The sequence below is a fragment of the Vicia villosa genome, linkage group LG6 (genome assembly GCF_029867415.1).
Source record: "Vicia villosa cultivar HV-30 ecotype Madison, WI linkage group LG6, Vvil1.0, whole genome shotgun sequence".
Taxonomy (NCBI): Eukaryota; Viridiplantae; Streptophyta; class Magnoliopsida; order Fabales; family Fabaceae; genus Vicia; species Vicia villosa.
Window position 1 is genome coordinate 50,052,568 of NC_081185.1, and position 72,089 is coordinate 50,124,656.

General features: G+C 37.4%; 1 protein-coding gene across 1 annotated transcript; it reads right to left on the reverse strand.

The window, feature by feature from the left end:
- Positions 1 to 43,698: 43,698 nt before the first annotated feature.
- LOC131613644 (uncharacterized) lies at positions 43,699 to 44,154 on the reverse strand. Its single transcript, XM_058885294.1, has one exon. It carries the CDS (start codon positions 44,152 to 44,154, stop codon positions 43,699 to 43,701), a length of 456 nt encoding a protein of 151 aa, XP_058741277.1.
- Positions 44,155 to 72,089: the final 27,935 nt, after the last annotated feature.

A 72,089-nucleotide genomic window follows, 5' to 3' on the forward strand; every position in this document is an offset into this window, starting at 1 on the left:
GTTGAAGTCAACGGATACAAGTGTATGTGGAAGAGAAGCTTCCACATGATGGGGAGCATTGTGTAAGACTCACACTTGAGGGGGAGTGTTGAGAATCAAGTGTGAGTGTGGATAATAGTCCCACATTGAAAATGTGTGTGGTGACTTGAGCATATATAAGTGGGAGAACCCACTCACCTATCACCTTAAGGTTTTAGGTGGAGAAGTGGTGTCTCTCCCACAAAGGTGTGTTGCTCAAAGGAATGTCCCAGAATAAACAATGCTCCCGACTCGACCCTCCCCCGATGTTGCGCCAACCCCTTTGTATAACTTACCCCCCGAACTCAAAATCTCTTTAAAAGGTATTTTTCTGTTCTTTTAGCCTTTCTATAAATTGGATAAAATAAAAGTCGGTGGCGACTCTTGCTTACCGCAACATTGCTTGCTTAAATATAAAAAGTCAGTTCACCGTATTACAGAAAGTATGAATAAGTCGTTCATTAGATTGTATCTGAGCTTGAGAGGTGTAATGATGAGCCATACACTAGGCCATGTGCATGTTGAAGAATCTTAGAACGAGCCGTCCATTAGGCTATATTAGAGAGTACCATTCACCAGACTGTATTAGAATGAGCCATCCATTAGGTTGTATCAAAGGAGCCATCCATTAGGCTATAACAAAGTGATCCATCCATCAGACTATGTTAGAGAGTGAGCCATCCATTAGGCTATAACAAAGTGAGTCATCCATTAGGCTATCTCGTAAGGGGAAATACATTAGGCGAGCCATACATTAGGCTATATTAAGATAGGTCGTACACTAGGCGATCCGTACATTAGGTTATATTGGAAGATATCGTACATTAGGTGAGCCATACATTAGGCTATATTGGAAGATACCGTACATTAGGCGAGCTATACATTAGGCTACATTGGAAGATACCGTACATTAGGCGAGCCATAAATTAAGCTATATTAGAAGATACCGTACATTAGGCGAGCCATACATTAGGCTAATAGAAGACACCATATATTAGGCGAGCCATACATTAGGCTAATAGAAGACACCATACATTAGGCGAGCCATTCATTAGGCTAATAGAAGACACCATATATTAGGCGAACCATACATTAGGTTAATAGAAGACACCATACATTAGGCGAACCATACATTAGGTTAACAGAAGAAACCATACATTAGGCAAACCATACATTAGGCTATATCTTTCTTTGATCGTGTCCACACCGTCCGAGGTGGCAGAATCAGATCTTGAAGGACTTGGAATATTGATCGTGTTAGCACCGTTCGTAGTAACTAAATTAGATCTTTGAAGGACAATTGTGTCTACTCTGTTCGTGATGATAGAATTAGATCTTTGAATTGTTGATTGTGTCAGCACCGTTCGTAGTAACTGAATTAGATCTTGGAAAGATGGAGATATTGTTTATCTACTTGTGCTGTATCCTGAAAAAGGTAAAGTTAGTCTTTATGCAATGTCATGATGCATGTATTATGTGATGAGCTTCTCAAAATAAATGAGAAAATAGTATGTTGCGCACTATATGAAGTGTATGGATATGTATATGAAATATGATGCATGAACATGATTTACGCCATATGGAGTATATTAATGATATCTGCTTGATCGAGAAAATAAATCTCCAGATCATTGTGACTCTGATGCTTGATCTTATTTTGAAGATGCTTAGTTGGGGATTTCTGATCTCTGCTTGGGGATGAGAGCCATTTGAATGATTGATTTTGATGTACCATGACTGGAGATAAGAGAGATGAATAACCCTGTTTGGAGAAGAGAAAAGTGTCGGGGAACCGGCAGTGTCGAAGATATAAACTCCGTTGAGGAACTAAGTCTCTGTCGGGACAAAAACGTTTGAATATATCTTCTTGAGGATTACTCTGTGAGGATATGATCTTGTGAAGTCAAATCTGTGGGAAGGCATGGATGCCTTGAACATTGCCCCTAGTATTTATAGTAACTGCCATTCCCGGACTTGTATTGATTGGGACACATCAATGAGTATTTGATCGAAGTGTCAAACGGGCCTTGCATAGCTTTGCCACAGCTAGTAGGGACTTTGAAGAGATTTGCCTCTTGAGGACCTTGTGAGGTGTGTACTATGGGTGACATGCCCCTAATAGCCATAAACTTAGTATGATGCCCCTGACTGATCGGGAAGTAGCTTCAGACCCACTTGGGTGCATACCCCTGATTGTGTGGCATTCTTGAGAGATTCTTGGAATCTTGACTTGATTGCCCCAGATTGATTGGACAAATCATGTCATGCCTCTTGTATACATTGCTTCTGGAGTGATCTTGTCTGTCGGGATAACTGTTAGTCATTAGTCGTACCCTGTGCAGATTCTTCCTGATGCTAACATTTGAAATTATGTAGCAAAATATGTTCAATAATGATTTCATAAGATGCAATGCATAAGTCTGTCTTGAGTTTTTGAAAAACATTAAACAGGAGATGTAAAAGCGTGATGTTTATAAAAAACGTGATATCAACTCAGCATTTATAGCAAACCTTAAGGAGTCAGGATACCTTTTTGGTGACAGTATGCATTCGAACTAACCATGCTTCAGTTAGGACTTTCAAGGGTTGTAACGTGGCTTGGTTCACGGTTTAAGAAACAAAAGATAGTGTCTCAAAGTTTATTTGTACCCATCCCAATCTTCGTGATGTTCTTCGGTCCTATGCTCAGTTAACTTTACGTTTAAGCCTTAGCAGAGCTTGAAATCATAATATTGACATTTGATGATGGTTAAAGCAACTAAAGTTTATTTGGATAGACAGTCATTCTTTTTTGTAATTATTTTTCTTTTGTCGAGGATTTTTAGCAACCTCCTTTTTTGACTTTATTATCCCTAACTTTTGCCTGAACTGTGTATTTTGAGATTATAGTCAGCGGGATGTTTTAATTTTTGATAAGCCTCCTTCATAAGTTTTGACTTAACAGTTTTTCCTTTTGATAGATGTTGACTGCCTGACTTAATGGTCACGGGAACCCACCACTATTTGTGTAAACAACGGTTGGTATAATTGAGTTAACTAAGTAACTACCCTGCCTCGGGTTATGATCAAGGTTTTAATCTGTACGGGAAAGAAAACTTCCACTTCTTAGGCTCAAAGGGGTTGACGAGGGATTAACATTCTTATATCTCCACTGTTTAGGAATTGAAACAATGTCTGTACATCGTCAGCATAGTCTGTTCAAAAGCATACTGTATGAGGTTGCGGTATCACTTTCATCATCCTCCCTCAAAAGGCTTACAGCTTAGCAGGAGTTGAATATCACAAAACATAAACAATGTAAAAACACATTTTAAATGAGTGATAGCGAAATGATTTATTCAAGACAAACATATGCAATGCACTAATGATGATTATTAAAACAGATAATGTCTATCATAAGTCAAATGTTTAAACAAACAGAAAAGAAATTGCAAATGAAAGGAAATCTAATGATCCAAAAGTTCCTCCTTATAGCCATCCACAACACTAGCAATCTTGTTGTGATTAGGCATTGGACAGTGATTACATTGGGGGTCTCGGGAGGGTCAAACTTAATTTCCCGAGCGTCAACCATATCTTGGATCTTGTTCTTCAATGGCCGACAATCATTTGTATCATGTCCAGGGCTATTGGAGTGGTATGGACACCTTGCATTAGGATTATAGCGAAAAGAGGAAGTGTTGGGCTTCACAGGAGGATCCCTTACAGTAATCAAATTTGCCTTCAGCAGATGATGTAATGCCTGAGCCAGTGACATATTGATCTTTGTGAACTGACGCCTAGGTGTGTCTTGCTTATTTTGACGACCTTGTTGAGGCGCCGGTGTGGAGATCAGAACTGCCCCAATAGATTGGTCATGGTTACTCCTTTTCTGACCATACACATTGAAGTATAGAAAAACACTTAGAAAGGGGGGGGCTCTGAATAAGTGTGACTTCAAAAACTTGTAAGATAAAAACAATGAACACAATTATTTTTATCCTGGTTCGTTGTTAACGAAACTACTCCAGTCCACCCCCTTAGAGTGATTTACCTCAACTGAGGATTTAATCCACTAATCCAACTGATTACAATGGTTATCCATTTAGAAACCTTCTAAGTCTTCTAGAGTATACAGATCACAACTTGATCACTCTAGGAATTCTTCACTTAGAAACTTTCTAAGTCTTCTAGAGTCTACAGATCACAACTTGATCACTCTAAGAACCTTTTACAAACAATGTAAAAAATAATGTTTACAAGAGTAAGATTGCTTCTAATAAAGTTGTAATCACAACAGTGATATTTCTCTTAAGTTCTAAGCTTAACACTCACTAAATATTACAAGAGTTTGTGAGGTTGAAGATGAAGTTCGTGAGTTTTGATTTTGACAGCGTTTAAGTATATTGCATAAGTGTTCTTACTTTGCTTCTGATCAGAACTTCTATTTATAGGCGCTAAGAGGAAATAACCGTTGGGAGCATTTAATGCTTTGCATGAATAGTACAGCGCTGCATTTAATGTTTCACACTTTTGTCAACTACCTCAAGCTTTGCTTTTGCTGCATTTACTGACTTTGCCTTTTGTAGCTTCTAACGTTCCTTTTGTCAGTCAGAGATTAGACGTTTCAGCCTTTCATCTTGTACTTACTTCTAGACTCAGATTTTGTATGTAACAACGTTTGAATATCAGAGTCAACAACTTTGGTGCAGAGCATCTTCTTGTCTTCTGACTTTGAAGAGCTTTGAGCGTGATACTATTCAGAACTTTAGTGCTTCTGCTTCTGACTTCATTCTTCTGATGCTTTCAGTTCATGTTCTGATTCTGCTTGACCATCTTCTGATGTCTTGCCAGAGCATGTTCTGATTCTGCTTGACCATCTTCTGATGTCTTGCCAGAGCATGTTCTGATGAAGCCATCCAGAACCTTCTGAGTCAGTTGCTTCTGAGCGCTGATTTGTGCATACTCTTTATATATTTACTGAAATGGAAAATGCAAAGGATTAGAGTACCACATTATCTTATACAAAATTCATATATAATGTTATCATCAAAACACAAAATATTGATCAGAACAAATCTTGTTCTCGAAATCTCCCCCTTTTTGATGATGACAAAAACATATATAATTGATATGAATTTGTATCCAGAATATCAGATGAATAAAGACAATTACACAGATATAGCATAAGCATATAATCAGAGTGTGTGAATATGTCTCCCCCTGAGATTAACAATCTCCCCCTGAAATTAATACTAGAAGAATTTATAAATAAAAGACTTCCTTGAGTATTTTTCCATTTCAGTTGAGACTTTCACGTAGAATAGACCTTCACAACATTCAGAGCTTCTCATCAGAGCTTCCTTTTGGACAGTTGCAGAGCTTTGAATTTCCCTTTGTAATTAATTGTATCATAGGATACTTGATTGTATCATATTATTCTTCTTGCTTCTGATCTGGAAGCTTCAGAGCACAAAGCTCGCTTCAATTCTCTAAGAGCATGCTTATTCTCAGAATTGCTTTTCCCCATGTATTTGCTTCTCAGTGAGCTTTGTCCAGAATATCTCATTCCTGCAAAACTATCAAAAACAGAAGAACTTGCAAATAATGTTAGGAATGTTGAGACTTAATCCCAACAACTAATATTATAAATCAATTTCAATTATCTTATTTCTCCCCCTTTTTGTCATAACATCAAAAAGCATAAAGATTCAGATGAACAAAACACACAAAGTGAAGAAAGACAAAGATAATTTTTCATTGATTAATCATCAGAAGATACAAAACAGATGCAATTCCAGTAGATGCAAAAACAAATAAACACACTAAGACACAAGACAGACTACGACTGGCTAAACTTAGAAGCTAAGACGGCCAGAAGGTTCTTAATCTCAGCAATGTGTTCAACTTGCTTCCTTGTAGCTTCCTTCTGATCCTGCACGAAGGATCTGAATTCAACATTTGTATCCTCTTGCTTGTCTAGACGAAGAGCCAAGTTTTCTTGATTCTGTTGGAGCTTCTTCATAGTGTTTATTAGCACATAAGCAGAAGGACCAGCAGAAGCAGCATCAAAGCTGTTGTCCATAACAGGAGGATTTGCAGCAGCTTCAACCATAAGAACATCTCCATGATTTTCCTCAACAGGAATTTCTTCAGCAGGATGTTCTAGGCCTTCAAGAATTGCAGCTAGATTTTTTGGAGGTGTTGGAGTCACAGGTTCTGGAAGGTATTCAACTTCTGGATATACCATATTTGGTGCTTTTTCAGAGGGATGCTCCCTTAACCAGTTGAATAAGAACTGAAAGTCTCCAATTAGAACCTTGTAGGGATGTGGCGTCCATACAACCATTGCCAAAGGATTCTCTTCTTCTACAAGCTCATCTAAAAACTCCTTCTCTTCAAGAGGCTTCCAGCTTGTGATGGTGTCATACCCCAAAATTTGCCCATACTATTTCTCTTGATCAAACTCAAGTCAAGGCACATGGTTCAAAGACACCCCTCCTAAACAAAGGTTCAAGAAACTAGGGAAAATCAATGTATCAAAAGCTCCAAGGCATCTCATGTGGTTTATGATATTCCAAACTACCTCCATGACAAAATTCAGGGCTCAATTCAAAGAGTTGATCGCTCAATTGCTCAGAAAGTCAACAATCGTCTGATTTGACCTAAAAGTCAACTGTGGTCAAAGTACAGTCAAAACTCCTGATTTTTTGTCAACATCCTTATATTGAAGTATCATTCACCATTTGCACGTAGCCAATACATTCTTGGGACGATACCGAAGGCATCCCAAGCATCATCGGGCCTTGAGGAACCCAGAATCGCACCGGTTGCACTCACGGTTTGCATTTTTTTTCAAAGTCGATTTCGTTCATTCGACCATTATAAACATATTTTGATCACATATTTGTATTAGTAATGATGTTTGCAATGTATTTGAATGATTTAATTTGAGTTTAAGCGCCGGAGCCAAGATCCACCATTGTTAGGTTTGGAAGCTTCAAATTTGGGGTCTGTTGATATAGGTAAAATTGGCCCAAACCAGTGGCACCAATGCGTTCAGACGAAGATTTTGAGTCTAACCATTATCCTGTATAGAATTTATTTGGTGTTGTTGCAAGTTTTATGTTTACAGGTATATTGGCTACGTGCGATTTCGTAGCAAAATAGGGGCTGATTCGTAGCTAGAATAGACTGGTTCCAGAAGATGAAAAAGATGACTGCGTGGCAGTCAGTTGTTGGCTCGTTTTGAATTTGAGGGGGTCGCGCGCGTTTCCGGATATGGAACCCGTTATTTTGTTACATATCTTGTGTTCCGTTCCACTAACAGCAAATGAAGCTTGTCCTAGCGGAGAAGTAGGGTCTCCATGAGTTTCTCAAGGTCAAGGGCATGGGTTCGAACCCTGCTCCTTGCAAATTTTTTTGCTAACTATTTTGTTATGTTATCTACATAGATCTAGCGCGTGTGGCTCAATCACGCCTATGGTAAACCTTCGAATATGAGCCATTGATCTTCCCAGCAACCATATCCAACGCGCCCAGGAAGTGTGCTTCACCATACACCCTCAAGGGTGTACCACACTAGATTACAGCTAAGTGTTTTTAGTTTTTACTTTTAATTGTGCAACTTATTTTCTTTATTTTGTTTATTTATCTATTACAAAAATCTCTTTTAATTTTTCCTTTTAATAAAATTGGTTTTAAAAATTCCATTTTTTATATAGAACCTTAAAATAGAAATAGTTATTTATTTTAATTATTAATAACTTTATTTGATTTAAATGTTTTAATTTGTTTTAATTATTTAATTAATTAAATTTATTTTTATTAAAATAAATATTAGGGTTAGGTAATTTAGCCGAAATTCTTTTTTTTTCGATTTAATTAATTAGGTTGAAAACCGATAATTAATTAAATTGATTTTATTTATTCTATTAAACTTAGTCAATTTGTGCCCTAATCAGGGTTTACGAAGATCATGCCTACACTGAAGTTTTCTTTTTTTTCTTTGTGCAGTTTTTCAGGGTTATCATCAGGGTTTGTCCGACTGCGTGCCCTATCAAATCAAAAGCTAAGTCTTGATTTTACACTTGTTTAAATATTTGTTGTTTTCCTTTTTTTATTTAAAATTAGGGTTTACCTTCAAATATAATGGACTCTTTTACACTCACGCATTTTGCCTATTTTTGTCCATTCTTCAGGGTTAACCTCAAGGCTACCTCCGACTACGAACCACGTCAGATCAAAGCTAAGTCTCGATTCAACTTCTTTTATGTTGCCTTTAATTTAATTTAGTTATTCTTACTTTTCATTTATTTTTTACCCTTTTGGGCAAATGAACTGTCCATACACTCACCCCCTTCGTGTTTATTTTTCCTTTTCCAATTTTAAGGGTTAGCCAACCGTCAAAGCTCAATAGTCGGTAACCCTAAAACCTTGGTTTACTTTTAATTATTACTCGTTTAGACCTATTGCACTATTGATCCGCTGGTTTCTTTTTCTCCTCCCCCATATTATTGTGTGCTTAGTAATCCTAGGGAGTGCAAGCCTGTTAATCAAATTAGAATCACCTAATTACAAGATAATATAATCGAATCTGATCACGTGATTGTTGCACCCACACACCTTTTATGGTACCCCTCCTGTTGCCTGTTGCCTTGTGTTTTTTGCAGAATAGCCTTGTCCCTCGAATACGAGGATACCTCAGCAATGTTGCCCTCAGTTCATTCTCAAGGTCATAAGTCCCTAATGATGCTGCCTTCAGTTCGCCAAATATGACCTCGTCCCTCAAAGTTGCCTATGATGTGCTGAGGTATCCTCTGGTTGCCTAACGAAGAAGGCTATTCTGATCCTTCCCTTAGACTACCTGCCCCTCTATGGCATGTGACAGTCTTATGGCGAACGATAACTCGATGACCCGTTAACATCCAAACGAAAGACTTCCTGCCCTCTTATGGCATGGATAGACCCTTTCACCCTAAAAGGCTAAAGAACATTTTTCATCTAACCAGGTAATTTGCCCTTAATTGCATGCTCTAGTTTAAAAATCTTTTTCTTACACTTTTTCATAAACTTCAATAAGGCTACGCTCATTTACGAGCTAAAGTCCGTATTCTCTTCTTCTACATTTCTAAACCTTTGGTTTTCAAAAAGAGCAAAGCAATTAAGAGCCCATGGAAAATCATGGATGCAAAGGGTGCCTTACACCTTCCCTTTGCATAAATTACCCCCCGAACTCAGTTTTTATTTAAAAGGTTTTCCCTGTTCTTTTAGCCTTTCTAATAATTTGGATAAAATAAAAGTCGGTGGAGACTCTTGCTATCCGCACATTTCTTTAAAGTCAGTTCACCGTATAACAGAACTGGCGACTCTGCTGGGGATTTTCGAATAAAAGAGGGGTTACCTTAAAAGTTTAGGATTCACTTAAATGTTTTCTATTGTTTGCTTTGCTTGATTTATTTTTCAGGGCTGTTTCGGGAATTAAATGAAGGACGAATCATATACCCGGATTCAAGTACACTTAAGATAGGAGTGGCATAGTCATGGCGACCTCTTTCACATATGTGGGAGATGAGTCAATATGAAGTTCACGCTTGAGTTAGGACTCCATAGCTATATGCACACCTTTCTCAAATGAGGGAGGTCTATGTATGTGTCTGTGGGTGCGCCGGAGCTCAAGGACCTTTAGTCACCTTTAACCCATCTTGGCCTTTAGGAACGTAGTAGGGGGACTACTCTTGACAAATGTTGAGAACTAGTCGCTACCCGATACTATAATTCAGATAGGTTCTTTCTCAAAGTATCATTGCATGATGTGAATGTATCATGTCCGAGGGTGCTTTAGAAGGGCTGACAATTCTGGATAACTCATAGAACCCGTTGCTGATATCATCCTTATCCTTAGAAATACCTTTGGGAAGGGTACCTCACATGATCTAAACTCCATGCAAGCCGAGCCTAAGGAAATTGTGTGACTTGTGTGACTTGCGTGACGTGTTTGTGTTTGCTACTAACTTTCGTTTCCTTGCAGGTTTTGTTAAAAGGACGTGTTTCCCCTTACTATATCACGCTATGCCTAATGAATGGCATTCGCATAACATCATGACATCATAAGCATAACATGAATTAACTAACCCTTTCAAGGATCCTAGGGATTTAGGGCGCACAATTTCAGGGACTACTGTCAAGGACAAATTTCCTAATCAAGGGGCAAGAGGATTTATTTTCCTCTAGCCACATACCTTCCTATTCAAAGGTTTAGCACCTAAAAAGGGGCAAGAGGATTTACTTTCCTCTGGCCATGTATCTTCAAATTCAGAAGTATCCCGAATCAGAGACGATGACCCACTCGATATGGTGAGCTTGATTTCTCAAGGAAGGACGTTCTTCAGACGAAGCTGTGACTGATTAAATTTCTAATGTTGCTAACTAGATTCCTAAAGATCCTTGAAAAACATTGCATTTGCATTCATAAACATCGCATAACAGGTTTCTTACAATAGGTCTCTCATCCTTCCTCGCTGTTTATTTCAGCATCATGAATCTCGAACAATCAGTTAAGGATCTCCAAGCTCAAAACACTGAGTTCCAAGCCTTGATTCTGAATTTGTCCAAAGGGCAAGAAGAGCTGAAAGCCATGCTGACTAAAAATAAGAAGAAGAAGGGTAAGAAGACTCAGGTGAAAAAGCTTAGACCGATCTTGCAACTCAGGGATGCCGAAGCCTCTGAAGACAGTGACGAGGATGAGCAAGATGATGATGCTAGTACCAAAACTGATGCAAAAAGTAACCATGATTCTACCAAACCCTCTGAGGAGGAAGAGGACTATCACCATGAGGATGAACATCCTGATGACAAATACAAGTTGCTGGAGGAACGTATGAAAGCCATGGAAATTCAGAAGGTACCTGGACTGGATTTTGAAGATCTAGGACTCATCTCTGGAGTTGTTATACCTCCGAAATTCAAAATTCCAATTTTTGCAAAATACGATGGAGTCTCTTGTCCTAAGTTACATTTGAGGTCTTATGTAAGGAAGATTCAGCCTCATATAAGAAGCTATGGATCCATTTCTTTCAAGAAAGCCTATCAGGAACACAACTCGAATGGTACTATCAACTGGACGGTGCCAATATTCATACATGGGAAGATTTGGCTGGTGCTTTCTACAAGCAATACCAATACAATGCTGATCTCGCGCCAACTCGCATGCAACTACACAGTATGTCTATGGGGCCGAAAGAAAGTTTCAAAGAATATGCTTAGAAGTGGAGAGACTTAGCTGGCAGAGTTCAACCTCCCTTAGCTGACAGAGAGTTAGTAGATATGTTTATGGGTACACTGACTGGTCCTTTCTATAGCCACTTGCTGGGAAGTTCATCATCTGGATTCACTGAACTTATACTGACTGGGGAACGTGTCGAGAATGGCATCCGAAGCGGTAAGATTCAAGCTGCTACATCCTCAGGTGCTACAAAGAAGCATTTCAATGGGAAGTCAGGGTCAAATGATGTGTGTGGTCAGAAAAGGAGTAACCATGACCAATCTGTTGGGGCAGTCCTGATCTCCACACCGGCGCCTCAAAAAGGTCGTCAAAACAAGCAAGACATGCCTAAGAGACAATTCACAAAGATCATCATGTCACTGGCTCAAGCATTACAGCACCTATTGAAGTCAGAGTTGATCACTTTAAAGGATCCCCCTAAGAATCCTAGTACTTCTGCTCGTAGCTATAATCCCAATGTGAGGTGTGCATATCACTCTGATAGCCCTGGTCACGATACGACTAGCTGCTGGACATTGAGGAACAAGATCCAAGATATGATCGATGCTGGGAAATTGAATTTGATCCTCCTGAGACTCCTAACGTAACTGTTAATGCTGTGGATGGATAGAAGGAGAGACTTTCAGATCATTAGTTTTACTTTCATTTGCAAATTTCTCTTCTGTTTGTTTAAACATTCGACTTATGATAGACATTATCTGTTTTAATAATCATCATCAGTGCATTGCATATGTTTGTCTTGAATAAATCATTTCGCTATCACTCATTTTAAATTGCGTATTTACTTTGCATATGTTTTGTGTTTATTCAACTCCTGATAAGCTGTAAGCCTTTTAAGGGAGGATGACGAAAATGATACGCAACCTCGTACGATATGCTCTTGAACGGACTATGCTGACGATGTACAGGCATTGTTTCAATTCCTAAATAGTGGAGATATAAGGATGTTAATCCCTCGTCAACCCATTTGAGCCTAAGGTGTAGGAGTTTTCTTTCACGTGCAAAAATGAAACCCTTTAATCATAACCTGGGGCAGGGTAGTTGCTCAGTTAACTCAATTATACTGGCTGTCATTTACACAAGTGATGATGGATTTCCTTAATTCTCAAGTCAGGCAGTCAATATCCCTAAAAAAGGAAAAGGAGATAAAAATGTTAAGTCAAAACCTATGAAGGAGACTTATCAAAAATCAAACATCCCACTGACTGTAATCTCAAAATAAACAGTTCAGGCAAAAGTTAGGGATAACAAAATCAAATTTAAAAGGGAGGTTGTTAAAAGAATTTTCCTCGACAAAAGAAAAACATTTCAAAAGAGGTCACTACAAATCCTCGACATAAAGAAAGTATTACTGCCTGTCCAAATAAACCTCTGGTACTTTAACCATCGTCAAATACCAATGTTACAACTTCAAGCCTTGCTAAGACTTAAACGCAAAGTTAACTGAGCATAGGATCGAAGAACATCACGAATATTGGGATGGGTACAAATAATTTTTGAGCCATTATCCTTTGTTTCTTAAACCATGAACCAAGCCACGTTACAACCCTTGAAAGTCCTAACTGAAGCGTGGTTAGTTCGAAAGCATACTGTCACCAAAAAGGTATCCTGACTCCTTAAGGTTTACCAAAAATGCTGAGTTGATACTTTGTTTTTACAAACATCACGTTTTTACAAATATCACGCTTTTACATCCCCTATTTTAATGTTTTTCAAAAAAAAAATCAAGACAAACATACGCACTGCATCTCATGAATTCATTATTAAACATATTTTGCTACATAATTTCGAATGGTAGCATCAGGAAGAATTTGCACATGGTACAACTAATGACTGAAAGTTATCCCTACAGACAAAACCACTTCAGAAGCAATGTCTCTTATGTATACAAGGGGCATGACAGGGTTTACCCAATCAACTTGGGGCAGTCAGGTCAAGATTCCAAGAATCTCTCAAGATTTCAAACAACCAGGGGCATACACCCAAGTGGATCTTGAAGGATAGAAAAACACTTAGAAAGGGGGGGTTTGAATAAGTGTAGTCTAAAAACTTGAACGATAAAAAAACAATATGCACAGTTATTTTTATCCTGGTTCGTTGTTAACTAAACTACTCCAGTCCACCCCCACGGAGTGATTTACCTCACCTGAGGATTTAATCCACTAATCGCAACAGATTACAATGGTTTTCCACTTAGTCCGCGACTAAGTCTTCCAGAGTATCCTGATCACAACCTGATCACTCCAGGAACAAATGCTTAGACACAAGCTAAGACTTTCTTAGAGTATCCTGACCACCACGTGATCACTCTAATTACAACTGCTTAGACACAAGCTAAGACTTCCTAGAGTATCCTGATCAACACTTGGTCACTCTAGTTACTTACAACTTAATGTAATCAAATAAGAGTTTTACAATGCTTCTTAAAAGCTATAATCACAACAGTGATATTTCTCTTAACGTTTAAGCTTAATCTCACTAATATATTACAACAGCAATGTAGTGAGCTTTGATGAAGATGAAGTTTCTGAGCTTTGGATTTGAGCAGCGTTTCAGCAAGCTAATTGTTTTTCTAAATCGTCTTTTTTGCTTCTCATCAGAACTTCATATTAAAAGGCGTTGGAGAAGATGACCGTTGAGCGCATTTAATGCTTTGCGTGTTCCGTACAGCTTTGCATTTAATGTTTCACGCTTTTGTCAACTACCTCGAGCCTTGTTCACGCTGTGTCTACTGACGTTGCCTTTAATAGCTTCCAACGTTCCTTTTGTCAGTCAGCGTAGCCTGCCACCTGTACTTTCTTCTGATCTGATGTTTGTGAATATAATATTTGAATATCATCAGAGTCAAACAGCTTGGTGCAAAGCATCTTCTTGTCTTCTGACCTTGAAGTGCTTCTGAGCGTGATACCATGAGAACTTCAGTGCTTCTGCTTCTGACCTCAAGTTCTTCTGATGCTTTCATAGATCCATGTTCTGATTCTGCCTTGACCATCTTCTGATGTCTTGCCAGACCTTGACCATCTTCTGATGTCTAGCCAGACCATGTTCTGATGTTGCATGCTGAACCTTCTGAGACAAAGCTTCTGAGCGCTGATTTGTGCATACTCTTTATATATTTCCTGAAATGGAAATTGCAATGTATTAGAGTACCACATTATCTCACACAAAATTCATATCCTTGTTATCATCAAAACTAAGAATATTGATCAGAAGAAATCTTGTTCTAACAATCTCCCCCTTTTTGATGATGACAAAAACATATATAAATGATATGAATTTGCGATCAGAAAGAGCAGACGGCTAAAGACAAATTACACAGCTATAGCATAAGCATGTGAATATGTCTCCCCCTGAGATTAACAATCTCCCCCTGAGATGAATAATCTCCCCCTGAAATAAATACTCGAAGAACTTTAATAATAAAAGACTTCCCTGATTATTTCGGTAGAGACGATCACATAAGCTTTTGTCTTCTGAAAATTCATAGCTTCTGACTTCTGCTTCCATTGGACAACTTCAGAACTTGAATTTCTTTAGATCCCTAGAACACTCACAGCTTCTGATTCCTGCTTCCATTTAGGACAGCTTCAGAACTTGAATTTCTTTGATCTTCAGAACATTCACAGCTTCTGATTCCTGCTTCCATTTAGGACAGCTTCAGAACTTGAATTTCTTTGATCTTCAGAACATTCACAGCTTCTGATTCCTGCTTCCATTTAGGACAGCTTCAGAACTTGAATTTCTGGATCTTTAGAACATTCACAGCTTCTGATTTCTGCTTCCCTCGGATAGCTTCAGAGCTTTGAATTTCTTCTTACATCACTTCATGCTAGATTGTATCAGAACATTGTTGAATGTACCAGAGCATCATCAGAGCATCTCTACATCCTGAAATGTTACAGAACAAAACTAAACGACAAAAGTCAGCATGAATGAGTTAGAACATAAAGTGTGTATCAGAACACAGAATATGTATCAGAGCCATATAAGCCATATAGAATATGTCAGATCCAATAGACAATGTATCAGAGCAAATAGACAATGATTTGGATCATATTCTACTATCAGAATTTCTGATCATTCTTGCTACTTGCTTCTGATTCTGAAGCTTCCTAGCACTCAGCTTGCTTCAAGAATCCAGGAGCTATTTCTGATCATTCTTCCTTCTTGCTTTTAATTCTGAAGCTTCATAGCACTCAGCTTGCTTCAAGAATCCAAGAGCTTGATTCTCTAAAGAGTTGCTTCATCATCTCGTTGCTCATCTCGTTGCTTCTCATGTTGATCTTGAATCTTCGATTCCTGCAACAACACAACTTAAAAACATATGAAGCTTGCAGCTTCTGTTAGTAAATGTGGGGTCTTTTTACTCGGTAACTGATAATATTAATCAGATCATTTATCATATATTTTCTCCCCCTTTTTGTCATAACATCAAAAAGCATAAAAGATTCAGATGAAAACAAAAAGAAACACACGGAGGAAAAAGATGATTTCATTGAAGTTCAAACAACAGGTACAGAAGTAAACGAAGAGAAGGAAGACAAGATGCAGAAAAACAGATGCAGCAAAAGCAAAAAAAAACAACATAGACTCAATCTAAGACGGCCCTAGCCTTGACAGGATCTTGGCCAGCATCTCTTGAACCCCATTGTTGTACTCATTCTGCTTCTCTATGAAAGCTCTAAACTCATCCTGGTTCTTCTGAAGAACTTCCAGAGTCCTTGCAAGACGGGAAGGTTCATCAGAAGAAGCTTCACAGCTTCTATCCACAGGGATAGCATTGTGATCTGTAGCTTCCATAGATAGATCATTTGCAGGGATTTCCTCAACAGGAACTGATTCAGCAACATGATCTTCTACATCTGCTTCTTGCATAGAAGCATCTCCATATTCTGCAGCAGGAATTTCCGAATCTCCATTCTCAAGTGCCTGAAGAATGGCAGCAAGATTCCTGAGAGCAGAAGGACCTTCAACTTCTGGTGGGTCAACAACTTCTGGAATGACCAAGCTTGGATATTTCTCAGAAGGGTTTTCCCTCAGAAAGTCAAAGAGGGTCTTGAAATCCCCGAGCAGAATTGGATAATCAGGAATCCAGATAACAATATGCCTGCAAGGATTAGCTTCCATTGCAGCAGCAAGCCTTGCTTGTTCCAATTCATCCAGAAAGGGCTTCTCTTCCAAAAGATGTCTTCCTCTGAGACGAACAAACCAGAAGTCTTCATAGCTTCTCAGAATTCCACGAGGCCGTGGGGCAGCTTCTATACAGGCTTCCTGAAGTTCTAAAAACAGAGCATCTAATTCTCTGCGTAAGATCCTCCAGAAGTTCCGCATAGCAACATCATTCAAGCCAGAACTTTCAGCAATTCTGAGAGTATCAAAGATACTTCTGAGATTCCTCTTTACTTTTTCAAAAATTTCACCAATAGGGTAGATGGGTTGGGATTTTAATTGGGTTTTTGAAAAGGCAGGGTTGGGAATGAAGTACGGTTGAGGTTCTCTATTCAATCTATAAGAAGATTCTGCTTCAGTATCAGAATCTAACACTACCACTTCAGCTTCAGGACGAGGCTTGGGAGTGTAGTTGCAATCACGGAGCAGCTGTTCATGTGATGCAGAGGTTGGAAAAATAGAGTCACTATGGGTATTTAGAGAGGTAGAAGGAATAGGTTCAAAGGTGGTATGGGGAGGAGGTTGAGAGATGGAGATATTTGTGTGTGTTGGAAATAGAGTTTGAAGGGGTGGTATATCCAGAACAGGATTGATGGTGGGTGGAGACGAAGGAATGGTTACAGGAGAAGATGGAGGTGTAAGAACATGGACAGTTATAGGTGATTCTGATGTGGCTTTTTCTGGTTCAGGGGTAGGGGCAACCGCTATTGGTGTAACTTCTGAAAAATCAGCAGGAGCAGAATCAGGTTCAGAAATACATATACCTTTGGATGCTTTCTGAAGAGCTTTGACCACAGCCTCTATCTTCTTCTGCTTCTTACTCTTCGGCTCTTCAACAATTTTTGTTTTGCCGCTAGAGATCTCTTTCCTTCTGACGCTCGCCAGAACTTCCTGTTGATTCACAGCCTCTTGAACAACATTTTCTTCATCAGATTCTTGAAGAATCATCTTTCTTTTTCTTGTTTTCTTCTTCTCAACAACTTCAACAATCTCAGCATTATTATCTGACTTCTTGTTCTTATTTTCAGCTTCCTTCTTTTTCTTCTCAAAATCAGCAGAAACAGCCTTAACAACTTTTGCAATGACTTCTTCTGGGACTACTTCATTCTTAGTGGTAGCAGCAGTTTTCTTAACAACCTTCACCTGATTGAAAGAGGGGTGATCAAACTTTCTTTTGGTCCTTTCTTCTTTCTTGCGATTTACTTTAATAGGAGCACCTTTGTCTTGATCTTTGAGACTTTTATTTTCTTCTTGAGACTTCAGATACCTAGTTCTGACTTCAGGTACCTCACTGTTGAAGAAAGTTTCAAATTCAGCTAGAACTGGTGCTCTTCTGATTCTTGTTCCCGCAAGAGGTTGGGGAGTCTTACTGATAGCCTTAATCACTTTCATCTTCTTTAAGGTGAAGGCATTCAGACAGGCCCCAGTGGTGACAGCAAGGTCTTTAATAATACCTTCAGATTCCAGACTCTCAACAATCTTGGAATGCACCAGAAGGTTTGTAATAATTCTACCAAAAGGAATGATTGTCCCACCTTTTTCTCTAAAAGCATTTCTGGAATCCTTCACAGCTTTCCACATATGGTTGAAGATAATGTAGATAGCATCAACTTTCTTCTTGGTGGCAATGCAATACAGAATGTATTTTTGCTCGTTGTTAACGAAGTCAGAAGCATGTGTCCCTTTTCTGTGATAGAAACATCCAAGAAGAATCTTGGTCCAGATTTTGTAGAGATCCTTCATGTCCTTGACATTCTTAGTCTCATTTATATCTAAGTAAAGAGTAGATAACACAGTCTTCCAATCAACTCTTTTATCGATTTCAAAAGCTCCTTCAGGATCTTTCAGATCAAACATCACTCTCAGAATGTTCTCAGTTACTACCACAAACTTTCCATGGACGAAAGACAAGATGGATTTTGGGGCGACAACTGCATGTATCCAGAATTCCTTGACAAGATCTGGGTAGACTGGTCCACAGAACTCTGCAAACAGCGAAGTCCATCCTTGAAAAATTATATCTTCTTTGAGATGAAATTGGTGTTCTTCAATGTTATCAAGATCAACCATAAGTTCACAAAGAACTTCCAATTCATCCTTAGAAATGGAGCACGCAACAACTGGAGTGAGTTCCTGGTTTGCTTCATTTTGAATATGGAGAAGAGTAGATGAACCAACATTTTGAGATGAAGAAGCAGCCATTGAAACAGAATGAACAACTAAGAGGAACAAATTCTGGGTTTTCGGTTAGGGTTTTAGAAACGACTAAGAAGATTTCAAAAGAGAGTATGCAAGAAGAAAGAGAGACACGGAGCGAAAAAGATATATGAGATGATTTGAAAAGAATGTATAGAGGCGGATTTAAAAAAATAATAAAAAATATAAACTGAACAGTTCCAGAATAAAAAAAAATCAATTTTATTAAAAGATGAGTGACGTAAGGAGAGAGAACGTGGTAAATGAAATGATTTAGAACAGTTACCTAGGTCGGCGTCTTTTCAACTGCACGCTTTGTACTAACTGTACAGACACGTGTTCACCATAAGATAATGGATGACAGCTGTAAAATATGAATAGACTTTACGCCTTCTGATTCTGATCACTGCTTCTGATTGTCATTCTTAAGAAATGATCTGGTTCTGATAGGATCATCTTTCTTCCCAAGGATCACATCTTCTGAATGAGCTGAAGCAAGTCTAGGTGATCTTCTGATAGTTGGTTCTTCAGAAATTCTCAGATTCTCTAAAGATGCAGCAACTTGATCTTCTGATCCATTGCTTCTGAGACTGCCAGCTTCTGCAGCTTTGCTTCTTGGTTCTTCAACTTCTGATATATCAATATCAAAATCTGCAAAATTCTCAAACTGCTTTGGTTTTTCAAGACCAAGCTTATCATCAAACCTGATATTGATTGATTCTTCTACAATCAATGTTTCAGTATTGTATACTCTGTAGCCTTTAGAGCGTTCAGAATATCCAAGAAGGAAACACTTTTGTGCTTTAGAATCAAACTTACCAAGATGATCTTTAGTATTCAGAATAAAACATACACATCCAAAAGGATGGAAATATGAAATGTTGGGCTTTCTGTTCTTCCACAATTCATAAGGAGTCTTATTTAGAATAGGTCTGATAGAGATTCTATTTTGAATATAACACGCAGTGTTAATTGCTTCTGCCCAGAAATGCTTAGCCATATTGGTTTCATTGATCATGGTTCTGGCCATTTCTTGTAGAGTCCTATTCTTTCGCTCTACAACTCCATTTTGTTGTGGAGTTCTAGGACAAGAGAAATCATGGGCAATACCATTTTCTTTGAAGAACTCCTCAAAGAATCTGTTCTCAAATTCGCCACCATGATCACTTCTGACCTTTATGATTTTACACTCTTTCTCAGATTGGATCTGAGTGCAGAAATCAAAGAACACTGAATGAGACTCATCCTTGTGTTTCAAGAACTTTACCCATGTCCAGCGGCTATAATCATCAACGATGACTAATCCATATTTCTTCCCTCTGACAGATGCTGTTTTGACTGGGCCAAACAGATCAATGTGCAAGAGTTCTAACGGCCTTGAGGTAGAAACAACATTCTTAGACTTGAATGCAGGTCTGGAGAACTTGCCCTTCTGACATGCTTCACAAAGAGCATCTGATTTGTATTTCAGATTTGGGAATCCTCTGACTAGATTTAGTTTGTTAATCTGAGAAATTTTTCTCAAACTAGCATGACCTAATCTTCTGTGCCAGACCCATTGCTCTTCAGAAACAGACATAAGACAAGTCACCTTCTGCTTCTCAAGATCAGAAAGATCAATCTTATAAATGTTGTTCTTCCTCTTGCCTGTAAATAGGATTGAGCCATCCTTCTGACTTACAGCCTTGCAAGACTTTTGATTGAAGATTATATCATAACCATTGTCACTTAATTGACTTATGGACAATAAGTTATGCGTTAATCCTTCTACAAGAAGTACATTAGTTAAGGAAGGAGAGTTACCAAGACTTATGGTTCCAGAGCCAATGATTTTGCCCTTCTGATCTCCTCCAAACTTGACTTCTCCACCTGGTTTAAGCACCAGGTCTTGGAATGTAGACCTTCTTCCCGTCATGTGTCGCGAGCACCCAGAGTCCAGGTACCATGACATTTTGCTTTTTGTCCTCTTTGCCGCCAAGGATATCTGCAATAGGAATAATCTTTTCCTTAGGTACCCACAATTTCTTGGGTCCTTTCTTGTTAGTTCTCCTCAAGTTCTGATTGAACTTGGGTTTAGCAAAATATTTAACGGGAGGAACAACATGATACTTCTTATTCTGAGTTCCATGATATTTCTTAGGTTGTGTCACATGCTTCTTGGTGTGTGTTATGTGAAAACTTTGTGCATGTGATGTGTGCTTAATATCATGGGAGTGGCCAAATTTAAATTGGTTATGCAGAGGCTTGTATGATATTTTCATATCATCCACAGATTCAAGCTTGTATGGGATTTCACCCTCATAACCAATGCCAACTCTCTTGTTTCCAGACACAGCATATATCATAGAAGCTAGCTGACTTCTGCCAATACTTCTAGATAAGAACTTCCTGAAACTTAAATCATATTCTTTCAGAATATGATTCAGACTAGGAGTGGATTTTTCTGAATCAGAAGCAGATCCAACATTATTGGATAATTTTAAAACTTTTTCTTTTAATTCAGAATTTTCCAACTCAAGCTTCTTAGTTTCAAATTCAAATTGCTTTTTCAGCTTTTTGTATTTGATACTAAGATGAGCTTTTAATTCAAGAAGTTCTGTTAGACTGGAAACTAACTCTTCTCTAGATAGTTCAGAAAATACCTCTTCAGAATCTGATTCTGATGTAGATTCTGATCCATCATCTTCTGTCGCCATCAGCGCAAAGTTTGCCTGCTCTCCTTCAGAGTCTGATTCTGATTCTGATTCAGAATCATCCCATGTTGCCATAAGACCTTTCTTCTTATGAAACTTCTTCTTGGGATTCTCCTTCTGAAGTTTCGGACACTCATTCTTGTAATGTCCAGGCTCATTGCACTCATAGCAGACAGCCTTCTTCTTGTCAGATCTTCTGTCACTAGAAGATTCTCCACGTTCAAATCTCTTTGAACTTCTGAAGCCTCTGAACTTCCTTTGCTTGCTCTTCCAGAGTTGGTTTACCCTTCTGGAGATCATGGACAGTTCATCTTCTTCTTCAGATTCTGATTCTTCAGGATCTTCTTCTCTAGCCTGAAAAGCGTTAGTGCATTTTTTAATATTAGATTTTAATGCAATAGACTTACCTTTCTTCTGAGGCTCGTTAGCGTCAAGTTCAATCTCATGACTCCTCAGGGCACTGATCAGCTCTTCCAAAGAAACTTCATTCAGATTCTTCGCAATCTTGAATGCAGTCACCATTGGGCCCCATCTTCTGGGTAAGCTTCTGATAATCTTCTTTACATGATCAACCTTGGTGTAGCCTTTGTCAAGAACTCTCAATCCAGTAGTCAGAGTTTGAAATCTTGAAAATATCTTTTCAATGTCTTCATCATCCTCCATCTTGAAAGCTTCATACTTCTGGATTAAAGTAAGAGCTTTGGTCTCCTTGACTTGAGCATTTCCTTCATGAGTCATCTTCAAGGACTCATATATGTCATGGGCCATTTCCCTGTTAGATATCTTCTCATACTCAGCATGAGAGATAGCATTCAGCAAAACAGTCCTGCATTTGTGATGATTTTTGAAATCTTTCTTTTGATCATCAGGCATTTCGCTTCTCGTGAGCCTTACACCAGTAGCTTTAACAGGATGTTTGTAACCATCCAACAGAAGATCCCATAGATCAGCATCTAGACCAAGAAAGTAACTTTCCAGTTTATCTTTCCAATATTCAATGTTTTCACCATCGAATATTGGTGGTCTAGTATAACCATTGTTACCATTGTATTGCTCAGCAGAGCCAGATGTAGATGGAGTCGGATTTGATTGAGATTCACCAGCCATCTTTTACTGAAGCGTTTTTCTCTTCCTGAATCTTTTCTAAACACGATTAAGTGCTTGCACCTTAGAACCGGCGCTCTGATGCCAATTGAAGGATAGAAAAACACTTAGAAAGGGGGGGTTTGAATAAGTGTAGTCTAAAAACTTGAACGATAAAAAAACAATATGCACAGTTATTTTTATCCTGGTTCGTTGTTAACTAAACTACTCCAGTCCACCCCCATGGAGTGATTTACCTCACCTGAGGATTTAATCCACTAATCGCAACTGATTACAATGGTTTTCCACTTAGTCCGCGACTAAGTCTTCCAGAGTATCCTGATCACAACCTGATCAATCCAGGAACAAATGCTTAGACACAAGCTAAGACTTTCTTAGAGTATCCTGACCACCACGTGATCACTCTAATTACAACTGCTTAGACACAAGCTAAGACTTCCTAGAGTATCCTGATCAACACTTGATCACTCTAGTTACTTACAACTTAATGTAATCAAATAAGAGTTTTACAATGCTTCTTAAAAGCTATAATCACAACAGTGATATTTCTCTTAACGTTTAAGCTTAATCTCACTAATATATTACAACAGCAATGTAGTGAGCTTTGATGAAGATGAAGTTTCTGAGCTTTGGATTTGAGCAGCGTTTCAGCAAGCTAATTGTTTTTCTAAATCGTCTTTTTTGCTTCTCATCAGAACATCATATTTATAGGCGTTGGAGAAGATGACCGTTGAGCGCATTTAATGCTTTGCGTGTTCCGTACAGCTTTGCATTTAATGTTTCACGCTTTTGTCAACTACCTCGAGCCTTGTTCACGCTGTGTCTACTAACGTTGCCTTTAATAGCTTCCAACGTTCCTTTTGTCAGTCAGCGTAGCCTGCCACCTGTACTTTCTTCTGATCTGATGTTTGTGAATATAATATTTGAATATCATCAGAGTCAAACAGCTTGGTGCAAAGCATCTTCTTGTCTTCTGACCTTGAAGTGCTTCTGAGCGTGATACCATGAGAACTTCAGTGCTTCTGCTTCTGACCTCAAGTTCTTCTGATGCTTTCATAGATCCATGTTCTGATTCTGCCTTGACCATCTTCTGATGTCTTGCCAGACCTTGACCATCTTCTGATGTCTTGCCAGACCATGTTCTGATGTTGCATGCTGAACCTTCTGAGATAAAGCTTCTGAGCGCTGATTTGTGCATATTCTTTATATATTTCCTGAAATGGAAATTGCAATGTATTAGAGTACCACATTATCTCACACAAAATTCATATCCTTGTTATCATCAAAACTAAGAATATTGATCAGAACAAATCTTGTTCTAACAGATCTGCAGCTACTTCCTAATCAGCATGGGGCATCATCCTAAGTCTACGATTACTGGGGGCATGTCGCTCATAGTACATAAAGTCCTCGTGAGGCGAATCTCTTCAAATTCCCTAATAGCAGGGGCAAAGTTGTGCAAAGCCTGTTTGACACTTCAACCAACACTCATTGGTGTGTCCCAATCAATATAAATCCAGGAATGACAGTTAATATAATACTGGGGGCAACGTTCAAGACATCCATGCCTTCCCACAAATTCGGTTTCACAGGATCATATCCCCACAAAGTAATCTTCAAGTAGCTATCTTCAAACCCTCCTCCAATAGGGTCTATTCATCTCTCTTATCCCTAGTCAGGTGGCATTAAAGATCGATCTTTCAAATTACTCCTTTCCCCAAGCAGAAATCATAAATCCCCATCTGAACATCTTCAAGACAGGATCAGACATCAAAATCACAATGATATATGGATTTATTTTCTCAGTCAAGAAAATCACTCCAGATAGCATGAATCATATTCATACACCGTATATCATATACATATCCATACAGTGCATATAGCGTCTCATACAAGTCTCTCATTTATTTTAAGAGACTCATCACATAATACATGCATCATGACATTCCATAGAGACTAACTTTACCTTTTTCAAGATACTGGTACAAGCAGATAAACAATATCTCCAAAGATTCAATTCGGTCACCACGAACGGTGCTGACACGATCAACATTCAAAGACTTAATCATGACACTCAATTCAAAAAAGACCACGATAATGGAATCACAACAACTGAGTCACGATGATGGAATCACGACAACTGAGTCACGATAATGGAATCACGACAACTGAGTCACGATAATGGAATCAAGACTACTGAGTCACGATGATGGAATCACGACAACTGAGTCACGATAATGGAATCACGACAACTGAGTCACGATAATGGAATCACGACAACTGAGTTACGATGATAGAATCACGACAACTGAGTCACGATAATGGAATCACGACAACTGAGTCGCAATGATGGAATCACGACAACCGAGTCACGATAATGGAATAACGACAACTGAGTCACGATAATGGAATCACGACAATTGAGTCGCGATGATGGAATCACGACAACTGAGTCACGATAATGGAATCACGACTGTCGCACGCTCGCGAAAAAAGAACAGAGTCGCCACCAATATATTTATCCCATAAGGGAAAGGAATATCAGAAAACCTAGGAAAGGAAGGAACAAGGTCTTGCGACCAGAGAATCTAGGTACGGGAGTCGGTTACGCGAGAGGAAGGTATTAGCACCCCTCACGCCCATCGTACTCGATGGTATCCACCTATGTTTGTTTCTATCTAAAGGGTGTATCTATATCTATGTCTAAATGCGAATGAATGCAGAATGTAGGGAAAATAAAGAATTGTACTCGCACGGGCCCTACCCCGCTGCCTACGTATCCTTTTCAGGAATCAGAGTTACCGTAGCTCGGCTCACGATTTTCTGTTTGTTTTTGTGTTTTTGAGTTGGGCGGAGTTAACGCTCGCGCTCTTGCATAAGGGGACAGCCTAGGATGCGATGGAGCGGAGATAACAATGCCCTTAAGATAAGAGGGAAGAGAGAGAGAATTGGTTTGTATCTTTTAAGGGTAATTCCATGATGACGAAGACCCACTACAAGGCTTCGCATCACTTCCTAACTTTGTTTTAAATCTGACCATTTATTAGTGTTTTATGTGCTTTTGATTGGTGTTTTTTATGGGGATTTTAACTTTGTGACTTAGATCATACCAAAAAGAGTTTTGTTTTGCACATTTAGAGAACGCACATCGAGGCCTACGCCACAATCGTTTCTCCAAAGAGCGGTTAAGAAATACATCGAGGCCTCACACCTCAATCATTTCTTTTCCGCTAAGTAACAGAGATAAAAAGAAGTTCGTTTGTGAATATTTAGAGAATGCACATCGAGGCCTACGCCACAATCGTTTCTCTAAATAACGGCTAAGAAATACATCGAGGCTTCACACCTCAATCATTTATTCTCCGCTAAGTAGGAAAGAACATACATCGAGGCCTACGCCTCAATCATTTCTTTCCTACCATGAAATAAAGCAACGGTATGATCTTCATCGATTTTTATTAAGTATTTTAAAAGTTGAAAAGAAAAAGAATGCAAACGGGAACTAATCCTATTTCTAATCTAAGTTGTTTATACAAGTCTAAATCCTAGTGTTAACATGTGATAAATTCTAAAAGGAGCAATAAAAGGTATTAACAAAAATAGGCCTAAAATAAGGCCAAGAATAAGAGCAATAAAGCCACACAAGCATCATGCAAAAATGACCATGAAATAGCACAAAACGACTCAACCATTAGTACAAAAATGAAACTAAAACTACTATTTTTTATGGGTTTTTATAAAAGAACTCAAATTTCAAAAATTACCCTAACAATCTAACAAAATATTAAAGGTTTTATCATGTTTTTAATCAACTAAAGGAAAAAACTATTAGGGAGTGAACTAAGATCTAATATTGATTTTATGCTTTTTTATATGATTTAAAAATGGAATTATGAACTAAAAAATAAGAGCAAAACAAAGATTAAAAGTGAAAATCTAAGCTACACTGCAGGGGGTGGGTTAGCAGAATTTGTATGAACTAAAATTGTTTACAAGCAAAATTGGGCCTGATAAGGGAGGGGCGGATAGTAACAGCGTTCAGGCCCAGATTCAGAAACACAGTGGTGCGTTAGCGGTTTGGGGGTGAAACTCAGAAATAAGGCAAGGCCCATAACGTACCAAGGCCCAACGCTCCACTCACTAATCTCTTCCATTTTATTCATTCATTATTATATCAGCATGTGAAATTATTCAGCATATGGTTTATTAATTGTGATAAACGTAACATACACACTTTGCATCAATTAGTCACCTGGTGTTTAAGTCACAAAATGACAAGAACAAGCCTCAACCAATCAGAGCACACCAACGCACCATTCAATCATATAGAAGATGACAAAAACAAATAAAATGGGAGGAGCAACAATCACAACACGCCACGTAATCACGACGGAATAAAAATCAGGAAAAACAAAGACGCCGGAGATCCCTTCTCCGGTCATCTTCTCCGGCCATCAGGCGGCGGAGCTATACACACAATTCCAGAAATCGAAAGGGCTCATGTTCTCCTGACCGAAATTTCGCATAGATTCTTAATCTACCATCCGTTTCCTCTAATTCCTCCTCTAACACACAAACCGAATCATACTTCAGTGATCTTGTCATGAACAAAATTTACCAGCACATCAATCTACTCCTAAGTATTTACAATATATGAACTCAAAGCTTAAACACTTAAACACTTAGCACATCAATAGATCGGTACCGATCGAGATTCAGATCTCCATAGCGACTCGATATATAGCACAACGCGCACACAAGCTTCATTTCAGATCTAAATGGCCTATCATGTTCTTCTATTATGCTGAGAGAGTTTTCAAGTTTTACCTGATGCGATCTTGAATCACGACGAACAAAATCTTTGCGAGTTGCTTTCACTTCTTCAAACTTTGATTCACCACTCCATGTGCACGAGGCTAACGATGGTTGCGGCGCTGAGCAGAAAGACGATGACGATCGTATGGTGATGATGTTGGAAGTGCGATGAAGAGCAATGAGAGAAGAGCTGTGGTTCTTGTTGATTAACGAAGATGATGAAGTTGCGGTTGCCGGAGAAAGTAGTTAGAGCTTTGTTATGGTGGTTGGCGTGGTGGAAGTGAGTGGAGCTATGGTGGAGAGAGGGACGAGAAAAAGTTTGTTACGGTGGAGGGAGGGGTGAGAGAAAGTTTGTTATGGTGGTTGAGGGTGGAGAGAGCGAAGGAGAGAGAGAAGAGAATGATGAGAGAGTGAGGAGAGAGAGAAAGTGAGTGCGTTGGAACTGAGATGATGAATGAATGAATCGAGTGAAGTTTATGAGGAGCTTTTGATTTATATAGTCGGAGGTACATGGAGGCTTATTGTGTGGTGCATGTATGGTAGCCTTATTTCTAAACTTAATGCACAGGTTGTGTTGCTCATAGTAAGTATTTCACGTGCTTTTCGTTTCAGTACAGTGCATGGCTTGATGAGGTAATAGTGAGCTGGCGATAATGAGTGGTGCATGCTGTGGATACAATATGTTTCGAGCCAAAATTCTGTCCAAGATGCTGTCTTTGCCCAAGTATATTTCAGGCTATGGTTCATTAATTGATTCACTTTTGGACTAAATGTGGAGAGTACATGGAATAGAGAAAATTTGATGTTGGCAAGTTGGCGAAACGAAGTTTGGAAACAGGGCAAAAGGACCTGGAACATGGTGTGTGGTTGCTGCATGTGGCTGACGCGTGTGACTTGGTTTGGCCGCACATTACTGGCCGAGATATGACTTAGTCAGGGCATGACTTTGAGTGCCTCTATCTTGCTCATTACATGTCCAATTGATGTGACTCATAGCTCTTTGGAAAGGGGACATAGCAAGGAGTAGTTTGATACTAGTATTGCTCAAAATGGAGACTTGTGGAGGGAGAAAATAGCACTTGAATTCAGCCCACCATGTGTTTGTATAAATGCCTTGCGCGTGCCCTGGAATTTTGCCTAGCCAGATGCGTAACTTTGACTTTATGAAGATGAGACTTTGGGGCCTTGTAACTGATTCATTCTTTGTCCAAATGGCTTGATTCTTGCTTTGTTGGGTAGAGCACATGGAAAGGACTGGAATGATACCAAGTTTGCATTTGTAGAGTTCCTGAATTGCCCTAGAATTGGCTTCAAAGTTGGCACGCCACGTGCTTGATGAAATGTGTCACGTATGATCAGAATTGTGCCCAGCTTCATGACTTGAGTGAATGTAATTATGAAAACTTCAACACTCAATATCTCTTGATCCAAGCCTCAAATGGAAAAACTCCCAACTAGAAAGTTGTAAAGGGCTATGATTTGAACACTTCTGATGTTGAGCTTGTCTTAAAATCCTGCCATTTTCAACATGATAATTGGACCTGAAGTCAGCTGCCCAGCCAATTGGAAATTCACTCAAAAATTCTTTAAGTGTAGAACTTTCCTCTTTTGGCAAGTTCCCATTTCAACTAAATTTCCAAATTTGGCAGTTTTGATTATTTCTTGATTTTTTTCATTTCTTTGACTTTCTTTGACCGATTTTCCACCAAAAGTCAATATTTGAATAATTTTCCTGATTTTGACCCAAAAGTCATCTGTTCTGATTTTTCGACTATTGATGAAATTCCCGATTAAATCTCTTCCAATCAAATCCCGTCAAACAAGCTCATCCATACAGTCGGCATGAGAAGCTTTTCACACATAGAAACCGTTCCTGATTAAATGTTAACCAAAAAGTCAACTGGTTGACTTTGGTCAAAAAAAACCCTGACTTAAAGAACCGGATGGTTTGCAAGCCAGTATCCTTCAACCAATGCCTTGACTTGAGACAGAGAGAAACCCTAATCCAGGAGGGCTTCCTTAAACATGGAACCACATGGTTACACCTCAGTCTTCTTGTTCTCTGATCAAACTTCTTTGCAATAGAGCTCCTTCTTGCTAGCCTTTGAATATCACCAATGATATGAATGTATGAATGTGAGTTATGACCTAAGTGATGTATGTACATGAATGCAAAACCTAAGCCAGTTAGAAGTTAAGGGGTAGGACAAATTTGGGGTATGACAACGACAACTGAGTCACGATGATGGAATCACGACAACTGAGTCACGATAATGGAATCACGACAACTGAGTAACGATAATGGAATCCCGACAACTGAGTCACGATAATGGAATCACGACAATTGAGTCACGATGATGGAATCACCAAAACTGAGTCACCATAATGGAATCACGACAATGGAGTCACGACAATGAAGCCACGACAATGGAGTCACGACAATAGAGTCACATATCTATTCTCGATATTCAATTCAGAAACAATCATAACAATGAAGTCACGACAAGGGATTTAGGAAAATAGAGTCACATCAATCAATTCACTTATATGATACTGAAGCTCTGGGCAATCTAGCCAACAACTTAATTCCGACACCACAGATTCACTCTAACGTACGACTCATCCTAAGTACATCCTTCAGATACGATCTAACGTACGACGTATCCTGACTCTCAAGTCTATCAAACTGGATGGCATATTTAAGCCCATCTCAATCATACATATTTTCCAAACACCTGGATGGCATCTTCAAGCCCATCTCCGACAAAAGTCCTTACTTCACCTAGGGCAAATTCCTGGGTATTCTAGTGTTCAATCTTCTTCTACCTTCAGATTCTGACAGGCACACATGCCAATCCACATCTTCAGATATAAGAAAATTGAACAAGGGCAGCTGTCATACCCCAAAATTTGCCCATACTATTTCTCTTGATCAAACTCAAGTCAAGGCACATGGTTCAAAGACACCCCTCCTAAACAAAGGTTCAAGAAACTAGGGAAAATCAATGTATCAAAAGCTCCAAGGCATCTCATGTGGTTTATGATATTCCAAACTACCTCCATGACAAAATTCAGGGCTTAATTCAAAGAGTTGATCGCTCAATTGCTCAGAAAGTCAACAGTCGTCTGATTTGACCTAAAAGTCAACTGTGGTCAAAGTACAGTCAAAACTCCTGATTTTTTGTCAAAATCCTTATATTGAAGTATCATTCACCATTTGATCAAGAATTGATCATAGTTCATCAAGGAAAGATCAGAAATCAACAATTCCAAAAGTTTCTAAATTAGGGTTTTCATAGGAGAAAGTCAACTAAACTTTGACCAGTCATAACTCCCACATGGAACATCATAAATTTTCCATCCAAAGCTCATTTTGAAGGAAATTGAATTCTCTACAAATTTGTCTCTCCCATGCCAAGTCTAAAAATGCTTCATTTGGGAGATATGGATCCAAACATTATAGGTCATTTTCAAAAGTCAACCAAAAGTCATCTTTTTCAAAAGAGCACACAAGGAGCATGGAAAATTATTTTGACATGGGACCAAAAACATTGGTTAGAGGACTCTTCAAGGTTTCTAAAAAGTCCTAGAACTCTTCCACATATTTAAATTTGAGAGAGATATGCCTTGTCAAAGTTGGACAATTTTAAAGGAAAAAATGTGAAATAAAAAGCTTCAAAATGGATTTTCTTGCAAAGAGGCCCAACTTTTTATGGCCCAATCTTGTTTCCCAAGTTATCAAAGACATCCCATCCAACTCCCACGAATTATTGAGTTTTATTTGATTTTATATGAAATTTTATTCATTTAAAAGATGATTAAAATTAAGAAAATCAAGGAAAAATCAAATATTTGATTAGAGATACTATATGGATCAAATTCAATCATCATTAAAGTGATTTTATCAATATAATTTCGTGCAAAACAATATTGGTGGTGAAAGATTGAAATTTGACACTTTTAGAAACATTTACAAATCAAATTCCAATCAAGTTTCCAATCATTGATGCACAAAGATTTGATCAAGTTTAGGTACCCTAATATGATCTATTATATATACCTAACATGCTCAACTGCAAGAGGAGGTTTTTTTTTTTAGGATTGGCGGCCAGAAAGTACAAGAGAGAACTCAAAAATTTCAAGGAAAAAAGAGGATTCGGATTCAACTTTGCAGCCTTTCCTAAGGGGATTTGAAGGTTCCAATACTTTCTTGGGACGATACTGAAGGCATCCCAAGCATCATCGGGCCTTGAGGAACCTAGAATCGCACCGGTTGCACTCACGGATTGCATTTTTTTTCAAAGTCGATTTCGTTCATTCAACCATTATAAACATATTTTGATCACATATTTATATTATTAATGATGTTTGCAATGTATTTGAATGATTTAATTTGAGTTTAAGCGCCGGAGCCAAGATCCACCATTGTTAGGTTTGGAAGCTTCAAATTTGGGGTGTGTTGATATAGGTAAAATTGGCCCAAACCAGTGGCACCAATGCGTTCAGACGAAGATTTTGAGTCTAACCATTATCCTGTATAGAATTTATTTGGTGTTGTTGCGAGTTTTGTGTTTACAGGTATATTGGCTACGTGCGATTTTGTAGCAAAATAGGGGCTGATTCGTAGCTAGAATAGACTGGTTCCAGAAGATTAAAGAGATGACTGCGTGGTAGTCAGTTGTTGGCTCGTTTTGAATTTGAGGGGGTTGCGCGCGTTTCAGGATATGGAACCCATTATTTTGTTACATATCTTGTGTTCCGTTCCACTAACAGCAAATGAAGCTTGTCCCAGCGGAGAAGTAGGGTCTCCATGAGTTTCTCAAGGTCAAGGGCATGGGTTCGAACCCTGCTCCTTGCAAAATTTTTTGCCAACTATTTTGTTATGTTATCTACATAGATCTAGCGTGTGTGGCTCTATCACGCCTATGGTAAACCTTCGAATATGAGCCATTGATCTTCCCAGCAACCAGATCCAACGCGCCCAGGAAGTGTGCTTCACCATACACCCTCACGGGTGTACCACACTAGATTACAGCTAAGTGTTTTTAGTTTTTACTTTTAATTGTACAACTTATTTTCTTTATTTTGTTTATTTATCTATTACAAAATACTCTTTTAATTTTTCCTTTAAATAAAATTGGTTTTAAAAATTCCCTTTTTATATAGAACCTTAAAATAGAAATAGTTATTTATTTTAATTATTAATAACTTTATTTGATTTAAATGTTTTAATTTGTTTAAATTATTTAATTAATTATAATTATTTTTATTAAAATAAATATTAGGGTTAGGTAATTTAGCCGAAATTCTTTTTTTTTTCGATTTAATTAATTAGGTTGAAAACCGATAATTAATTAAATTGATTTTATTTATTCTATTAAACTTAGTCAATTTGTGCCCTAATCAGGGTTTACGAAGATCATGCCTACACTGAAATTTTCTTTTTTTTCTTTGTGCAGTTTTTCAGGGTTATCATCAGGGTTTGTCCGACTGCGTGCCCTATCAAATCAAAAGCTAAGTCTTGATTTTACACTTGTTTAAATATTTGTTGTTTTCCTTTTTTTATTTAAAATTAGGGTTTACCTTCAAATATAATGGACTCTTTTACACTCACGCATTTTGCCTATTTTTGTCCATTCTTCAGGGTTAACCTCAAGGCTACCTCCGACTACGAACCACGTCAGATCAAAGCTAAGTCTCGATTCAACTTCTTTTATTTTGCCTTTAATTTAATTTAATTACTCTTCCTTTTCATTTATTTTTTACCCTTTTGGGCAAATGAACTGTCCATACACTCACCCCCTTCGTGTTTATTTTTCCTTTTCCAATTTTCAGGGTTAGCCAACCGTCAAAGCTCAATAGTCGGTAACCCTAAAACCTTGGTTTACTTTTAATTATTACTCGTTTAGACCTATTGCACTATTGATCCGCTGGTTTCTTTTTCTCCTCCCCCATATTATTGTGTGCTTAGTAATCCTAGGGAGTGCAAGCCTGTTAATCAAATTAGAATCACCTAATTACAAGATAATATAATCGAATCTGATCACGTGATTGTTGCACCCACGCACCTTTTATGGTACCCCTCCTGTTGCCTGTTGACTGTTGCCTGTTGCCTGTTGCCTTGTGTTTTTTGCAGAATAGCCTTGTCCCTCGAATACGAGGATACCTCAGCAATGTTGCCCTCAGTTCATTCTCAAGGTTATAAGTCCCTAATGATGCTGCCTTCAGTTCGCCAAATATGACCTCGTCCCTCGAAGTTGCCTACGATGTGCTGAGGTATCCTCTGGTTGCCTAACGAAGAAGGCTATTCTGATCCTTCCCTTAGACTACCTGCCCCTCTATGGCATGGGACAGTCTTATGGCAAATGATAACTCGATGACCCGTTAACATCCAAACGAAAGACTTCCTGCCCTCTTATGGTATGGATAAACCCTTTCACCCTGAAAGGCTAAAGAACGTTTTTCATCTAACCAGGTAATTTGCCCTTAATTGCATGCTCTAGTTTAAAAATCTTTTTCTTACACTTTTTCATAAACCTTCAATAAGGCTACGCTCATTTACGAGCTAAAGTCCGTATTCTCTTCTTCTACATTTCTAAACCTTTGGTTTTCAAAAAGAGCAAAGCAATTAAGAGCCCATGGAAAATCATGGATGCAAAGGGTGCCTTACACCTTCCCTTTGCATAAATTACCCCCCGAACTTAGTTTTTATTTAAAAGGTTTTTCCTGTTCTTTTAGCCTTTTTGATAATTTGGATAAAATAAAAGTCGGTGGCGGCTCTTGCTATCCGCACATTTCTTTAAAGTCAGATCACCGTATAACAGATGGGATGGTAGTATCTTCCATCATCATACTCCAGAAGATAACCAGAAGGACCAGGAGCTGCAGCTAGACATTCTTTCTGAAGATTCAGAAAATCAGAATGAATCTCCCTACCAATAGTTCTCCAGAGCTTGCCAGCAGCAACATGATCCAGTTTGGCATCATGTGCAACCTTCAGAGCATCTAAACCTGTTCTGACCTTAAGTGTTAATAATTCAAAAAATGTATCAACAGAAGGTCTCGGAGGTGATGTTCTGGGAAGAGGGTTAGGTATTTGGATATGGAGAGAAGAGATTGGCTTATCTGGATAAGATAAGGCATATAATTGAGGAACTCTATCCAAAACAAATTCTGTTTCAGAAGAGGGTTGTTGAGAGGGAGGTTGAGAAGATTCAGCTTCATGATCTGAGTCTAAAACCACAACAACAGGGTCAGAAGTTGGTTTAGGTTTGCGGTATTTGTTCATGAGGCGGGTGAAAGAATCAGAATCAGAGGGTTCAGGAGATGAAGGTGTAAAAGGGCAGAGCACAACAGTGTCTACAAGGGTGTAGTTGAGGTGAGGAGGAGGTTGAGAAGTGGATATATTATCGTGAGGAGGAATGATGGTGTTAAGTGTAACACCCTTCTAAACCCCGCGGAAATTAATAAAATAATTCAGAGTAAAACATGAAAACAAGGGTGCCACAATTCAATTTAAAACAATTATCATAAATCGATTGTCATGCTTCACTTAGGGACAAAATCATCAATTTAACAAAATCATGTTTCTACACAACGGAACATTAATCAACAGATAAGCATAACATCATCTATGCAATATCTCACAAAATTAATCCGATAACAACAAAAATAGAGTATCATCATAAACTCTAAACTAGTGTTCCCCCAGTGTTACAATATCAGAGCATGACACCGACGCTATACTTAAACAAATTGGCCTATGAGCTATCCTCACCAAAGCCAAAGCCGCTACTCGCCAATCTGAAAATGTCAACAGTAAGGGTGAGTCTCATTCAAATTAACAAATGTTATTGAATCATAAATAATAACACATCATAGTTACATCATTCACCCAATTGTTTCATAAACAGACATTCAGACAAGTTTCATCATCACAAAACAATCCACCAACACATCATCAATATTTATAACACTGGAAAACATCCAATCATGTTATAAAAGTCATGCATATGAATGCAACTGACACTATGCATGTGGTACCAACATCATCAAATGGGAATAACCCATGACCGATCCAACATCATCAAGATACGGCCCTGCCAACACAGATTCCACACAATGGGAATCATGCCCTTCACTGATCCAACACATCATCATGGATACAGCATCAACAATGAATATGAATGAATGCAAACATATATGAAACATACTTATACCATCGTCTAGTCTATGAGTAACATCATCTAATACTCAAATCATCATCATCATCATCATCAAGTATGTTTATATACATTAGCATCATTCAAATACAATCAATCAATCATCATCATACAATTCTCAACAATCATCACCTAATAATGTTTTTCAAAACAACATCTTATATTGTCACATTTCATTATATATGTCAACAATACGTCATTCATCAAACTAAAAAAAATATTCACATCATACTCATATCCTCGCATAGGATGTCTCATAAGCTTCTTCATACAATTCAAACAAATCGTCATACGACTCATATTTTAAACACAACATACATCGTCATGTCTTGCCATATATATCCACAACACGTCATACATCAAAACAAGCAACTGATGATAAAATAAATTCAAGATGCTGCTCATTTCATTATTATAACACAAAGAACATTTCATAAGCCTCATCCTGCTCGAAACGGTACTTAAAACAGGCCAACGATTTAAAAGTTATGCATCTTTAAACTTTCCAAAATCACTAGCACCACGCGGCGCCACACAATGTTCGCGACGCGCTGCCAGGAAACGACGCCTTCGCGGCGCCAAGAAGGGACGCGGCGCGAACTGAGTAAAATAATTTTCCTTAAGCTTTCTGCCAAGCAGTTCGCGGTGCCAACACATGGACGCGGCGCGAACTGGCGATTTCACAGATTCTCAATCGCAAAATGACGGCATACGAACTTGAATCCCAAATTCCTCAACCTTGACCAAATCGATTCAAGTTGATCAAACACCACAAAACAGCCACACAACATATATCATACACACATATAACATATATTATGCATCATCAATCATCATACAACACCAAATTCATGGAGATTCATCAAAACAGATAATTATCAACAAACATCCCCAAAATCCCAACTCTATCATACGACTCAATTGACATGAAATAATATATCTATATCAGTCCTATTATCCATAACCCGATAATAGATGTTAATTGGAAGAGTCCCCCCTTACCTTAGCCAAGAATCTGGACTTTTCCCCTTCTTCTTCATCAAACCCGTAAGCCCTTTTCCCTCAAATTCAGCAAGAATCTCCCATCTTCAAACTCGCTTATATCCCTCATCGAGAACCTCCCTGACACGAATTAATATATCAAATCGAAGGAAATTTCGTGTAGAATCCGAATCTTCGAGAATTACCTGATTTGGAGTTACGAGCCGAGAGTTATGACCATTTTGTGAAGGCAGCACCATGAATACGAAAATGGCTTTTGTATATGAGTTCTTCTTCTCTCCCTCTTAGGTCTTTCTCCTCTCTTTCTCAATTTTCTCTTATTTTCTTGTTTTATCAAAACATAACATAATTTAGTAATGGGCTTCTTCACACTAACACCCCCACATTACTAACTCCACCAATGGCCCAACACTACATTTTATTATTTCTTCCCCACATAATTCCAATAAAATGCTAATTCAAATTAATTAATTTAAAACTTAATTAAATTAATTAAATAATAAATTTTGGGATGTTACAACTCTCCCCCACTAAAAGAGTTTTCGTCCTCGAAAACATCCTTCAATCAAAGAGTTCCGGATAGGAGTCTTTCATCTGGCTCTCCAGTTCCCAAGTAACATTTCCATCAGTCAATCCTCAAAATCCATCTGACATAACCAACAGGAAACACATCTCACACATTCAATCTCAGCTCTTACGTCGCATTTGACTACCCAAAGGTGTACTACTCGTTATACCTCTTAAAGGTTAATAACAATAGAACATTGAGGTACAACCCATTCAATACGCCCAATAACTGAATTATATAATTACGCAACCATGGTATGATCACATTGATCAACACTGCAGTAATGCATTCCATCTACCAAACATACCAACCTTAGACACACTCTTCCATATGAGCGATAAAATAATACTTACACTTTTTACCAACTGCTTCCTTCAAGAAACTCAATACTCATATTCCTTTACCATTGAATTCCAATTATCTGACTCCTCTTAAGTCACACCATCAATTATCCAACACTTTACATCCTACTTTCACTACACTACTCTGATTACTCATTACAGTCATCTATACCAATTAGATTTCTGAGTTATACCTAACTCTGGTCCTCTTTACTCATTCGTTCAAGAATCATTCTTTACCATCCATGGTACTAGTCCACCACTCATCAATACTTACTCGCACTCAAAAACAAATTCCTGATTTACTTCACCTATTAAACATTCCAACCATCGGAATGAGTGTACACAAGTAGTTATAATCACACTCATCAGCCTGGATATACCATTGCTTACATAATAGCTCAAACTGAATCTCACTCTTCTTTAAGAATTAAATCAACTTCGTCCTTCATAGAGTATAATTCCTCATTATATCTGGAATCCACAATATCACCTTAACAACGAAACAAAATTATTATAACATCATATAGTATCAACTCGTCATCTTAACTTTGCCAAATACATACCCGTTAACTACGTACAACCATAATAACATGTTCGTCATCTCGAAAATTATTCAAAAGAGTTCTAATTCTTCGATACGACATCATTACCTCCACTAGATTCTAAATCCAACATATAAATCAATACATATTCTCTATGTAGGCTTCCGACATATTAATTCCTCACTGTCCACGAATAGTACTTGCACACTACTCCACATCACACTTTCGCTGCGCGACTCTGATTACCCGTCTTAAGTCATCATCCAATATATTGCACTCTTTCGTATTCACTTCTTCATAAGTTCACACAACATGGTGAGTGATTATTCTCACGGCTTAGTATTCATCACATCTTAAACCATTAAGGTAACAAAACAAGCTCATCTCATTTATATGATTTCCGTCTACTATCAACAAGAGATTAAGGGTGATCAAGTCCTCAATTTGTCAATAGGTAGCCGACAACCATATTTAAGCATAAACTGTCGTTACTACATAATAGTGTCCTTTCCGAGTTTGCACTCAAACTCATTAACATTGTCATAGTCCAATAATTCACTTTGAGTCTTTATAACTTGCACACTTCCTTCTCATTGGATCTTGTCGGTGAGACACCAACGTCCAAACATTTTACGCAATCCGCTTCATAGTCACTTAGCATCACACACTTGTTAAGTACTTCCGAACTTCATAATCACTAATATACTCGTACATTACTATTCATCTCGTTCCAATCAAATCTTCATTTTAGAAAAAGACCGCGACAACATTCATAACTCGTGGTTTCATTCTAAATCTGATGACATCTTTCGCGTTCAAGTATCATTCCACTCGAAATCTCAACAAAGTCTTCCTCACATCAACAGGTGTTAGAAATTCTCTACAATTCTTCTTTTATACCTATCGTTACTTTGGCATCACAATTACGACTTCAACTGTTCCCAAAGTTTATTCCACCCTTCCTACTAATTCACTCTCCACTAAAATCCATCAGCACTCAAATCATCTTTATTATCGAACATCTCATCAGCCTATTCATCAACAACATGTTCCACTCAATTGTGTTTCAAACAATCGCGGTAGTAGGTATTCCTATTCAACAAGTTCCACGCTTCCTTAACCGAATTCAAAATATCTCGTCATAGTATCACCTCTAATGTATTTATAACTCTCTCATAAGGTAGAACATAATCTCTCTTCTTCGTAGGTTCAAACGGCACGTTGATCCGACACTCGGAACTCAAGATATGAATTTTCCAATTGTTGTCCGAAAATGCAACACTGACGCCATGCATCGACACTTTAAATGATATTTCCAAAACTCCTCAAAGGGTACACTTAATTCCTAAAACTGCTTCTCAACAAACCTTTTAACTATTCCTTCAATCTGTTCAACTCTGAGACTGACATCCCCTGCAGTATTAACGAACAAGTCTAGTTCTAAGGACAAGTGTAACTGTAACTCCACCTCTTTTCAATATCATCCTATCACAATTAAATATGTTACAGCTGCTGCAACTATTTTTATAACAAAGTTCATATCGATAGCTTTCCGTCGCTTCAAATGGAACTCAAATCGGATGTCCAGAACTCCAGTTATAAATTTTTGAAGTTCTGCAGCTATTCAGCAATTTTTCTGCGTTTTGCTTACGAAAATCTCACTCCAAAACTCATTCTCTTCAACTCGATCACATTCCAAACAGCCCCTTATCATATCTCTTTGCTTCCAAACATTCTTACAACTTGAGCAACACATTCCATCACCGAAGTTTGTTTTCTGAAACGTCACGACAGCAATCCTCTCTGCAAACTTGCAACTGAACCTCTTCCGAGACGCAAAGCTACTCAACTGACAACTTCGCAATACACCAGCAGAGCTGATACATTGCAATTTTCTAATTTTCCTCTTCTACAAATAATCATCAATTACATCTATTCATTCTCCTTCAAGATGCTCCAACTTAATTACCAGCCAAGTCTTAATTCCAAGTCACCCTCGATTCGGAAAACAACAACTCCAACAATGCTTGCACTGTTGCCAACAACAGCCGACTGAATCAATCATCTTACAACTGAAATATAACTGGGAAGCGAAGCTTCTCCCCCACTTGTTTCAAACCAACTTCCACAAAAAACAACCAAGTACCGACAGTGATTCACTCACATGTCGCGTACCAAGGGATAATATGCCGACAGTATTTGACTGTCGTGCAACTCAACTGACTCGACAATTGGCCGGACGGACCGACCTGCTCTGATACCACTATTGTAACACCCTTCTAAACCCCGCGGAAATTAATAAAATAATTCCGAGTAAAACATGAAAACAAGGGTGCCACAATTCAATTTAAAACAATTATCATAAATCGATTGTCATGCTTCACTTAGGGACAAAATCATCAATTTAACAAAATCATGTTTCTACACAACGGAACATTAATCAACAGATAAGCATAACATCATCTATGCAATATCTCACAAAATTAATCCGATAACAACAAAAATAGAGTATCATCATAAACTCTAAACTAGCGTTCCCCCAGTGTTACAATATCAGAGCATGACACCGACGCTATACTTAAACAAATTGGCCTATGAGCTATCCTCACCAAAGCCAAAGCCGCTACTCGCCAATCTGAAAATGTCAACAGTAAGGGTGAGTCTCATTCAAATTAACAAATGTTATTGAATCATAAATAGTAACACATCATAGTTACATCATTCACCCAATTGTTTCATAAACAGACATTTAGACAAGTTTCATCATCACAAAACAATCCACCAACACATCATCAATATTTATAACACTGGAATACATCCAATCATGTTATAAAAGTCATGCATATGAATGCAACTGACACTATGCATGTGGTACCAACATCATCAAATGGGAATAACCCATGACCGATCCAACATCATCAAGATACGGCGCTGCCAGCACAGATTCCACACAATGGGAATCATGCCCTTCACTGATCCAACACATCATCATGGATACAACATCAACAATGAATATGAATGAATGCAAACATATATGAAACATACTTATACCATCGTCTAGTCTATGAGTAACATCATCTAATACTCAAATCATCATCATCATCATCATCATCATCATCAAGTATGTTTATATACATTAGCATGATTCAAATACAATCAATCAATCATCATCATACAATTCTCAACAATCATCACCTAATAATGTTTTTCAAAACAACATCTTATATTGTCACATTTCATTATATATGTCAACAATACGTCATTCATCAAACTAAAAAAAATATTCACATCATACTCATATCCTCGCATAGGATGTCTCATAAGCTTCTTCATTCAATTCAAACAAATCGTCATACGACTCATATTTTAAACACAACATACATCGTCATGTCTTGTCATATATATCCACAACACGTCATACATCAAAACAAGCAAATGATGATAAAATAAATTCAAGATGCTGCTCATTTCATTATTATAACACAAAGAATATTTCATAAGCCTCATCCTGCTCGAAACGGTACTTAAAACAGGCCAACGATTTAAAAGTTATGCATCTTTAAACTTTCCAAAATCACTAGCAGCACGCGGCGTCACACAATGTTCGTGACGCGCTGCCAGGAAACGACGCCTTCGTGGCGCCAACAAGGGACGCGGCGCGAACTGAGTAAAATAATTTTCCTTAAGCTTTCTGCCAAGCAGTTCGCGGCGCCAACACATGGACGCGGCGCGAACTGGCGATTTCACAGATTCTCAATCGCAAAATGACGGCATACGAACTTGAATCCCAAATTCCTCAACCTTGACCAAATCGATTCAAGTTGATCAAACACCACAAAACAGCCACACAACATATATCATACACACATATAACATATATTATGCATCATCAAACATCATACAACACCAAATTCATGGAGATTCATCAAAACAGATAATTATCAACAAACATCCCCAAAATCCCAACTCTATCATACGACTCAATTGACATGAAATAATATATCGTTATCAGTCCTAATATCCATAACCCGATAATAGATGTTAATCGGAAGAGTCCCCCCTTACCTTAGCCAAGAATCTGGACTTTTCCCCTTCTTCTTCATCAAACCCGTAAGCCCTTTTCCCTCAAATTCAGCAAGAATCTCCCATCTTCAAACTCGCTTATAGCCCTCATCGAGAACCTCCCTGACACGAATTAATATATCAAATCGAAGGAAATTTCGTGTAGAATCCGAATCTTCGAGAATTACCTGATTTGGAGTTACGAGCCGAGAGTTATGACCCATTTTGTGAAGGCTGCACCATGAATACGAAAATGGCTTTTGTATATGAGTTCTTCTTCTCTCCCTCTTAGGTCTTTCTCCTCTCTTTCTCAATTTTCTCTTATTTTCTTGTTTTATCAAAACATAACATAATTTAGTAATGGGCTTCTTCACACTAACACCCCCACATCACTAACTCCACCAATGGCCCAACACTACATTTTATTATTTCTTCCCCACATAATTCCAATAAAATGCTAATTCAAATTAATTAATTTAAAACTTAATTAAATTAATTAAATAATAAATTTTGGGATGTTACATTAAGGGATGTGGCTTCGAAGATAGGTTCAGAAACTGGGGGTACAAAATCAAGAATAGGCGTAGTGCCTTTAGACTTGGGTGAAGGGGGAGGGGTGAGAACTTTGGTGGTTGGAGGTGGTTTAGCTGGGGCTTTTTCTGGTTGAATTTCTGGGTTAGATTCTGTTGATACATTCTTTGAATTTAAAACAGAAGTAGAATCAGGTTCAGAAATGACAATACCTGGACCTCGTTGCTTCTTCTTAGCAGGTCCTTCTCCAACTGTCTTCCTCTTCTTCTCCTTCTGTATCACCATCTTCTGCTTTCCTTTTAACTTTTCCTTCTCCTTTTCCACTTCCTTCTGCTTTTCTTTTTCAACTTCATTCTTTTCCAACTTCTTTTCTTCTTCTTTCTTTTCTTCCTCTTTCTTCTTTTTCTTCCTATTCTCTTCTTCTTTCTAATCATCCTTCTTATGCTTCTTCTTTTCTGCTTCTCCTTCTTCCTTCGTTCCTCCTTCTGTACATCAACCTTCTTATCATTCCTTTTCTCTTCACTTATTGTTGGAATATCTAACCTTCTTTTGGTTCTCCTTTCTTGCTCTGGCACAATTTCTGGAACTCCATCCTTGGTAGTGTGAGCTTTCTGCTTGCTTGTCCAAATAGGCTCACAATCAAAACCAGCTTCTCTGTGCATAGTAATGTAGCAAATAATAACTTCTAGTTGTTCATTCCTGAAGAACAACTCAAAATCAGCCAAAACAGGACCTCTTATGGTCCTAACTTCTGGGTTTGCTTGAGGAGTAGAATCAATAGACCTAATTATACCCATTTTCTTTAGAGTAAGAGCATTCAAATTACTTCCAATAATGGTGTAAGGATTGTTGACTATGCCAGCGTTCTCCAGATTTTCAACAATCTTGGTTTGAACCAGAAGATTTGTTAGGTTTCTTCCAAAAGGAATAACATTCCTCTTCTTGTTTGGATACTGCTGCCTGATCTCATCTCTTGAATCATTCACAGCTTGCCACAACTGATTGAAGATGATGAAGGGAAGATCCACCTTGATTTGTTTACCAATAAAATACATAATGTGTTGTTGGTCCTTGTTGACGAAGTTTGAAGAACTTGTTGATTTTCTGTGGTAGAAGCAACCCAGAAGAATCTTAGTCCATACCTTGTAGATGTTTTTCAGATCCTTAACTTATTTTGACTTCTGTCCATTCTGAAAGATCTCAGCATACACAACGTCCCAATCAGTTCTAGGAGTTGCTTCAGTAACACCTTCAACATTCATCAACCCAAATAACTTCCTTATGAGGGGTTCAGTGATTGAGAAGAATTCACCATGAACTATGGAGAGAATTGCTTTAGGCATAACATTTGCATGCACCCAGAATTCCTTCACTAGGTCTGGATAGACTGGACCACACAGATCATAGAACAAAGGTCCCCAACCTTGAAAAACCATATTTTCTGTGAGATGAACATCATGTTTTTCCAGATTATCAAAGTCTACCATTAACTCGCAGATAACTTCCAACTTATCCAAAGGAATCGAACAGGTTATCTGGGGAACAAGTTGTTGCTCTTGATCTTGTTCTTGTAGATGTTGTTGCTGAGAAGACGAACCAACATTCTGATTTGAAGGGGAAGCCATTGAAGCACTTCTGAGATTTCTGGGTTTCTTTTTAGGGTTTGAGAAGAGAGAGAACAAATGACAGAAACGCATAAAATAGGAGGATGATGAATGAGTGAAAAGAGTAAAAAGGGTTATGAGAGATGTTTAAATAGACACGGATTTGAAATAAAATGCAATTAAATTCTGAGAATGAACAGTTACAGAATGCAGAGAATCAAATGCATTTAATGTTGAGTGACGTTAGGAGAAAACATGATATTTTAAATGATTTGCACAGTTACCTAGGGCGGCGTCTCATCAACTGCACGCATGCTTGTCCCTTCAGAATGAACACGTGTTCATCATCTGGAATAGCTGGTGACAACTGTTTTGCTTTAAAAGAAATTCTGAATCAAATTAGACATATGAAACGTTAGCAATAACAGAATCAGAATATCTAATTGATAAACAAGTTCAGAATATCTGATAAGAAAATAAATAAGCATTTCAAATCTAATCCATATATCAAAACTTCTCATCCTTTCACTCTGGGCATAAATCCATACTAATATTCTTCAGAATGAACTTAAACCTATCTTCAACAAGAGGTTTTGTGAAGATATTAGCCCACTGATGTTCTGTATCCACAAAGTTTAAAGAGAGAACACCCTTCTGAACATAGTCCCTAATGAAGTGATGTTTGATCTCAATATGTTTAGCTTTGGAATGTAATATTGGATTCTTAGATAAACAAATAGCAGAAGTATTATCACAGAAGATAGGAATGTTACTCTCATATATCTGATAATCTTCTAGCTGACTCTTCATCTAGAGCATCTGTGTACTACATCCAACAGCAGCAACATATTTTGCTTCTGTTGTAGAGAGGTCAATTGTGGCTTACTTCTTGCTGTACCAAGAGATCAGATGACTTCCTAGAAACTGACAGCTTCCAGAAGTACTTTTCCTTTCAACTCTTTCTCCAGCGTAATCAGCATCATAGTATCCTACTAAGTTGTATTCTTCAGATCTTCTGTAGACTAAACCAACATTAGTAGTACCTTTTAGATACCTCAAAATTCTCTTAACAGCAGTTAAGTGAGATTCTCTAGGATCTGATTGAAATCTAGCACACAGGCATACACTGAATAGAATATCAGGTCTAGAAGCAGTAAGATATAGAAGAGATCCAATCATACCTCTGTAGAGCTTCTGATCTACCTTCTTACTTACCTCATCCTTACCTAATACACACGTTGGATGCATAGGAGTCTTTGCTTCTTTGCTTTTTGAAAGATTAAACTTCTTCAGAAGTTCTTTCACAAACTTAGTCTGATGAACATAAGTTCCTTCAGAAGTTTGATTGATCTAGATCCCAAGGAAATACTTGAGTTCTCCCATCATGCTCATTTCAAACTCTGCCTGCATAGACTTAGCAAACTCCTTTCCAAGTGTAGCATTATATGTTCCAAATATGATATCATCAACATAAATTTGGCAAATTAAAATATCCTTTTTAAAGGTTTTACAAAAGAGAGTTGTATCCACTTGTCCTCTAGTGAAACCATTATCCAGAAGGAAAGAACTTAATCTTTCATACCAAGCTCTGGGAGCTTGCTTCAGGCCATATAATGATTTCTTTAATTTGAAAACATGTTCTGGAGACTTAGAGTCTTCAAAACCATGAGGTTGGTGGACATATACTTACTCATCTATATAACCATTTAAGAAGGCACTCTTAACATCCATCTGATACAGAGTGATGTTATGTTGAGTGGCAAATGAAATTAATAAGTGAATAGATTCTAACATGGCCACTGGTGCAAAGGTTTCTGTAAGTCAATGCCTTCTTGCTGACTATAGCCCTGAGCAACCAGTCTGGCTTAGTTTCTTACAACTTCTTCTTTTCCGCTTAGCTTGTTTCTGAAGATCCACTTAGTTCCAATGATGTTAAATCCTTTTGGTCTTAGAACCAGATCCCAAATATCATTCCTTATAAACTGATTTAGTTCTTCTTGCATGGCAATTATCCAGTCAGCATCTTCCAGAGCTTGATCAACAGAAGTTGGCTCAATCAGAGATACTAGACCAAATTGACATTCTGCATTGTTCTTAAGGAATGCTCTTGTTCTTATAGGATCATCCTTCTTTCCAATGATAACATCTTCTGGATGAGCAGAGTTGAGTCTAGAAGATCTTCTGGGTGTTGGCTCTTCAGATATTCTGAGATTCTCTAAAGAAGCAGCAACTTGATCTTCTGAAACTTTGCTTATGGGTTCTTCTTGATCTGAGTTAGAGATTTCTATATCTGCAAAATTCTCAAACTACTTTGGATTTTCAAGACCAAGCTTATCATCAAATCTGATATTGATTGATTCTTCCACTACAAGAGTTTCAGTATTGTATACTTTGTAGCCTTTTGAGCGTTCAAAATATCCAAGTAGAAAACACTTCTGAGCTTTAGAATCAAACTTATGCAGATGATCTTTAGTATTCAGAATATAGCATACACATCCAAATGGATGGAAATAAGAAATGTTGGGCTTTCTGTTCTTCCACAATTCATAAGGAGTTTTATTTAGAATAGGTCTTATAGAGATTCTATTCTGAATATAACATGCAGTGTTAATTGCTTCTGCCCAGAAATGCTTAGCCATATTGGTTTCATTGATCATGGTTCTGGCCATTTCTTGTAGAGTCCTATTCTTTCGTTCTACAACTCCATTTTGCTGTGGAGTTATAAGAAAAGAGAAATCAAGGGCAATACCATTTTCTTTGAAATAAATTTCAAAGAATCTGTTCTAAAATTCACCACCATGATCACTTCTGACCTTTATGATTTTGCATTCTTTCTCAGATTGAATCAATGCATATGGTTCCAGAGCCAATGATCTTGCCCTTCTTGTTCCCTCCAAACTTTACTTCTCCAGCAGACTTAAGCACCAAGTCTTGGAACATAGACCTTTTTCCCGTCATGTGCTACGAGCACCCAGAGTCCAGGTACCATGACATGTTTTCCTTTGTCCTTTTGGTTGCCAAGGATATCTGCAACAGGAATTATCTTTTCCTTAGGTACTCACATTCTTTTGGATCCTTTTGGGTTAGTCTTCCTCAAGTTCTGATTGAACTGAGGTTTAGCATGAAAATTAACAGGAGGTACATCATGATATTCCCTATTCTGAATAGCATGATATTTTCTAGGATGTGCAACATTATGTCTCTTTGTGTGTGATATGTGGAAACTCTTGGCATGTGATGTGTGCCTAATATCATGAGAGTGGCCATACTTGAACTGATCATACAGAGGTTTGTATGTGATTTTCATCTCATCAACAGGTTCAAGTTTATATGGGGTTTCACCCTCATAGCCTATGCCAACTCTCTTGTTTCCACTAACTGCATATATCATAGAGGCTAGCTGACTTCTGCCAATACCTCTAGATAGAAACTTCCTGAAACTCAAGTCATATTCCTTAAGAATATTGTTCACGTTTGGAATAGACTTTTCTCAACTAGAAGATGATTAAACATCTTTGGATAGATTTAAAATTTTTTCCTTAAGTTCAGCATTTTCTATTTCAAGCTTATTAGTTTCAGATGCAAATAACTTTCTCAGCTTTTTGTATTTGATACTAAGTTTAGCCTTGATTTCCAGAAGTTCAGTTAAGCTGGAAACTAACTCATCTCTAGAGAGTTCAGAAAATACCTCTTCAGAATCTGAGTCTGATGTAGATTTTGATTCATCATCAACAGTGGCCATCAGCGCTATGTTTGCCTGCTCATCTTCAGAGTCTGACTCTTGATCAGAAGAATCTGAGTCATCCCAAGTAGCCATTAAGCCTTTCTTATTTTCAAACTTTTTCTTGGGCTTTTCCCTCTGAAGCTTTGGACACTCATTCTTGTAATGTCTTGGCTCTTTACATTCATAGAATGTCACCTTCTTCTTGTCAGATCTTCTGTGTCCAGAAGATTCTCCTCTTTCAGGACTTTTGAAGTTCTTGAAGTTCTTGAACTTTCTTTGTTTACTTTTCTAGAGTTGATTTACTCTTCTGGATATCATAGAAAGTCCATCTTCTTCTTCTTCTTCTTCTTCTTCTTCTTCTTCTTCTTCTTCTGATTCTGACTCTTCAGAATATTCTTCTTCAGTCTGAAAAAGCGTTAGTGCATTTTTTATTATTAGACTTTAATGCAATGGACTTACCTTTATTTTGAGGCTCATTTGCATCCAGCTCTATTTCATGGCTTCTTAAGGCACTGATCAGCTCCTCAAGAGAAACTTCATTCAGATTCTTAGCAATCTTGAATGCAGTCACCATTAGGCCCCCATCTTCTGGGCAAGCTTTTGATGATCTTCTTGACATGATCAAGCTTTGTATATCCCTTGTCAAGCACTCTTAATCCAGCAGTCAGAGTCTGGAATCTTGAAAACATAGCTTCAATGTTTTCATCTTCCTCCATCTTGAAAGCTTCATACTTCTGGATTAACGCAAGAGCCTTTGTCTCCTTGACTTGGGCATTACCTTCATGAGTCATCTCAAATGATTCAAAGATGTCATGAGTTGTTTCTCTGTTTGTTATCTTCTCATACTCAGCATGAGAAATAGCATTCATCAATATAGTTCTAGACTTGTGATGATTCTTGACACCTTGAGCATTACCAGGATGTGTGTAACCATCCAGCACTAGATCCCATAAGTCACCATCTTGACAAAGAAAGTAACTTTCGAGTGTACCTTTCTAGAACTCAAAGTTTTCACCATCAAAAATTGGTGGTCTATTATAGCCATTGAAACTATTGCTTCCATTACCATTGTTGTTTTGTTCAGGTGTAGGAGTAGATGAAGTTGTTTCAACCACATTGACTTTGTGTTTTTCTCCCTGAATCTTTTGTCTAACACGGTTAAGTGCTTGCACCTAGAACCGACGCTCTGATGCCAATTGAAGGATAGAAAAACACTTAGAAAGGGGGGGTTTGAATAAGTGTGATTTCAAAAACTTGTAAGATAAAAACAATGAACACAATTATTTTTATCCTGGTTCGTTGTTAACCAAACTACTCTAGTCCACCCCCTTAGAGTGATTTACCTCAATTGAGGATTTAATCCACAAATCCAACTGATTACAATGGTTATCCACTTAGAAACCTTCTAAGTCTTCTAGGGTATACAGATCACAACTTGATCACTCTAGGAATTATTCACTTAGAAACCTTCTAAGTTTTCTAGAGTCTACAAATCACAACTTGATCACTCTAGTAAGATTGCTTCTAATAAAGTTGTAATCACAACAGTGATATTTCTCTTAAGTTCTAAGCTTAACACTCACTAAATATTACAAGAGTTTGTGAGGTTGAAGATGAAGTTCGTGAGTTTTGATTTTGACAGTGTTTCAGTATATTGCACAAGTGTTCTTACTTTACTTCTGATCAGAACTTCTATTTATAGGCGATGAAAGGAAATGACCGTTGGGGGCATTTAATGCTTTGCGTGAATAGTACATCGCTGCATTTAATGTTTCACACTTTTGTCAATAACCTCGAGCCTTGCTTTTGCTGCTTTTACTGACTTTGCCTTTTGTAGCTTCTAACGTTCCTTTTGTCCGTCAGAGATTAGACGTTTCATCCTTTCATCTTGTACTTGCTTCTGGACTCAGATTTTTTATGTAACAATGTTTGAATATCAGAGTCAACAGCTTTGGTGCAGAGAATCTTCTTGTCTTCTGACTTTGAAGAGCTTTGAGCGTGATACCATTCAGAACTTCAGTGCTTCTGCTTCTGACTTCATTTTTTTGATTCTTTCAGTTCATGTTCTGATTCTGCTTGACCATCTTCTGATGTCTTGCCAGAGCATGTTCTGATGAAGCCATCCAGAACCTTCTGAGTCAGTTGCTTCTGAGCGCTGATTTGTGCATACTCTTTATATATTTCCTGAAATGGAAAATGCAAAGGATTAGAGTACCACATTATCTTATACAAAATTCATATATAATGTTATCATCAAAACACAGAATATTGATCAGAACAAATCTTGTTCTAACACACATCATTGGCCTCTGACTTCCCATTGAAATGCTTCCTTGTAACACCTGAGGATGTAGCCATATGAATTTTACCGCTTCGGATGCCATTCTCGACACGTTCCCCAGTCAGTATAAGCTCAGTGAACCAAGATGGGGCATCTATCACTGACAAGAAGTTCTTAAAAAGGTTTGCTTCCAAGTTCTTTTTGAGCAATGGAACCCTATACAAATGCAATCATGATTCAACTTTGATTCGTTGTGTGAACAAGAAGGAAGCATAAGAGATTATGGAAGACATGCATGAAAGTATCTTTGAAACTCATTCTAGTGGACACACTATGGCTAAAAAGATTTTGAGAGCGGGTTACTACTGGTCCACTATGGAAAATGACTGCCATCAGCATTCCAGAACCTGTCACAAGTGCCAGATCTATGCTGACAAAGTACACGTACCTCCAGTTCCACTAAATGTTTTGACTGCTCCTTAGCCTTTTGCAATGTGGGGCATTGACATGATCGGGGAAATCAAACCTACTGCTTCCAATGGACATCGTTTCATTCTTGTGGCCATCGATTACTTCACCAAATGGGTAGAAGCTGCTTCATTCGCTTCTGTAACCAAGAATGTTGTGGCCCGATTCTTTAAGCACAACCTCATCTGTCGGTATGGCATCCCTGAAAGGATTATCACAGACAATGGTACCAACCTGAACAACAAGATGATTACTGAACTCTGCACACAGTTCAAGATCAAGCACCACAATTCTTCTCCTTATATACCAAAGATGAATGGCGCGGTAGAAGCCGCCAACAAGAACATAAAGAAGATAGTGCAGAAGATGACAGTGACTTACAAGGATTGGCATGAGATGTTACCGTTTTCTCTTCATGGTTACCGCACTTCGGCACGTACTTCAACCGGGGCAACCCCGTTCTCACTAGTCTATGGCATGGAAGCAGTATTACCGATTGAAGTTCAGATTCCATCTCTAAGAATCATGAAGGATGTAGAGTTAGACGAAGATGAATGGATCCAAACTCGACTGGACCAGATAAAACTAATTGATGAAAAGAGGCTGGCGGCTGTTTGTCATGGGCAGTTGTATCAGAAGCGTATGATCAAGGCATTCAACAAAAGAGTCAAGCAACAAGCATACCAGACTGGTGACTTGGTAATAAAGCGAATCATTCTACCACAAGGTGATCCTAGGGGCAAATGGAGTCCCACATATGAGGGACCATTTGTAATAAAGAAGATATTCTCTAGAGGAGCTATGATACTCATTACTATGGACGTCGAAGACTTTCCACACCCTGTGAACGTAGACATAGTCAAAAAATACTATGCATAAATAAGACCCGCTAGGTCGACGTACCTAGGAAAAAGTAAGGGCATCCCGGCGAACCACAAGGGATCGGGCAAAAGTTAGGGATATATATATAAAAAAATTGTACACCCGGCAAGTTGAAAACCCGAAAGGGTGACTTGGGTAAAAAAGGGTATCCTGGCAGGCTGAAAACCTGAAAAGGCGGCCTAGGAAAAAGTTAAGGATTGAAGCGTACGACTATGTCTCGTTCATATCACTCATCATTCAACTTTATTACCAATATCAAGTTCAAAAGGCACCGACCGATTCAATCACCTTTCTCCAACAAGCAAGGGATGAGATGCTTGAAGACATAATGGCAATAGTAGAATTGAAACTCAATAGGATGATTTTCACATAGCTATCTTTCTTTCTGTTTTTACTTTGTACCTTTTTCAAAAAACACACAACGTTGTTCTCTTATCATTTTTCCTATACATGGCTATTTCTTAATACAAGTCATTTTCTTTTCCACTCTCTTGAGTATTTCTTTCTTTCTCGAATGCGCAAACGTCCAAGGATAATCTTGAATAAACATATGCATATGAACATGATTAACATTTATCTTTTCCTTTGCAAAATATCTGTATATTTGTAAAAGACAGGAAAGGCAATTAGACAATGTCTAAGTAATCAAGAAGTTCTCCCTCAGAGTCAATAGTCTAAAGGAATCCCCACAGAATAATCATTAAGAAAATATCTCAAAAGTTCTCTTCCCAACAGAGATTCAGTTCCCCAACGAAGTTTGCATCTTCGGCACTGCCAGTTCCCCGACACTTTTTCTTCTCCAAACAGGGTTATTCATCTCTCTTATCCCCAATAAGGGTGCATCAAGATCAACATTCAAATCGCTTTCATCCCCAAGCAGAAATCATAAATCCCCAGCTGCACATCTTCAATACAAGATCAGGCATCAGGATCCCATTACTACAGAGTTTTAAGCTCTCAGAAATACTCCACGCAGCATAAATCATAATCATACATCATACATACTTCCTATACATTGCATATAGTTCTAATTCATACATAACATAAAAAGTTCCTCATTTATTTTGAGGACTTCATCTCATTCATTACATGCATCATAAACATTGCATAAAACTGACATTGTTACCAAATGAATGTTATCTTACAGGTACATTACAGAGATAATCAAAGCAACAATTCAAATCTGAAATTCATTCAAGGCAAAGCCTAACGTACGGCTCATTCTGACAATTATTGGATTCAGTCTAACGTATGACCCATCTTTAGTAGCCTAAAGTATGGCTTATTCAGAGTTATCAATACATTGCATTCGGTCTAACGAATGACCAATCCTTGGCAGTCTAACGTATGGCTCATTCTGATACTCCTCAAAACAGTGGATCCAGTCTAACGTACGACTCATCCAAGTTCAGCCTAACGTACAACTCATTCTGTTACTTCTCAATACAAAGGATTTAGTCTAGTGTACGACTCATCCTAGGATACAACCTGACGTACGGTGTATTCTGACAACTATCAACACAGGGGACCTGGGACCTGGTCTAACATACGACCTATCCTACAGCCTAACGTACGACTTTTCCAGACGTTTAAACAATGCAAACTGGACCCAGCCTAGCGTATGACTTGTCCTAAAAGTATAGCCTGACGTACGACTTACTTTTACACTTATCAATACAGTGGAGTCGGTCTAACATACGACTTATCCTAAGTATATCTTTCAGATACAGTCTAACGTACGACGTATTCTGACTATCAAGTCTATCAATCTGGATGGCATCTTTAAGCCCATCTCAATCAAGTCTCTCAATATCCTGGTGGCATCTCTAAGCCCATCCCCGATGGTGCAAATTTCTGGGTATTCTAGTATTCTATCTTCCACCTTCAGATACCGACTGGCATATAAACCACTCTACATCTTCAAGTTTAAGAAGATTGAACAGGGGCAGCTGTCATACCCTAAAACTTGCCCATCTCATTTCACTTTCAAACTCATACAATGACTCAAGGCTCAAGGGTTAACCTAAGGCACACTCTCCTAATCAAAGACCTCCTGAACTAGAGTTTTGCATTCCTTCAAGAAAATTAATGAATCAAGGTCTCTAGAGGTTTTCATATGACTTATGATGTTTCAAGCTATCTCTATGACAAAGTTCAAGCTTCAATTCCAAAAATTGCTCATTCAATTGCTCAGATAATCAGCAGTCGACTAGTTTGACCTAAAAGTCAACTAGGGTCAAAGTACAATCAAAATTCCTGATTTTTGGTAAACATACTCATTTTGAAGTATCATTCATCATTTGATCAAGTATTGATCATGATTCATCAAGGAAAGTTCAGAAATCAACAAAACTCAAAGTTTCTATATTAGGGTTTTTTGACCTAAAAGTCAACTGAACTTTGACCAACCATAACTTTCACATGGAACATCATAAATTTTCCATCCAAAGCTCATTTTGAAGTAAATTGAATTCTCTACAACTTTGTGTCTCACATGCCAAGGCTAAAAATGCTTCATGTGAGAGATATGGATCAAAAGATTATAGGTCATTTTTGAAAGTCAACCAAAAGCAGTTTTTTGTCAAAGCCCATATCATCAAGATAAAATCTTCAAATGGAAAAAAGTTTCCAAAGTGGATTGTAGAGGACATCTTGAGCTTTCCAAAAAGTCCTAGGACTCTTCCATATCCTAAAAATTAAGGGAGATATGCCTTGTCAAAGTTGGAAAATTTTGAGAGGGAAAATGTGAAACAAAAGGCTCCAAAATGAATCTTTTTGCAAACAAGTCCAATCTTTCTTGGCCCAATCTTCATCCTCATGATATCCAAGATTCAAAAACCAAATGCCACGAATTTATGAATTTTATTTGATTTTTATATTAATTTTTATTCATTTAAAAGTGATATAAATCAAATATTCAAAGAAATATGGAAGAGATTTAATTTGGATTTGATTTCCAATCAAATTCAATCAAATAAATACCATATATTCTAGCCAATTTCGTGCAAATTGATATAGGGGATAAAAGATTGTAATTGGACATATTTAGTAAGAGTTCCAAATCAAATTTTTTTCAATTGCCAATCAAAGATTCAAAGAGATTCAATCCAATTTTGTTGACCTAAAACCATCTCCTATAAATGCATACTCGTTCCAGACCCTTGACACAAGCTTTTGGCAGCATCAGAAAGCCCTAATTCGAGCACTCAAGAGTCAAGAAGTTTCAAAATTATTTTTGGAGTTTGAGGTCGATTCAAAGCATTGTGAGTGTTCCAAACGATTCCCAGGAGATCATTGAAGTTGTTCCAATCCTCATACGCGAGCCAAGCATTCAGAATCGACTCTAATTACTCACGGTTTGCAAGTTCTAAAATCCACTTCGTTTTCATTGAATCATTGCATATAAATACATTTTGATTGCATATTATTGATTGTTATGGAGTTCTGATCAATCCTGGGCGTTTAGTTTGTTATTTGAGTGTTTGAATCGTAATATGCCATGAATGAGATCTAGGGTTTTGTTTTGGGGTTTCTTTATACAGGTACGATTAGGGCAAATTGATGCTGCCATTAGGATCGCATGAACAAGGCGAGTTCAACCATGGTCTCATTTGTGATTTTTGTGCTCGTATGGAGATTTGATGAATTCACAGGTGTAATAGATATGGTGTTTTACAACTAACCCATAAAGAGCGATGTAAAAGAGTTTGTTACAGGTCATGATGAAGAAGACGATGCATTGTCGTCATCCCATTGGGCTATTCAAAAATTGGCGCGTTTTCCCAATGTGTCATCATTATTTTATAAATTATTAGTTAAAATCGTGTGTTAAACAGCAAACAACAAACGGCCGGGTGGAAAGAGTGTGCATCTTAAGGTGTTCATGTGCAAGGGCAGGGGTTTGATTCCTGCCTCTTGCATTATTTTTGAATTATTTTCTTTAGTAAAGCATGAAGACAGATCTGGTACGCCGCACTCATGGAGTCTCACCATACGACTTTAGATCAGAGCCTTAGGATCATGTCAAGCCTGGATCCAACGTCAATGAGCTGCAAGTCCACCATGCCCTTCCAGAAGTTTGGCACACCTGATCAGAGCTAAGTTTTCCTAATTTTTTATTTTTTAATTACATAATCCCTTTTATTTATTTATTTATTTATTTTCTTTTTTTATTATTTTATTTTTATTAACTATTTACCTTAAATTTTTATATTTTCATTAAGAATGTTATTTTTGATGATCATTTATTTTTTTTATCGAAAACTCGACTTTTTTTATCATCTCATCAATAATTGTTTTTTAAATATTAAAAATTCAAATTTTTGCCTATACTTTTAATTAATTAGTTTATTAGGATTTAATCCAGTAGTTATTTAATTATCATATTTTATCGAACATTCGATTTCCTTAACCTTTAATGATTATTTAAAAAATATTAAATTATTTATTTTACATATTTTGTTTAAACCAATTGCTTTAAACCTGGTTTGTTTTAATCAATTAGGGTTTGTAGATCTTTAATGCACTAACATTTCTCTTATTCATTCTTAATTTTCAGGGTTGATCAAGGATCGATGAAGGCTCGAGATATTTAAATTAATTATTTTTCCTCTTATTTTCTGCCTTTATTCTTTGCCTTTATTTTCTGCATCAACGGGTTTTGGCCATGTAATCCCCCACCCGAGGCCTTGTAATAGTTAGGTTTTGTATTATTTGTTTATAACTGCGTGGTTAGTAACCATAGGGAGTGCAAGCCTGTTAATTGAATTAGAATAACTAATTACAAGATAAAATATCTAAATTTAACCACGTGATTGTGCCACACACACACCTTTGGGGTAACCTCTCTTGTTGCCTTATTGCCTGTTGCCTTATTATTTGTTGCCTTTAACTATAATTCTGAATAGTCAAGTCCCTCGATTCCGAGGATACATAAGCAAGACGAATGTTGCCCTCAGTTCATTATCATCATCAGTTTTGTCCCTCGAGGTTGCCTTATAAATGATGATTGTCCCCATTGCTAAGGTAACCTCGCCTGTTGTCTGAAATGACTATTATATCCTTTCCTAAGACTTCCTGCCCTTTTTATGGCAGGGACAGTCTTATGGTGAACGATAACTCCGATGACCCTTTTTAAATCCAATGAAAGGACTACCTGCCCTCTTTATGGTATGGATAACCCTTTCCCATTTAAGTCTAAAAGAATAATTTTAAAACTTAGGGTAGTTGCTACTAATTGCTTCCTCTAAATTCAAAATCTTTTCCACACTCGCTTTTCAAATACTTTCAAACAAGGCTACGCTTATTTACAAGCTAAAGTTCTTAAACAAAGTTTTTTTTTACTATTCTCTTTCTACACTTCAAACTTTTTTTGAAAACAAAAGTGAGCTAAGCAATTAAGAGCCCATGGATAACCGTGGATACAAAGGGTGCTTACACATTCCCTTTGTACAACTTACCCCCCGAACTCAAAATCTTGTTAAAGGGTCTTTTCCTGTTCTTTTAGCCTTTCTATAAATTGGATAAAATAAAAGTCGGTGGCGACTCTTGCTATCTGCACATTTAAAAAAGTCAGTTCTCCCACCGTATTACAAGCATGCTCATGAACTAATCAATCAACTCTTTGTCAGCCAACGAGGGTTGAACTCTGCCAGCTAGATCCCTCCATTTCTGAGCGTACTCTTTTAAACTTTCCTTCGGACCCATAGTCATGCTTTGCAGTTGAGTGCGAGTCGGTGCAATATCAGCATTGTATTGGTATTGCTTGTAGAAAGCAACAACCAAGTCCTCCCATGTATGAATGTTGGCGTCATCCAGTTGATAATACCACTCTAGTTGAGTTCCAGATAAGCTCTCTTGGAAGAAGTGGATCCACAACTTCTTATCTGCAGTGTGAGGTTGAATCTTCCTTTCATAAGACTTCAGGTGTAGTTTAGGACAAGAGACTCCATCGTACTTAGAAAAGGTCGGAGTCTTGAATCTAGGAGGGATGACAACCCCTGATATAAGACCCAGTTCTTCAAAATCTAGACCAAGTACTTGCTGAATTTCCATAGCTTTCATGCGCTCTTCTAGCAACTTGTATTTGTCATCGGGGTGTTCCTCCTCATGGTAGTAGTCCTCTTCTTCCTCAAAGGTATTGGCAGAATCATGGTTGTTTTTCGAATCAGTTTTGACACTAGCGTTGTCCTTTTGTTCATTGTCATCCTCTTCGGAAACCTTGACTTCTTCAGATTTCTTGAGTGGTCCTCGGAATCTTCTTCCTATGTTAAGGACACCCAAAGATCTTCTAGGCTTTTTCTCTTTCTTGGTTAGAAGAGTTTTCAGCTCGTCTTGCCCCTTGGACAAGTTCAGAATCAAAGCTTGGAATTAGGCATTCTGAGCCCGAAGGTCTTTGACTGATTGTTCGAGATCCATTTGTGTTGATATAAACAGCGAGTGAAGATGAGAAACCCGTGGTAGGAAACCTGTTATGCGATGTTATGAATACAGATGCAATGTTTTCAAGGATCTTTAAGGAATTTAGTTAGCAACATTAGATTGTGACTTGGTCGCATCCTTGTTTGAAGAACTCTTATTCTTGAATGTTCTTGTTTTGGGAATCAAGCTCACCATATCCAGTGGGTCATAGCCTCTGATTCGGGACACCTCTGAATTTGAAGGTATATGGCTAGAGGAAATTAAACCATCTTGCCCCTTGATAGGTACTGGGTCTCTAAATTGGAAGACAAATGGCCAAAGGAAAAAAAATCCTCTTGCCCCTTGATGAGAATTTAGTCCTTGATAATGGCACCTGAAATTGTGCGCCCTAAATTCCTAAGATCTTTGAAAGGGTTAGTTAACATGCAATGTTATGATGTCATGATGTTATGCGAATGTAGTACATTAAGAAAAGCGTAAGATAGTAAGAACAAACAAGTCCTATGACAAAACCTGCAAGGAAATCAAAGGGTTAATAACACACACAAGCGAGTCACACAAGTGTCCTTAGGTTTGAAGGCTTGCATGAAGTCCGTAGGCAAGTACCCTCTCCACTGAAGTTTAGTTGGTTCAACCTGTCCTAGAATAGTAATCGGGTTCTATGGTGCTCATATCCCTGATCTTTCTCGCGGGCATTATCTCAACATGGCACTCGAACGGCCAGCCAAAAACATCCCTAGAGTCCAATCTCAATGAGTGTAGCATCGAGTATCAACCAGCTTCAGTCAATATCCAAAGCCAGCCATCTCTCTACTTCTTAATAGGCCAAAGTCAAGTTCAACCAGGGTTCTAAGGGCAAATTAGTGCTTGATGATACTACATGGTAGCCTAATGTCTCCTCGATCATGTTCAAGGGCCATCAGAACCAACCAAAGTGTCACACTAACGGTGGCCACCAGATTAACCATATCGGGACGAGCCGTACAGTCTCATTGGTCTATTGCCACATACCTAAGGTACACTAGATCTGGGTGTAGGATCTTTCACACAACAGAATACCCAAAACAACCTTTAAAAATAAAGCAATCAAATCAAACAAGTGAAAACATTTAAGTGAATCCTAAACTTTAAGATAACCCCTCTTTTAAGAAATCCCCAACAAAGTCGCCAGTTCTGTAATACGGTGGGAGAACTGACTTTTAAAACGTTGCGGATAGCAAGAGTCGCCTCCGACTTTTATTTTATCCAATTGGAAAGGCTAAAAGAACAGAAAAAGACCTTTGAAAGATTTTGAGTTCGGGGGGTAGGTTATACAAAGGGAAGGTGCAAGCACCCTTTGTATCCATGGTTATTCATGGGCTCTTAATTGCTTAGCTCACGTATTTGTTTGGTTTGTTTGAAAAGTATGTAGTGTGTGTTTAGAAAAAGATTTGAATAAGGACTTTAGCTTGTAAAATAAGCGTAGCCTTTTTGAATTGATTTGAAAAAGAGTGGTAAAAGATATTTTGAATTTTTAAAAGACCAAGCAATTAAAAGCAATTACCCTAAGTTAAAATTTCTGTTCTTTAAGACTTTAGTTGGAAAGGGCTATCCATACCATAAAGAGGGAAGGTAGTCCTTTAATTGGATTTGAAAGGGTCTTCGAATCTTATCGTTCGCCATAAAACTGTCCCTATCATAAAAAGGGCAGGTAGTCTTTAGGGAAGGATATAATAGTCATTAAGGCAACCATGAGGATACCTTAGCATTCGAAGGGACGATCATCATTTATTCGAGGCAACATCGAGGGACTAGATCTCATATGATGATTTATTTGTAGGCAACTGGCTAAGATATCATCGTATTTGAGGGACTTGACTATTTAATCGAAAAGGCAACAGGAAACAAGAGAGATTACCCTAAAGGTGTGTGTGTGCCACAATCAGGTGATCAGTTCAGATATTTTAACACGTAAGGTTTAATGATTCTAGGTTTAATTCAAGGTTTATCACTCCCTAGGATTACTAACCATGCAATTAAAAAATAAAGGCAGAATTAAAAGTTCCTACGCTATTACAATAAACACCTGTAGGGCAGAAAAATAAAAGCAAGAATTAAAAGGCAGAAAAATAAAACCCTAAACTATTACATGGCTTTGGGGCAGATACAAAAAATTAGGCAAACGATAAAACATAATAAAGGCAAACCCCAAATGGGGAACAAGTTAACCACAATTAATAGAATATGCCAGCAAGGCAAGGCAAAAGGTAAATGAATATTAGGCAAAAATAAAAGGCAAATAAACACAAATTAAAATTAAGAGGAAAAGGTTTTGAAGACAAAAGGGCGAAACCTGATTTTAAATCATTTTATAGTGAAAAAGGTTAGCAAAAATAATCAAGTTAACAGACAACATCTACCTAAGACTTCTAGGGTTACCTAGGGTTTTTGTTTAAAATCGAGGCTAGGCGATCCTAAAATTAATTATTGGTTATAAACCTAATTAATTTTAATTTACTAATCCTGATTAAATTAACCCTAAATTGTTTAATCTAATTATTTATCCTAATTTAAATTAATCAACTCTAAATTAATTATTTAACTAAATTCAAATTAATTACCTAATTAAAAAGATTAACCTAAATTAATTATTTAACTAAATTCAAATATTAAAACTAATTAAAATCAATAATCTAAGTTAAGTTAATTTAAAAAAATCATTAGTTTGGTAAAAGAAATAAAAGTCAAATTAAATTAATTTGAGAAAAAGTAATTACTAATCATAAAAAAACTAAAAAAGGAACAAGAAAATAAACAAAACCAAATTAAAAAATTAAAAAATTTATAAAAAACCTGGCGTCCGATCTGGTGTGAGTGACCTCTGAAACTCCATGATGCACCTCCAGCTTGGTTGGCGTTGGATCTGGACCTGATGAGATCCTGAGGTTCAGATCTAAGGTTGCACCATGGTCTCCTGCTGATGCTACGCGCTGGATCAAGAAACATGTAATTCATAAATAAAATACATTGGGAGCGAAGGAACGAACCAACGTCCCCTACCTCGAACGCTCCATTTACCACTCCAACCAAACGCTTCATCTGTCAATAACACACTTCACAAATATAATATAGAGAGCATGATTTCAAAGCCAAACACGCACGCGAAAATTTGAATGGGCCAGTAGGATTGTGCCACGCACCCTTCTTCTTCATGGAAAAACTAAAACATAGCTTTTACAGCGCTTATTACCAGCGCACTGTAAAAGCTCATAGCTATTACACCTGTCCATTGTTAAAACCTCATAAAGCATCAAAAATAAAAAAGGGGACCATATTCATGTTCGTCTTGGTCTCACGAACACGCCTGTATTAGTATCAAACCCTAATTCGTTATAAATTGAAAAACCCCAATTCGAAGCTCATGAACCCTAACATGGTGGTTTGCTTATAACAACACAGAAACATAATTAAACATCCAGAATCCTTTATAACATCATATAGGACACAAATATGCAAGCAAAAATCGTTTATGATGCATGAATAGGAGTAATCGAAGCAATTTAGAGGGATGCAAACTGTGAGGTATTGGTGCGTGTTCTTGATGCTCCAAGGTTGGAAGATGATTGCAAAATCGTTCAGTGATCCTTCAGGAACGCATTAGAATCTTACAAACGTCTTAAATCGAGCTGCAACTCCAAGAATGATTTTGGTTTTTTCTTCACTTTGTATGCACTTAGTTAGGGCTTCCAAGGCTTCCAAAAACGTCCCTCAAGGTCTGGAATCATTGTGTTTATATAATAGCATCATTTAGGTCAACAAAACTTGGCCAAATCTCATTGAATCAAAGGATTGAAATTTGATTGAAACTTGATTTTCAATCTTTCCAAAATTGGCCAATTTTGTTCTTTCTCTTACCAATCTTATTTTCCATGAAATTGAATCAAATATATGGTTTAATTTATGATTGGATTTGGTTAGAACTCTCTCTCAAATCAAATATTTGATTTTTACTTGATTTATTTGAATTTAATCCCTTTTAAATGAATAAAAAATTCACAATAAATCAAATAAATTCCATAAATTCGTGGCAATTGGATTTGGAGTCTTGGATAACTTGAGGATCAAGATTGAATAAAAAAAGATTGGCCCCATTTGCAAGAAAACTCATTTTGAACCATATTTGTTTCACTTTTTTCACCCAAATTTGTCCAACTTTGACAAGGCATATCTCCTTCAGTTTTTAAGTTATGGAAGAGTTCTAGGACTTTTTGGAAAGCCCAAGATGTCCTCTACAAGCCACTTTGGAACATTTTTTCCATTTGGAGATTTTATCTTGATGATATGGGCTTTAACAAAAACTGCTTTTGGTTGACTTTCGGAAAGGACCTATAATCCTTTGGACCATATCTCTTTAAATGAAGCATTTTTGGCCTTGGCTTTAGAGAGACAAAGTTGTAGATAATTCAATTTCCTTCAAAATAGGCTTTGGTTGGGAAATGTTTGATGTTCCAAGTGAAAGTTATGATCAGTCAAGGTTGGGTTGACTTTTAACTCAAAAACCCTAATTTAGAAACTGAGTTTTATTGATTTCTGAGCTTTCCTTGATGAATCATGATTAACCTTTGATAAAATGATGAATGTTACTTCAAAATAAGGATGTTGACCAAAAATCAGAAATTTTGACTGTGATTTGACCATAGTTGACTTTTTAGGTCAAACTGATCGATTGTTGACCATTTGAGCATTTGACTGAGCAATCCTGTAAACTGAGGCTTGAAACCTGTCATGGAGATGATTTGAATGCTAAGAGATCATATGAAGCTTACTTGAGGCCTTGATACATCCTTTCTCCTTAGCAAATCCAAAACCCTAGTTTGAGGATCCTTTGATTATAGGAGTGTGCATTCAGTCAATTCTTGAGATTTTGATACTTGTATGAGCTTGAAAGAAAAAATGTGATGGGCAAATTTTTGGGTATGATAGGTTTCAACATCACGACCCCTTGAACTTCTTCACATGGATCCCTTTGGCCCTTCAAGGACTAAAAGCATAGGTGGAAACATCTATGGTTTTGTCATTGTTGATGATTACTCTAGATTTTGTTGGACAATCTTCCTACCTAGTAAGAATCAAATGTTTCTCGCATTTACTCAATTTGAAAGGTTGTGTCAAAACAAAATGAACACCAAAATAGTTGCAATCCGTAGTGATCACGGTGGAGAATTTGAAAATTATCATTTTGAAAAATACTGTGACAAACATGGAATTGATCATAACTTTTCAGCTCTTAGAACACCACAACAAAATGGCGTGGTCGAACGTAAAAATCATGTTCTAGAAGAGTTGGAAAGAACGATGCTCAATGAAGGAAATCTACCTAAATATTTCTGGGCCGATGCTATTAGCACTGCATGTTATGTTTTGAATAGGATACTAATTCGTCCCATACTAAACAAAATGCCATATGAACTATTAAAGGGTAGAAAGCCTAATGTATCACATCTCCACGTCTTCGGTTGCAAATGTTTTATTTTAATTAACGGTAAAGATAACCTTGGTAAATTTGATGCTAAGGCGGACGAAGGCATATTTCTTGGATACTCTCAATCTAGTAAAGCATATAGGATTTATAACAAAAGATTACTTAGCGTTGAAGAATCAATTCATGTGTCCTTTGATGAATCTTACTCAAAATGTGTCGAGAAAGGTATCTCTTTTGATAGTGCATGTCATACCCAAAATTTGTCCACCACATTTTATACTCAAGCTCACTTGAAAATCAAATGCTCAAGACTTGACTGAATGCACACTCTCCTAGTCAAAGGCTTCTGAACTAGGGTTTTGCAGTCCTTTAAGAAAATTGATGAATCAAAGTATCCTATGGGTTTCATATGACTTATGATGTCTCAAACCATCCCTATGACAAAATTCAAGCTTCAATTCCAAAGATTGCTAAATCAATTGCTCAGAAAATCAACAGTCGACTAGTTTGACCTAAAAGTCAACTGTAGTCAAAGTACAGTCAAAATTCCTGGTTTTTGGTCAACATCCTCATTTTGAAGTATCATTCATCATTTGATCAAGGGTTGATCATGATTCATCAAGGAAAGTTCAGAAATCAACAAAACTCAAAGTTTCTAAATTAGAGTTTTTGACCTAAAAGTCAACTGAACTTTGACCAGCCATAACTTTCACATGGAACATAAGAAATTTCCCATCCAAAGCCTATTTTGAAGGAAATTGAATTATCTACAACTTTTTCTCTCTACGGCCAAGTCCAATAATGCTTCATTTGAGAGATATGGATTAAAAGATTATAGGACCTTTTTGAAAGTCAACCAAAAGCAGTTTTTTATCAAAGCCCATATCATCAAGATAAAATCTCCAAATGGAAAAAAGGTTCAAAAGTGGCTTGTAGAAGACATCTTTAGGTTTCCAAAAAGTCCTAGAGTTCCTCCATATCTTAAAAATTGAGGGAGATATGCCTTGTCAAAGTTGGACCATTTTAAGGGAAAAATGTGAAATAAAAGGCTCCAAAATGAATCTTTTTGCAAAGAAACCCAATCTTTCTTGGCCCAATCTTCATCCACAAGTTATCCAAGACTCCCAAATGTTATGGCCATAAATTCTTGATTTTTATTTGATTTTTTATGAATTATTAGTCAATTAAAAATGATGATTAATTCATATAAATTATGGAAAATCAAATATTTGATTTGAAAGCATATGGGAATCAAATTGAATTATCATTTAACTCATATTGCCAATCAAATTTTGTGCACATTTGATTTGGATTGATTGAATCAAATTTTGGACAAAATTAGAAAGATCATGAACCAAATTCCAATCAAATTTTCATAACTTCCAATCAAAGATTCAAATGGATTTTCTTCAACTTTGTTAACCTAATTCATTCTATGATAAATAGTGAGCAATTGCAGACCCCTAGCACACGTTTTCCAGGCCTCAAGAGTCCTAACCGAGTTCACAAAAAGTCAAGAAAATCCCAAGATCGAATTTTTAGTTGCAGAGCAATTCAAAGAGATCTAAAGATTCAGAGACCTTCCTTGAGTTCCCCTGAAGCTATCCAGATCATCTCCAAGCCCTTGCACGTCCAAAACCATCATCAATACCTCACGGTTTGCACCTTTCTAAAATTGTTTCGATTACTCTCATTCACGCATCATAAACTGTTTTTGCTTGCATATTTGTGTTCTACATGATGTTGTAATGGATTCTGGATACTTAATTGTGTTTCTGTGCTGTTATGAGCAAACCACCATTGTTAGGTTTTCGAGTTTCTTTTTAGGGTTTTTTGCAACATAAAATTGGACCCAATTAAGGGCATGGTTAGGTTCGTGAGGTTTGGACGATCACATCCATGGCCTCGCGAAAGATTTTTGTTGTGTTTTGGTTGTATTCGTAATCACAGGTCTATAGCAACGGACACTGTCCGTAGGTAAAGCTTCTCACAGACCTAAAACGACGGATGGAGGTTGAGGAAGACTAACGTGTCCCTCCCCCATTGGCTGGACTTGCGTGCGAAACTGGTTTCAAAGCCTAGAGATCCCACGCGTTAAGACACACGCACTATCATGCTCCCTCGTCATCGCTGCCGTCCTTTGATCATCAACTCAATCCAACACACCCAGAGCTGAAGGCGTATCATGGACCTGCATGGCTTAGTCACACAGGATCATACGTCAGGTTTTCCAATTTTTTTTTAATTTTAATTGCATAGTTCCTTTTTATTTGTTTTTATTTGTTTCTTTTAATTTAAAAATCTTTTTAATTTTATTTTAAAACCTTTTTCTTCATAAAATCAAACCTTGTTTTTTATAAAATCAAAATCTTGTTTTTTTATTTTTAATTCAAATTTTTTTTAATTTAATTAATTTAAATTAGTTTTAATTAGTAGAAAAATAGGTTTAATTAATTAAAAATAGGATTAATTAATTAGGTTGATTTAAAATAAATTAGGGTTCATAAAAATAATGTAATCAGGATTAGCCGATTTTAAAATTAATTAGGTTAAAAACTAATAATTAATTTTTAGGTTTGTTAGCCTCGATTAATTTAGAAACCCTAGTAGCCTTAGGTTTTTAGGTAGGTGTCGTCCATTAACTAACGTGTCATTTTTCTCATAAAACCTTCATTCCCTAAAAAATCAGGGTTTACCCTGAATATTTTTCAAAAACCTTGTGCCTTCTTTTTCTGAAAACCTTTTCTATTTTAATCTTTTCAAATAATTTTTGTTTGCCTTATGCCAATTGCCTTGCCTAATTTAATTCTTGCAATATTATTGTAATTGCCCCAAAGCCTTGTAATAGCCTAGAGTTGTTATTATTTTTGCCTCTATTCATTTGCAGGTGTTTGACCGGTAAAATAGCAAGTGTACTATTTTCTACCGATGTAGTTATTAAAGTGGAAGTTATCCAAGTATCGATCACAAGGACTGCTGTGGCAATATAAGTTTTGACAGTAATTCAATTGAACAAAAAGCACATGGGGTTGTTTTGATTGGTTTGTTAAAGATTAAACTAAGTTGAAATAAGCAATATTTAAAAACGAGATTTTGTAATAAAATAAGAGAAAACATGCTAGGGTAGATGTATGAACCGCCTTGTAATTCGTATGACCGCTATTTCATGAAAGATTCGTTTGTATGAGTAAGTAACAATTCTTAAAAGTTATTTTCCCTAATTCCTTAGCGGAAAATCATATGGTACATAAATTATGTTTTAATTCCTTAACAACCTAACTTTGTACCAAGAACCATGTTCATGTAATCAAGAATGGATGATCACAATAGTTAAACCCTTATTCCTAAGCGATTCACTAATAGTGTTATAATTCAAAAAGCATTAACGTGGTTTGTCCGACCTAACGTTAACCGTAAATCAAGAATCTATTTTCCAATAGATAAAAGCATTAGACACTTTGAATATAAACTTAACTCATAAAACTTCACAATCATAAAATAACGGTAATTCGATTCATTACATACTAGCAATTCAGGGACATCCCCCTACCATAAAAATGTTTAGCTACTCATAATAATGAAGAAAACAACAAAGGTAATCGTGAACATTACAAGAGATGAGGATTTCTTCAATCTTCAATTGCTTCCGCTCTTGAAGATCTCCCTTTTCCAAACCCTTGATTGCTCTTCTCTCCTTCGTAGAAAATCTCCAATATGATCCAAGATCCACAATCCTTCTCAGAATTAGGTTTTAGTACTGCTGATTCAAGTTCAAAACGTGCGAAAAGTCCACTCTACCCTTAATGAACTCGGAGCCCTAAAAAATAGAAAATTGGAAAAATTGCTCGCGCCTGCCAACACGGGCCGTGTCCTGTGACACGGGCACCCGTGTTGGCCCTCTGTCCATGTTATTTTCAAAATTTCCCCCCAGGCTTCCTGACACGGGCAGTGTCACGTGACACGGGTACCCGTGTCAGGCCACTGATTTCTCCATTCTTTTGTTTCTTCTCCTGCTTCCTGACACTGGCCGTGTCCTGTGACACTGGTACCCGTGTCAGGCCACTGTATGCACCAAATCTTCACTTTTTCTTCGATTCATCTTTGTTCAGCCCTGCATTCTTCTCATGGACTTAAACGCATAAACCTGAAACACAATCACTACCAAAAACAAGCATCAAAGCATCTTAAAAACATGAGTTCTTAGCATCAAAACAAAACACACAACTTAAACGAAACTTTCAAAATAAGAACGAAAACTATAAAAGACGGGCCATTGTGTTACCGAATTGACAAGATTTATGCCAAGAGATTGATGAAAACACCATACAAATTGGTGACCGATCAGTGTTTATTGTAATAGATTTAGGTTTTTACTTTCTGCCTTTAATTTTCCGCATACAAGTGTTTATTGTAATAACGTAGGACTTTATATTTTCTGCCTTTTAATTTCTGTATGATATTAACTGCGTGGTTAGTATAACTTAATTGAATCACTTTTTGCACCCACACACCTTTAGGGTAACCCTTTCTTGTTGCCTTGTTACCTGTTGCCTTCAATGATCAAATAGTCAAGTTCCTCGACTCCGAGGATACCTAAAGCAAATGTTGCCCTCAGTTCATTATCATCATCAAATTTGTCCCTCGAGGTTGCCTTGTAAATGATGATTGTCCCAATTGCTAAGGTATCCTCGCCTGTTGCCTAAAATGACTATTATATCCTTCCCTAAGACTATCTGCCCTCTTTATGGCAGGGACAGTCTTGTGGCGAACGATAATTTCGATGACCCTTTTTAAATCCAATAAAAGGACTATCTGCCCTCTTTATGGTATGGATAGCCCTTTCCCATTAAAGTCTAAAAGAACAAAAATTCTAAACTTAAGGGTAATTGTTTTATTTGCTTGCTCTTTTTCAAATTCAAATTCAAAATTCAAAATCTTTTCCCACTTCTTTTTCAAAGAATATTTTCAAAAGGCTACACTTATTTACAAGTTAAAGTCCTTATCCAAAAATCTTTTCCAAACACACACTACACTTCTTTTCAAACAATTCAAATAAACAAGTGAGCTAAGCAATTAAGAGCCCATGGATAACCATGGATACAAAGGGTGCTTACACCTTCCCTTTGTATAACCTACCCCCCAAACTCAAAATCTTTTTAAAAGGTCTTTTCCTGTTCTTTTAGCCTTTCTATAAATTGGATAAAATAAAAGTCGGTGGCGACTCTTGCTTACTGCAACATTTCAAAAAAAGTCAGTTCTCCCACTGTATTACAGTGCAGGCCCATCTTCTGAAGATATTGTGAAAGAAAAGGAAGAAGAAAGTGAGAAAATTATATCCGAAGATGCTAAGGAAGAGGAAGATAAATCTCATGATAGAGTTGAAGAAGAAAACATCTCAAACAACAAAGAACTTCCAAAGGCCTGGAGAAACTTAAAAGATCACCCAATTGACAACATCTTAGGTGACATCTCAAAGGGCGTTACAACACGCTCCAAGATAAGTAACTTTTGTCATCATTTTGCTTTTGTTTCACAAGTTAAGCCGAAAAACGCTAGAGATGCATTACTTGATGATAGGGATGTGTTGCACCCCAAAATTTGCCCATCTAATTTTATTTCTAACTGGTTTATATATCTCATAATCTCATCCATTAGGTCATCCTGCATATCATGCATCATTAATCAATAAACTTGGCACGGGATCAAGGATCTTGAAGGGTTAAGGTTTCATTGGTACTTTGAGACTTCTTATCTTCAAGGTGTTTATATCAATCAAGTTGGAGATGAAGGTCTTTTTCAATTGAAGTTATAAAACTAGGGTTTATTTCCCTATATTGAGTTTGGTCTTATAATCATCATGGGCTGCTTCTCAACACTTGAGCTATTAATGACTTGATCACACATTTCACGCTTAGTCCTCTTTTGCTACTCATGGAACAAGGCTTTTGAATCAATATCTCAACATGTGGCGATGATTATAGCGTTAAGTTCTGTGTGGTGCTTGCTTGGAAAATAAGTCAACTTGGTTCAACTATTGTTTGCTTGAATTTCTTAATAAAGAGTGTAGAAGAAATATTACAAAAGTGAAGGTTGACTTTTTTTGACCAATTCACTTCGGCTTCCTCATTGGAATTTGACCATTACTACATCAATATTCAGGAATTCATTCAAATAGATATAAGAAAAGTTACATGTTATTGAATTGAAATTCAAAAGAAAAGAGGGAAACCACCATTCAATTGGTTTGAATCGCTTGAATTACAAAAGAAAGTTGTCATACAAAAGGAGACATTCAAACATTCAATTACAAATTACAACATTCAAAGTTCATCCACAATTACACAAAAATCAATTCAAAATCATTACACCGAGACATTCATGCCAAAAACTACAAAGAAAGAGGAATTTAAACTTGTGCTACAAGGGCCAGGTTCCACTAATCTTCATTCATGATCAATTACTTCCATAAGCCTCTCCAAACTCTTCAAGCATTTTTAATCTTTCAAGATACCATATATTTTCTTCACTTCCACTGCTTTACAAATACTTGCAGCCAGCCACAATCTCTAGTCTGCATCTGTTCAAAACAAAAAGAACCCAGAATAAATAAACAAAACAGCAAACCTGCATTCAAACCAAAATCACCCCAAGTGGAAACCCATACATGATTTACATCGATTCGACGCCCATTACCTAAATACAAAGCCAAAGTCAGCCACAGTAACATTCAAATCTACCAGACCTGCATCCATATTGAAGTCCCTACATCTCAAACAATCAAATACATATCCGAGCCTAACATTTTCGTCTAACCGTTTTCTAACAGAAACCAGTCCCTGCAAATAATGAATCAACCTGCCACAATCGTCCAAATTCAAACACTGCCCGTTTAAGTTCCTTTCTTACCATTCACAACCCTGCATATATAATTATGACTCTGATTAACAGCCCACAGTCCCAAAACCAAACCATTTCACATACTGCACTAACCAATAAACCGTTCCTAACAGAACCTATTTCCCAAACTAACCTCTCTTTAAACAGCCATAACAGGATCCTAATCAACTAACTGTCTAAACCAGTCTTATAACAACCACATAACTAACTGTCTCCTAACCAACATAACCACTTCTTATCTTTCATAACTAACCTCTTAGACCTTTTAACAAATTCCATAACAGAAAAAACAGCATAACCGAATCAGTTGCAACTTCTAACTAACCGATTCCTGATAGCAACTAATTCTAAAAAAGAGGAAGCAGAGGGCAACTGAATCAAAACAGAAAGAATGAGAGAGTAACTAACCTGGGGATTATATAACAACATCTTCACTAATCAGAGGGTCTTGGATTCTTCATTCTGATCCTCGCCTCACTTCCATCTTCTTTTTTCCTTCACACACTATTTCTCTGCTTCATTCATCACCATCTTCACTTCTAAAAACCTCCACCATTCTTCTCCCTGGATTCAGAACCTTCATCAATCATAGTTTTCTTAACCATCTTCTTCACTTCCTCAAAATCATTCTTTATTTCCATCATCTACCTGCAAAAATCATCACAAAAAAAGCTCAGAAAAAATCAACCTTCATCATTCGTTCTTGAACCTGCAGAAGAAGCACAATCTTCCTCACACGAAAGTCTTCGAACAATTTCGATTCTCTCACCATCACTGAATCTCTCTTCATCATTCTTCAACCTTCTCACCACAAGACTTCAATCTCCATCGGTTTCTCCAGAACCTTCAATTCCGTCGATTTCAGAAGAACGCGAAGAAGTTCCGAAGAGGAGGAATACGAATCGAAGGACGGAAATCGCATTCAACTTACCGGAACCTTGGAGTATCATTCGAATCTTCCTTCGTTCTCGTCAATTGCGAAGAATCGTCGGATTTGCTCCGATAACATTCAAATTTGAAACGGGATGAGGGAGAATCCGTGAGGTAGTAGACGGTGCCTTGTGGTAGCATTATTGAACGGAGTAATTCACCGGAGATTGAGATCGGAGAAGACGCGAAGTGGAGTCTGCCGCCGTCGGTCATGAGAGTAGGAAGAAGGAGAATTTGAAGCGTCACAGGTAATTTAACCTAATTCCCAAACCTCTATTTTAGGTTTTATTTGTTTATTTTATTTTATTTCATAATTAAATCTGAGAATCTGGATCCATAGTCCTTGGGCCTCACACGAAGTAGCATGCTATACCCCCCTTTGAGAGCCCAACCATACGGTTTTTTGGCCATAGGAGAAACTGAACAAAAACTATCCTGGGCCACTGCTGTTTGGGCCTAGCGCCATTATTTGGCTTACACTGATTTCAACAATTCACCCCCCTGGGCCCATTATTTCATGTTAAATTTAGATTGTTGACATAGTTTTGTTCTATATTTTTTTTAGATGATAAAAGGTAATGAAAATCATAATTTTTTCATTAGATTTTTAGGTAATAACAATAGTTAGAATCATAATTTTTGTTTGGTTTTTAGGAAATAAAAATGACATAGAAAACAATAAAAATGTTAGTTTTAGGATTAATAGATTTTAGTATATTTAGGTTTGAATTAGATTTCCCTTGTTGACAATAAAAAACTCATAAAAATAGTAGTATTTTTAGGTTGATTTTTGTACTAATGCTTGAATTGTTTTTGTAACCATTTCCATGCTAGTTTTTGTATAATTGTTGTGTGATTTTGTTACTTGTTTTTTGCCATATTTTTGGCCTACT

What these genes read in the sequence shown, in the direction of transcription:
- LOC131613644 (XM_058885294.1), bottom strand. Translation starts at nt 44,154, where the DNA reads ATGGCTTCCCCTTCAAATCAGAATGTTGGTTCGTCTTCTCAGCAACAA.